The following is a 60,948-nucleotide window of genomic DNA, read 5'->3' as shown; positions in this document are numbered from 1 at the left end:
AAACTAAAGATAGCTAAAGATATCTAAAGATAAACTGAGATGGCAACTTCCATTCTATGAGTTTACTGTTTTCAGATTCCACATGTAAATGAGATCATGCATTATTTGTCTTTCTTAGTATCAGTTATTTCACTTAGCATAATGCCCTCATCTTGTTGGGTGTGTGTGTCTGTGTGTTGAGAACAGGTAAGATCTACCTTTTATATATTGAAAATGTTCTGTTTTGTTCCTCTTGTTATTCTATAATCTTCTTCTTGGTTCTATTTTAAGTTTCATGGACATTTTGTATAAAGATTGCTAATACCAGCTGTGCCATCACGATGAGACTCCTAACCTGCTTATCAATGTGTAATGAGTTATTGATATTAATAAAATACATAATTTCCTCCTCTATAAAATGGGAAATGGGGGACAGTTCCTAGAAGACAAAGGGATCTTAAGTGTAGAGATACACACACACACATATATATGTGTGTATATATATATATATATATATATACATAAAATTTCATACTGGTCTCCTGTCTACCTGGTTTGGTAGCCCTGCTAAGAATCTACTCAATTCTTTTACAAAAGTTTATCTTCAATGTCATATTCAACTGGAATGTCTGAAAACTTGTCCATTTTTACACTATTGACAACAAAAATGGTTTCTTTTTTAAAATATTTATCCGTACAAGAACTGGGGTACAGGCCAGAGGTGTGGGAGTGGGGGTGAGAGGACCTGCCAGAGGCAGAGTGGGGAACAGAACAGGCAGATTGACTGAAATACACTGCTGAGGGGAGCAGCGGGCAAGTCAGGATAGGCCTGCTGTGCCATGTGGGTAGCTCCCTGGCTGGGGATTGAACTTGCGCTGCAGTGGCTGCAAATAGCTTCATAGGTTTTGTCTTAATCCTTCGCACCACCAGGGAGGCCCCAAAATGTTTTCTGAAAGAACTGCTGTGACTTGAATTTCTTAAGGAGTCATTGTGGTAAATTCCTTAAAGATCCATTGTGCACCACCATACTGCACCATCACAATGAACTTCCTATGTCTTGCCACTCTTGGGGAGGAGAGCAGATCTCAATTTCCTAAGCCTAGAATGGATCTTCAAGCTTCTGAAGACCAGAAGCAGAAGTGTCTTTGACAACTCCATTGCCCTTACCACCAATCCATGACCAAGTTTGGTCTATTCTCAGTCCAAATTTTCCTGTTTTTATTCACATACATTCACAACACATTTATCCAGGATATCTTCATTTGCTGGATTATTAATTTAGTTTCTTGTCTTTTTTTTTTCCATCTACCTCTCATCAGCCAATTTTTGCACATCCTTCTCCCTCCTCCACAAAGCAGTCAGAGTGAACTTGAACACACTGAATTTCTCTCACACCCTTCTGAAATCTCTGCAGAACTTTTCATTGCTTTAATATTAAAATTCAGAATCCTTTGTAGGAACTTAAGATGTCATGGTCTAGGCCCTGTCTACTTTTCTGCTCCCCTTTTGCTTTTTAATTAGAGCATAAATCTCACTTGTCCACATTTCAAATTCAAGTACATTCTAACAGCCTAACAGCTACTTCCATTCTCCCTCCCACCCCAAGCTTTTTTGACAAATAATTGGTATATAACAGTGTAAGGTGTAACTCAAGGTGTAGGAAGTGATCATTTGATACATGTATATACTGTGAAATGTTTACCACAATAAAGTTAGTACCTCCTTTACCTTCATAATTATCATGTTGTTGCCATGGTGACAATATAAAGGTCTACTCCAATAGCAACTTTCAAGTATACAATATAGCATTGTTAACTGTAGTCACCATGCTTTACATTAGATCTCTGGATGCTATTTTATAACTAAAAGTTTGTAGCCTTTGACCAACATCTTCCCACTCCCCCCATTCCTTCATCTTCAGCAACCACAATTCTATCCTCTGCTTCTATGAGTTCATTGTTTTTAGATTCCACATGTGTAATCATTCAGTATTAGTTTGACTTATTTCATTTAGCAAAATGCCCTCAAACTCCCTCCACATTGCCACAAATGGCAGATTTCTTGTTTATGACTGAATATTGGAATATATCATATTTTCTTTACCATTTATCCACTGAGGAAACTTATGTTTTTCCCTTGTCTATTGTGGTCAACTCTAGCTTCATATTTTTATTTACGGCTCTGCTGAATAACGTCTAGTCAAGGATCAAGAAGATGTGGTATATATACACAACAGAATATTATTCAGCAATCAAAAAAGATAAACTCATGCCATTCGCAGCAACGTGGATGGAGCTAGAAGGAATTATGCTCAGTGAAATAAGTCAGAAGGAAAAAGAAAAATATCGGATGGTTTCACTTATAGCAGGAATATAGGGAACCAAATAAGACATCAGTGTAAAAAAAAAATAACAGTACAAATCACAAACACAAAATTATAAATCAGAAACCTCCTGCAGGGGAGGAGGAGGGAGAGGGATCAGAGGGAGGGAGGGAAGAGCACAGGGGACTGTGGTGATGGCGCACGGGTGCCTTGGGGAAGGAAATGCTATGGGGACTCAATCTGAGGGGGTGAGGGGAAGCAAATATTGTTTAAAAAAAACAAAAACAAAAAAATGAAATGAAAAAAAAATGTATCTAGTCAAACTGATGTTCTCTTTATTTCCCAGGCTTTCCAAGTTCCATCTAGTCAGATTTTTAAAAATGTGACATTTGTATTTTCCTATTGGTTAACCCTTGCTTTCCTTTGCCTTCTAGTTCTAATACCAGTTTTCTCAAGGAAACAGAATGTTGTCAGCAGTATGCAAACACGGTCCCACCGCTCCTTTCTTTAACGGAACTTCTGAGTCTCCTCCAAACACAGGGAAGAACGACAGCTCTGGTGCGTGTGACCATCTTAAAGGTCTTTATTCTCCTGCGCGCGCTGCAACGAACGGCAATGGAGGCGACCAGCTGCCACTCTCGTCAGCTGCCACGTAGGTTGGGAGGCTATTACTCCCTACCTCGTAGTCCACACCCACAGGCGTGGAATCGGAGTCTACCCACAGGAAGCCTCTCAATCTAGGGCAAGGCCGTAGCCGCACTTCCTCCAGGTGCCGCGATTCTTCCCGCCGCCGCCGGAAGAGCGAGCGGCAGCTGCTTCCGGTCGCCGGGTTCTTAAGCTGCAGATTCGCGACCTGCCAGGCTGCCCGCCCCCCCCCCCCGGTGGGGGCGGCGTGGCCCGTGCGCTCAGGTTTAACCGCTTAGTTTTATGTCTTTTTTTGTTTATTTTTATTATTATTGAACTAATTAAAGCTGTGTTGAAGTCTATTCCGCGAGAATCTGAGAAAAATGTCGGCTACAGAGGCTGTTTGTGAAACGCATTCCGCTTCCGGCTTCCGCGAGGGGAGGCGCTGCTCGCTGTGTGAGCAAATCAAGGGACGGGAAGTTAGAAAGGCGGGAAAGAGGTATGTGAAATTTTATTTTTGCATTTTCCTGTTTGGTCTGGAACGTTTCTGGGCGATTTCTGGCAGACACCAGGTCGGTGTTGCTGCCTTTGTTTTCGAGTGCTTTCCTACGGCCCATGTGAGCACTAGCACTGGAACCGCAGCTTCGATGGGTAAATGTAAAAAAAACCTGGCTGTATTAAACCTCCCGTGACCAGGGTAATTTAAAATTTCTTACATTTGAAAACTGCTCCTTTTTGCCTTTGCAAAATGTAAATTGAAGCACTTTTTGAATGGGATGAAAATGCTTTAGGAAGTTGCAAAATCCTGCTAACTAAATCTTTTTATAAATTTGGTGGCAGAGGTAGAGATTTGTAACTAAATACGTGGTTGATTGTGTTGGCTACAGCCGGAATGTATAAATCCTGTGTTGTGGAGTGGGAGTATCGTGTTCCCTGTGCTCACTTACAGCAAAGTGGGAACAGCTGATGTTAAGAACCGGCCGTTGGATTGCCCGAGCAAGGGTCGGGGGGAGGAGTAGGTTAAGCTGATGGGCTGGAGCTTTCGGTAAGAGCTTTCCGGTGATTGCGTCGGGTTTTTAACAGAAACTTTGAAGTTTGCTTGCGAAACTGCTGTACAGAATAGGATTTTACTGAATGTAATCACGGCTTAAAATAATTTGCATATAGAGAGCGAACGGTTCTTTTTTTTAACATCTCTTTATTCTCTTTCAAATGATCTCTGCCTCCAAACTTTCGTAGTACTTTGAATTTAGTTTAGTTTTTTTTTTTTTCCCTTCCATTTTCAACGTAGATTATGGTCAGGTAATTGAGCACAGGAGAAGCGCTCAGTTGGTAGCTTACTGGAATATAAACTTATACATAGGAAATTGAGTAAAGATAAAAAGTAGCCAATTTTCCCCGAAAGTGTATACTTATATATTCACAGTCAGGAGGCGATTCAGAAAGTGTAGCAGCTGTTTTATATATATATATACATATTTTTTTTAGCAGCTTTTATATATTTATGTGTGTGTATTTTACTATTGATGTAAGTGCTCTTCAGTAAAGAAACGGGTTGACGTAGCTACAGTTAAACTGTAAATCAACACGCATGGGAATTCACTCGTGTTTATTCAGTGAACATTATGTGAAAAGTAGTAAGCATTCCTAATGACGTCGAAGTTTAAAGCATGATTAAATACTTCTGAATAGATTCAATGCTAGGCAAATGGTTTAAATGATCTTAATAGAAAGATTCCTCTGTAGTCAATCACCTGACCTATTTGTTGAAAATGGAAAAAATAAAATGAAAAAATTAGATTAACATAAAATTGCACTTTAAAAATTAACACTTGTTTAAAATAAATGCAGAACCACCTTTTTCTCTTCAGCTGATTTTTTTGCCTAATATATGAGGGACACTGAAAAATACCTTCCTCTTCCAATTAAACATGATTAGTTCAGAACTAGGTTCAGATGTGGTCAAGAAAAAAAAAATTCAAGTTTTTCAGATATTTTAAATATAAATAAATTGAAGAGAATTTGGGTATATTTGGACAAAACCAACAATTTTAGTCAGACATTAATATTTCTACTCATAGTAGCTTTTTCATTTAGTCATTATTCACTTAATTACTACTGCTTTCGTTTGTGTAAAGTCATGCGCACTGTATATGCTAATATATAAACAGAAAATTCTCATACTATCTTGCCAATAAAAATTAAAGATTGACAAGTATTCAACTGAGTATCAGTACAAATTTTTCTTTGATTTGACATTTACTGAATGTTAACTCTGACACATTTGCCATACTGTAATTCTTGAGTATTCTGGGGAGGATTATTTCCATAATTTGTCAAATGTTTCAACAAGCTTAATGAAAACTTAAGTTTTAGGGGGCATTCTTGTATTCCCAAAAGATCATGCTGAAGTTCAAAATATTGGTACTTAAAAAAATGATTTTTCTAGGAAAAAAGTGAGGTCAGTGGAAACCTACTTTCAAAATATGGTTAGTGGTTATGTTGGGCTTCCTGAGAACTCATTTGATTCAAAGGAATACCTTTTACTAAGGGAACAATACTTACTAATTAACTTTGATAGTGAGGAATAGGGATTTCTCAAATCTTCCTAAAGCCAAGGAATATTTTACTTTGAAATGATTTTGAGGTCAAAGAAATTGCAAAGTGTTAATTGGTATAAGGGAAATTCTAATTTGTACACTAATTAGAAGAAAATGTGTTCTTACAGTCCTCACTGTGAGTACATGGGTTTCAAGAAAACAGTCAATGAAGTCTTCACACTTTGGTTAATCGGGCATTTTGCAAGACAGTCTTTTTCTTTTTTTTTAAAGATTTATTTATGCATACAAGGGCTGGGGTACAGGCCAGAGGTGTAGGGGGTGAGAGGATTCACCAGAGACAGAGTGGGGAACAGAACAGGCAGATTGACCGAATACGCTTGCTGAGGGGAACAGCAGGTGAGTAGGAGAGGTCCGCTGCGCCATGTGGGTTGCTCCCTGACTGGCAGGCAATGGTGGCTGCGGATTGCTTCATAGGTTGTTGCGTCTTAACCCTTGCACCACCAGGGAGGCCCACAAGACAGTATTTTTCTTTTCTATTTTACATTTCTCTCTAGGAATAGTGAGAGCTGGAAAATTAATTTTTGGAGTGAAATTAGAAATTCCTTTGATTCACCAAGTGTTTAGTGACTTTTTAAAAAAAGATTTATTTATTTATGCATACAAGAACTGGGTTGCAGGCCAGAGATGTGGGAGGTAAGAGGATTCACCAGACAGAGTGGGGAGTAGAACAAGTAGATCTACTGAAGTACACTGCTGAGGGGAGCAGCTGGTGAGACAGAAGAGGTCTCCTGGGCCATGTGGGTAGCTCCCTGGCTGGGGATGCAACTCATGCTGCAGTGGCTGCCAATGGCTCGATAGTGCTGATTTGACCCCTCCACCACCCGGTAGCGCCGTTTAGTGGCTTTTTATAGAGTAAATGTGTTTTTGTATATATTTTCAAGAGTAATAATGTTCTTTGCAAATTCCTTTCATATTTGTATTCTGTTGTTTGGTTGAAATCTATTATTTGTGGCAGAGATCATTGAGTTTATACAGAATTTTGTATTGAAAACAGTTTTTGTATATAGTTAAATGGGTCTTATAATAAAGAGTAAGGCATGTGTAATCAATTTATCACTGCTAATATTCCTAAGAGTCAGATTCTGAGTGACTTGTAAAAATGATACCAATTTGGCAACTTACAGCTGTCAGTGTGTTTGTGCAGAGTGTACTGATTTGGTGGATTTGTAAATGAACTGCAGGGGGTGTTTATTTTTTTAATAGTTAACTTTTTTAGACTATACATTTTCCATTTGTTCATGTGTTTCACACACCCTGCACCAAACTACCTGTGCCCATACCCCACCTGCCTCCTCCATTCCTTCCTTCCTCCCCTCTGTTGCCTCTGGTAACCACTGTAATCTTTCATGAGTTCAAGATTAATTCCTACTATAATTTGCCTGTCTGTTTTTCAGTTATTTAATTCCACAGATGAATGAAACTATCCCGTTGATATGTCTTTACTTTTTGACTGATTTTGTTACAGGGCAAACCCCGATATAAAATGGGGTTGCCTGACTGTGGGTCCTCACCCGCGTGATTAAAAGGGACTTATTAATGCTAAACTGCAGACACACACACAAAATGTTGATAAAAGGTTTATTTACAATGGAAGGGGAACAGGGGAAATGAACAACTCAGGGAGAAAAAGAGGGGGCTAAGTTCATAAATGTGTAATACCCGTTCCGCTGACCTGGAATCCCAATGACCCGCCAGGCTGCCAAAAACCTAGCACACCTTGTGGCCAAAAAGGGGTGACCCCCGGCCACATTACCAGTTAAATACCCAAACCGAGAGAGCATAGTTGTTTAACTCCGCCCTTGGGTCCTCGCAACCTTCGCTTTGGTGATCGTGGAATTTGTAGTTCCCAGTGTCATGGGGGTGGAGTCCACAAAGCCTGTATGGAGTTTGCTCAGGACATCCTTTCCCCCTATCAATTTCACTTAACATAATCACCTTGAGATCCATTCATTTTGTCCCAAATGCCACTATTTCATATTTTTTTCACAGCTGTATAGTACTTCATTGAGTACATATGCCACAATTTCCTTATGCATTCATCTATTGAAGGGCACTTGGATTGGTTTCATGACTTGGCAGTTGTGGACAGTGCTGCTATGAACGTAGGTGTACATAAATCTTTTCTTATTAGAGTTTTCATATTATTTGAATAAATACCCAATAGAGACATTGCTGGATTGTATGGAATTTCCCTTTTTTTTCTTGAAGAATTGCCATGCCATTTTCCACAGGGGCTGCACCAACTTGCATTCCCGCTAACAGTGGATGAGAGTTCCTTTTCACCATGACCTTGCCAACATTTGTTGATTCAATTCTTTTTTATATGGGCCATTCTCATAGGTGTGAGGTGGTATGTCAATGTGTTTTTTTTTTTTTGAAGGTTTATTTATTTATGTATACAAGAACTGGGGTATAGGCCAGAGGTTTGGGGGTGAGGGGATTGTGAGAGGATTCACCAGAGATAGAGTGGGGAACAGAGCAGGTGGATGTACTGAAATACACTGCTGAGGGGAGCAGCAGGCGAGGCAGGAGAGGTCTACTGTGCCATGTGGGTTGCTTCCTGGCTGGGGATCGAACTCGTGCTGCAGTGGCTGCGGATAGCTTCATTCGTTGAGTCTTAACCCCTTGCACCACCAGGAAGGCCCTGACAGTGTGGTTTTAATTTGCTTTTCCCTTGTAATAAATGATGTTGATCAATTTTTCATATGTCTGTAGGCCATCTGAATGTCTTCTTTAGCAAAGTGTATTTTTGAGTGCTTTGCCCATTTTTTGATTGGGTAGTTTGTTTCTTTGTTGGGTTATATAAGAATTTTGTGTGTACCCTATATTTTCTTTCAAGTACTTCATGGCTTTGGTTCTGGTGTCTAGGTCTTTAATTCATTTTTTTAAAAGATTTATTTATTTTGTACAAGAACCAGGGTGCAGGCCAGATGCATGGAAGGGTGAGAGGATTCACTGGAGACAGAGAGGGAACAGAACAGGCAGGCTGATGAAATACACTGCTGAGGGGAGCAGCAGGTGAGGCAGGAGAGGTCTGCTGTGCCCTGTGGGACCCTCGCCTGCTGGCCAGGATGAAACCAGTGCTGTGGAGGCTTCGGACAGCTTCACAGCGCAGCGCCCAACTGCCTGCACCACCAGGGGAGGCCCCTTTAAATCATTTTTAATTTTTGTGTATGCACTTAAGTATGGGTCTTGGGGTTTTTTTTTTTTTTTTTTTGCAAGTACTATTCATGTTTCCCAACACTTACTTAAAGAGGCTAGCTGTTCTCCATTGCATGGCTGTAGCTCCTTTGTCAAAGATTAACTGTCTATATTTGTGTGGATTTATCTATGTGCTTTCAATTCTATGTCATTGGTCTGGGTTTTTTATTCCAGTACCTTACCATTTTGACTACTGTCACTGTGTAATATAGTTTGAAATCAGGAAGTATGTTTCCTCCATTTTTTTTCTTTCAGAACTGTCTTAGCTATTTGGAGCCTATGCAGTACCATATAAATTTGATAATTATTGTATTTCCTTGAAAAGAATCATTGGTATTTTGATAGGTATTGCATTCAATCTATAAATTGTTTTGGATATATGGTCATTTTAGCAATGTTAATTATTTCATTCCTAGAGCATAGATTATCTTTCCATTTCTTTGTGTCTTTTATTTCCTATAACAGGTTTATAGTTTTCAACATACAGATGTGCTTCACTTCCTTCATTAAGCTTAGTCTCAAGTATTTCTTTTTTAAAAAAGATTTATTTATGCATACAAGAACTGGGGTACAGGCCAGAGGTGTGGGGGATGAGAGGATTCACCAGAGACAGAGTAGGGGACAGAACAGGCAGACTGACTGAAATACACTGCTGAGGGGAGCAGCAGGCGAGTCAGGAGAGGTCTGCTGCACCATGTGGGTTGCTCCCTGGCCAGGGATCGAACTTGTGCTGCAGTGGCTGTGGATTGCTTCATAGGTTGTGTCTTAACCTCTTGTGCCACCAGAGAGGCCCTCAAGTATTTCATTGTTGATGTGATTATAAATGAGATTGTATTCCTTATTTCTTTCTTCTTGTGTTTTTTCTTTTGATACATTGTTTGTATCCTGCCACTTTACTGTATTGATTTTGTATTTAGAAGTATTTTTTTATAGTCTTTTGGTTTCTCAAATATATTAGCATAGACAAGTGGTGATAGTTTTACATTTTCTCCAATTTGGATGCCTTTCATGTTCTTTCTCTTGCCTAATTGCTTCAGTTAGGATTTCCAATACTATATTAATGATAGTGGTGATAGTGGATATCCCTGTCTTGCTGAGTTTAGTGGAAATGCTTTCAGCTTTTCATAATTGACTATGATGCTGGCTGTGGGTTAAAGCCATGTATGGCTTTATAATGTTTAGATAAATTCCACTTCATTTTTGAGTGCTTTTATCATAAATGGATGTTGAATATTGTTGAATACTTTCTCAGTATCTATTGAGATGAACCTATGTTTTTATCTTCCTTTGTTGATCTGGCGAATGACATGAAATTGCATATGTTGAACCATGCTTGCATCCATGGGATGAAGCCTACTTGATCAGGGTGGATGAGTATCTTGATATGTTACTGTATTCAGTTTCTAGGATTTAAAAAAAATATTTATGCATACAAGAGCTGGGATGTAGGCGAGAGGTGTGGCAGTGGGTGTGTGTGTGAGAGAGAGGATTCACCAAAGACAGCACGGGGAGCAGAAAAGGCAGATTTACTGAAATACATTGCTAAGGGGAGCAGTGGGCAAGACAGGAGAGAGATCTGCTATGCCATGTGGGTTAGCTTCCGGGCCAGGGATTGAACTAAGGCAGTAGCAGTGACAGTGCTGAGACTTAACCCCTAGGCCAGGAAGGTCTGAAAGAGTTTTACAGGATATACTGTTCTTGGCTGATAGCTTTTATCTTTGACTATTTTGAGTTTGTCATTCCATTCTCTCCTTGCTTGCACAGCTTCTGCTGAGATGTCTGAGGTAAGCCTGATGGGAGTAACTTTATAGGTTACCTACTTTTTTCTTTTTTTTTTTAAGATTTTTAAATTTTATTTTATTTTTATATTCCCCATACAATTGCAACCCCCTTATTTTGACCCCAATCCCTCCTTTCCCCGCCCCCCTGCCCCCCATAGAGTATCTCTGGTTCATGTTGTTTGTTGATTTTGATTTTTACTTTCTTATAGTTATTCTTTTTCTTGGTCCCTTATTTAAGTTTCTAGATTCCTGCTATGAGTGAGACCATCCAGTATTTTTCTTTTTCTTTCTGGCCTATTTTGCTGAGCATAATCCCTTCCAGCGCCATCCATGTTGCTGCAAATTGCATGTGTTTATCTTTTTTTGAATGCTGAGTAATATTCTATGGTGTATATGTACCACATCTTCTTGATCCAGTCATCTATTTTTGGGCATTTGGGTTGTTTCCAAAGCTTAGCTATTGTAAATAGTGCTGCTATAAACATAGGGGTACAGGTTACCTACTTTTTTCTCTAGTCTTCTTCAAGATTCTTTCTTAGTAAAACTATCAAGAGTTCAACATAGGGCCTCCCCGGTGGCGCAGCGGTTGCGCTGGGTTGCGAAGCTGCCCGCAGCCTCTGCAAGCCAGTTCGATCCCTGGCTGCTCCCCGGCCACCGGAGGAGGGTCCTACATGGCAAGCAGACCTCTCCTGCCGCCCACTGCTCCCCTCAGCAGTGTATTTCGGTCCTTCTGCCTGCTCTGCTCCCCGCTCTGGCGCTGGTGAATTCTCTCACCCTCCCGTGCTTCTGACTGTACCCAGTGCTTGTATGTATGTATGTATAAATAAATAAATAGAGTTCAACATAATGTGTCTTGATGTAGGTGTCATTATTTTATTTTATTTTATTTTTATTTATTTATTTTTAAATATTTATTTATTTATACAAGCACTGGGTACAGTCAGAAGCGTGGGAGGGTGAGAGAATTCACCAGAGCCAGAGCGGGGAACAGAACAGGAAGACTGATGAAATACACTGCTGAGGGGAGCAGCGGGCGGCAGGAGAGGTCTGCACGCCATGTGGGACCCTTGCCCGGTGGCCTGGAATCGAACCCGCGCTGCAGAGGCTTCAGGCAGCTTCGCAACCCAGCTCTCAATTGCACCACCAGGGAGGCCCATAGGTGTCATTATTTTAGATAACCAAATGTTCTCTTAGTTTCATGGACTTGTATATTTAGTTCCTTCCCTGGGTTTGGGAAATTTTTTCTCGATTGTTTTGAATAACTTTTTTTTTTGAAGATTTATTTATTTATGCATATAAGAACGGGTACAGGCCAGAGGTGCTGGGGGAGAGGGGATTCACCAGAGACAGTGGGAACAGAGCAGGCAGACTGACTGAAATCCACTGCTGAGGGGAGCAGTGGGCGAAACAGGAAAGGTCTGCTGTGCCTTGTGGGTTAATCCCTAGCCGGGTATCGAACTCGTGCTGCAGTGGCTGTGGATAGCTTCACAGTGCTGTGCTTAACCCCTTGTGCCACCAGGAAGGATAACCTCTTTTCCTCCCACCCCTTTTGTCCACTTCTGAGATACCACTGTCCCTCTGTTTCCTTTCCTCATGGAATTGGATAGTTCTCAAGGTGTTTTTTTTTTTTCATTATTTTTTGTTTGTTTGTTTATATTTCTCTCCTTCCAGCTTTCCTTTGTGTATTTCTGTCTTTGAGGTACCTGAATCAGTCCTCAATTTTATCTCTCTGCTTCCATAATTTTCTCTAGAACTTTCTGCCTTTTGAGCTTTTTATGTCCCAAATCTGTTATTTTCTTTTTTTAAAAGATTTATTTTATTTATACAAGAACTGGGGTACAGGCCACAGTCACGGGAGGGTGAGAGGATTCACCAGAGACAGAGCTGGAAGCAGAACAGGCAGACAGACTGAAATACGCTGCTGAGGGGAGCAGTCGGCGAGACAGGAGAGGTCTGCCTCACCGTGTGGGATTCTCCCTGGCCGGCTGGGAATCGAACCTGCCCTGCAGAGGCTGCAGACAGCTTCATAGTGCTGTGCTCAGCCTGCTGCGCCACCGGAGAGGCCCAAATCTGTTATTTTCTTAAAACTTCAATTTCTATTTTTTGTTCATTAATTTTATATACTAGGCCATTCATTGTTTTCTTGAATTTTTTTGGTCTGTCTGATTTGCTTTTATTGTATCATTTTGACTTTTTTTTTTCCTTCATTTCTATTTTTTCAAATTTTTTTATTATAGCAATTTGGAACTCTTGACTAGGGAAATAAAATCTTCCATGTCTTTGTATTTGTTTCAGGAAGGTTTTTTCTCTGTGACGTCATGCTATTTGAGGTTTCAAGGTGCCATGTGTTACAAGATTTGTCTGCCTGCTGCTTTAGATTTCCCCATATTTTTATACCTGTGACAATTTGAACTACTTTAATTTTCCTGTAGGTGGCACTGTGATTCCACTTGATTTTAGTTTTTTGGCCTTTGTGGTCTTCTGTAGATCATGAGACCTGATGTTGCAGTTGCTGAGTCAGAGTGTGGAAGAGGGTCCTGGATGGTCTAGACTCTGCTGTAAATGTGTGGGTTGGACGAGTGCTAGCTTGTGTTGAGGATAACAATCTTAGACTTCCTCTCTGAAATTCTAGATCTGAGACTCTAGCTTGTGCATTGTTAGCGCAATGCATGAGGATGATGCTGGTCCTGAGGAGTAGGAGAAGGTATGCAACCCAGTGCATTGTCTTTGTTCTTTTTACCGGGTACCTGGCTGCAAGGAGCACGCCTCTGATGCATGTGTTTCCCCACTGTTTAGCCCTCACCTCTGCAGGGCTTCTGGCTGAGTTCTCAGTCACCATGGACTGCAGGCTTATGGAGATTTTCTCCCCTTCTTTTCAGTGCTGTGTTGATCTCTGATGTCCAGGGGGTGTTCCAGTTTTTCCCCAAGCCACGGGACTCTGTATATAGTACCTGTAAGATCCGTGCAGGGGGCCTGTGAGAAACTTGGCTCTCCTTGGCTTAGCCTGGCTCTCCTCCTCTTTACCATGCCAATCCTTTCAGTACCCAATTGGTTAACTGAGATGATCCTCTCGAAGCAGGGAACCTCCTCTGTCACCAACTTACTCTCCCCATTTTTTGTCAATCATTTCTATATGTAGAGCAGAGCTTGGTACACAGAAGAATAAACTGCTTCACTTGCTTGACCAAAAAACCCTTAGTATTTTTACTTTTTATCATGTTTAAGTGTTACATAAACATTACCAATATTTTTGATAATGCTATAATGCTATCTAGAAATAAGTCCATGTGGTGTGTTCTGTGCTGCCATTGTAACTTAAAGGGAAACATTCACAATGTCCTAAGCTCTTGATGTCCTGAAAATTGCTTATAGGAGGAACCCACTTAGATGGCACCAACCTATACTTCCAAATGGAAAAGTATATCTACAAAAGGAAAAGTGATAGCATCTACATCATACTTCTGAAAAGAACCTGGTAGAAGCTTCTGTTTGCAGCTTGTGTCATTGTTGCCACTGAAAACCTGGCTGATGTCAGTGTCATATCATCCAGGAATATTGGCCAGCAAGTTTTGTTGAAATTGACTGCTGTCAGTATAGCCAGTCTTACTGCTCACTGATTTATTTCTGGAAGATTCACTAACCAGACAGTTTGAGGGAGACTAGTTTTTTCATGGTTTTTGGTCCCAGGGCTGACTACCAGTCTTTTAGGAAGGTGTCTTACATGAACCTACCATACCTCTGTGTACACAGACTCTCCTCTGTGCTATGTGCTAATTGCCTGGCCTTGCAAAAGGGGAATTCACTAAGTGGTCCTGAAGTGCTGGAAACAGACCCACAAAGTACTGTATACGTGTAGCCCTATCTCCTGTGAATACACATAGGAAGTATACCTGATCTCTACTTCTACAGAAATCCTGAAGAGATTGAAAAGGAAGAGCAGACTGCTGCTGATAAAACTGTAACAAGGAGGAATTTCAGGGTGAATGTATTGCTCCAGCTCCTGAGTTTACTGCTGCTAAACCTGAGGTTACAGACTGGTCTGAGGGCAGGCAGGTACTCCCTTTGCATATCCAAAAGTTCCCTACTGAGGACTGGAGTGTTCAGCCTGCCACTGCAAACTGGTCTGTAGCTACCAGTGTTCATGCCACTGAGTGGACAGGGACAAACACTAAGTGGTCTCAAACTGTTCTTCCACAGGCTCTTAAAAAGAAAAAGAAAATAAAGGTTTCCTTTAAGTTTCTAAGAGTTCAAAGAAGTGTTAATAGAGTTGGCGGTCTGGTTGGTTGAAAAGTGCGTGTCTGATTAGGCACATTTGTTTAATTCAACTCTAGAAAATATGACTCACTATATATATGGATGTGAGAATTATATGAATGAATTTTGTCTCCAGGAATGAAACAATAATCTTTAAATAGAAAACAACAGTAAACTACACAGACATAACAGAGAAAGCAATATATTTATTTTTTGGAGAATTAAGTAAAACCAGACAGATCAGCTCCATTTGTTACATATCTGATTATTATTTTTTTTAAAGATTTATTTAGACAAGAACTGGGGTACAGACCAGAAGTGCAGGAGGGTGAGAAACTTCACCAGAGACAGAGAGGGGAGCAGAACAGGCAGACGGACCAAAGACATTGCTGAGGGGAGCAGCGAGTGAGGCAGGTGAGGTCTGCCGCACCATGTGGGTTTCTCCCTCACCGGCTGGGAATCAAACCCGCATTGCAGAGGCTGCAGACAGCTTCATAGAGTGGCACTCAACCCACTGTGCCACTGAGGTGGCCCTGTATAATTTATTTTAAAGACCATTTCTTTTATACATACCTTATAAATATATAAACATGTGTATATCACAAAATTTTAAATTTTTATGTTTTGATTTTTTTAAATAGCTTTGTATCTGTAATAGAAATGTAAAATCATGTTAATGTAATTTTCATTTACAGTTAAAAACATGAACAAACCTTAACAATGCTAAAGAAACTTATGCTTAAGATTAACATTACAGGGTTACCAAGAAAGACTAATTTTCATCAAAACATGTTCTATGTGGATAATTCAAGTCTTAAAAATCTTCTTTTCATCCCAGATAACAGGGTTTGCTGAATAACAAAATAAGTCATGATAGCATTGGATTATAAACCAAATGACAAGGTGTATATCCATTAGTCCATATGTAAAGAAATAACTAGCTAAATTAGTAGATGAATAGGGAGATGTAACATTTTTAAAGAATTTCAGTTAATGAATGTAAAATGAATCAAGGAAACAGAAAAATCACCATTTGAATGCCATAGTGTTGATGGCCACAGGAAAGATCCAGCAATGAGTACTAAAATCAGTGGGCAAAAGTTTAAGCAGAAATGTATTTGCATAGTTCCATAGTTTCAAAGTTTCTCCAGATATTTATTAATCACAAAGGGAAAAGCAGTAGCTTTACAGTGGTGAAATATGACAGGTATTGTTTTAACCATGTGGTCAAGATTACTATCACTACTTAAACTGTACACTTAAAAAACAGTTAACATGGTAAGATTTTTTTCTCACCAGAATTTTAAAGAGATTAATGTCACTAGTCAAAATGTCAAATTGACATGTACCCTCTGATAGGCACAATGCACAATATAATTTCTGTGGTTTTCTTCCCAATACATAAAAGCAATCTAATTTAATAATGATAAAACAAAGACAATCCCTGATTGAAGGAAATTTTAAAAAATAGTACTAAAATTTAGTAAATCCTGGCCACCAGGTAGACAGCTAGGTCTTTAGAAGCAGTCTTAATTTTTTTTTTTTTTAAGATTTATTTATTTATTTATACAAGCACTGGGTACAGTCAGAAGCGCGGGAGGATGAGAGAATTCACCAGAGCCAGAGGGGGAACAGAGCAAGCAGAGGGACTGAAGTACACTGCTGAGGGGAGCAGCGGGCGCCAGGAGAGGTCTGCGACTTTGCGGGACCCTCCTCTGGTGGCCGGGGAGCAGCCGGGGTTTGAACCAGCGCCGCAGAGGCTGCGGGCAGCTTCGCAACCCAGCGCTCAAACGCTGCACCACCGGGGAGGCCCTAGAAGCAGTCTTAATTCTAATTATGACTAATAATACTTAAGACCAGGTATATTTTGAGAAGTATTTTAAGAGAAGTATTTTAAGAAAAGTACTGAAATTTCAGTTACAAATATTGTGCTCTCCTGTATAGGACATGTCCTTGTGGATCTGAATTTACACCTTTTGTAGAAAATAAGATGCATGTTAAGTTATGTTAAAAAGAAAAATTTTAGGGCCTCCCCCGTGGCGCAGCGGTTGAGCGCTGGGTTTCGAGGCTGCCCGCGGCCTCTGCGGCGCCGGTTCGATCCCCGGCTGCTCCCCGGCCACCAGAGGAGGGTACCACATGGCGCGCAGACCTCTCCTGCCGCCCGCTGCTCCCCTCAGCAGTGTACTTCGGTCCTTCTGCCTGCTTTGCTCCCCGCTCTGGCTCTGGTGAATTCTCTCACCCTCCCGCGCTTCTGACTGTACCCAGTGCTTGTATAACAAACAAAACAAAAAACAAAATAAATAAATAAATAAAAATTTTAACTTTTAAGGGATAGTTGAAGCATTGATAGCGTCCTTGAAGTATGTCAATGTTTTAATATTGGTTTCCTTAGTTTTAGAATGAGAGAACCTAACATAACTTTAGGAGGCAAAAGAGTGATGATAAAATAAAGGACCAACTTGTTTCCCTATTCCATTTCATTTTATGAATGATTTTGCTTTAGAAATAGCTTTTTCACTTTCCATCATTTCAGAATGCTGAAATGAGAAACTGACTTAAAATCAAATCTTGTACTACCTGGAAATGTGTCTTAAAGCCATTTTTCTTAAGGCCATAACTTTATATAACTTCTTTATTGTGTTTTTATTGTGTAGTTGTTTAATATCACTTGTTAACTACCACAAGCCTATGCAAAACCTATATCTACCGATGACTTACTTTTGGAGACTATTCAGAGTGAATCCTTATCAGTATTACAAAAATGACGGAAGTGTCAACACGTTAAGGATCATGTATAATAGACAAAAACCCTTCAGTTTTCTCATTGCCTATATACAATCAAATGTATATATTTAAACAAATATCTTTTTAAGCAAATGCATTTTTATCAATGTATGCTGCCTTCTCCTTATCTTTCTCTGCCTTTATATTTTGTTTGACTTTCAGCAGTTCTGTCTGAATAGTCATTTCTTCTGGTACCGTCTCCTGAGCTTGCTTCTGATAAGCCAGTGCTTGACAATATTATTTTAATCCTTGCCATCCTTGAGCTTTCCAGTACAGTGTCTTAGTATTTGATGGGTCTATTTCAAGGGCCTGTGTTGTCTGCCAACTGGACATCTTCAATTTATAAGCACCAATATTCAGCATACAGTTGAAAGCTATAGGTTGCAGCCTGGATCTACATGCTTTCTCAGTGACAGCCTTTGAACCTTCCATATACCTTAAAACTTTAGTATATTTTTAAATGCTCATCTCCCAGGACTGGGATTTGAAAAAAGCATTTCCAGTGTTTTTAAAGTTTTCTGCTATTAATAAAATTGTATCTGCATCTTTTAGATCCAGATCTGCATTGTCAGGGAAATTAGGGTGATTATTGTCACCAGTACCATCTTTAGGGACTATTCCCCAATCATCCCCTTCCTTCAGTTCTCCATGCTCTGTGATAACGCATCATTTGGCAGGGTTTTGAAAGTTCATTTCTCTGTTTCCAGTGTTCTTGCCATACCTCTTCCTTTAGTTACTTGACCAAACACCACATGGTTCCCATCCAAATGAGCTGGAACTGTTGTGATAAAAAACTTAGAACTTCATGAGGCCTATGTTTGCCATGTTCAACAACCCCTCCTAATGTGTTTATATTAGAAATTTTCTTCAATTTTATTTTTACCATAAATGCTTTCTCTAACTATCCCATTCTGTTGAAAAGTCTCCACCATCAATCATAAATTGCTTAATTATTCAATGGGAAGGGCATCCCTTGAAATGGAGACATTCCCAGTGGCGGACCCAATGCCTTTGTCTCCAGCACATAATGCACAAAAATTTTCTGTGGTTTTGGATACAATATCTGCAAACAATTCTAAGACACTTTGACCAGCTATCCCCTTGATATCTGCTCAAAGAAGATTCTGGAATTACTAGGATTGAAGGACTTAGCCTGTGGGGACAGTTGACATTCTGACTTCCACTAGGTTTTGGAAGCAGCTCAAAGCCCCTTTGGCCCCTGGGCCTGAGTGTCTTGAGCCTTATATCTGCCCTTATTACATTTGCAAATAAAACAAACCCTCTCTTTGTTTTACCCTCCTCCCACCCAGTTAGCAGTGAGGACAGCCATTCACCAGGCATTTGTATGCTTATGAATTATGCATGCAAGATGTTGATTCAAAGGTAATCTCTGCTCACCAAGGGTCAACAATATAGAAATTTCTGTGTAAGGATAAACTATGTCTCTGCTTCTCAAACCTGTTCCCTATCAGTAAAAGCGAGTTCTCATCCCTCTGCACATGTCACTTTCTACTGGGAAGTAATTTAAGGGCAAAATGATAGGGTATCTCTATAGAACTAAGCATTTCCAGGACCATGACTAATGAACTTTCAGGGAGACAGGAATAATGCGCATGAATGTGAGCTACATGTAGTCATCTGCTTCTCTGGCATGGCCCTCTGACCCCCGATACCTATTTCTATTAGAATTTGGCGGTAAATTAGAGCTAGCCTCTGCTTTTGCCTCTCCAGTACCATGAGGGAAGGGGAAGTTGGGCATAAAGCGCTTAAGAAACCGGAACTCACTATTGCCAGTGCCAGTGGCTGAGCATATTTCATAGGAACAAGGCTGGGACAAGGTTCCGTTGGCTCCTCCTTGCATTAGGTTGTTAGGGAAATTACAGTCATCATAGAAATGCTCTTGAATTGTGAACCTTTCTCTATATTTAGTAATCTTTTGGTAGATGTGTATAACAAAAATCACTGTGACAGAGAGGAGAAAGAGAAAGGAAAGTACAGCCAGAGATATGACCAGATACTTAGTGGATGGATTTACCCTTATTGGATGCTTGGATGGATCCCGAAACTGCAGATATGGCTCAGAAAAGCCATCCACCAGCAGAATGTTTAGTGAGGCAGTAGTGGAAAGGGCTGGTTGGCCATGATCCTGAACAACAATGGTCAGCTTATGCATCATTGGGTCTCTCTCAGATATCTGCCTCAGTGTGCGGATTTCCCCATTTTGTTGTTGAACAGAAAATAACCCAGGGTCAGTGGCCTTAAGTAGATGATAAGACAGCCAAGAATTCTGGCCTGAGTCACCATCCACAGCCACAACCTTGGTCACCAGGTAGCCTGCCTCTGCAGACCTGGGCACCAGGTCATTGCAGGGCAAGGTGCCATTCTGCAGTGGGTACAGAATCATTGGGCGGTTGTCATTGTCATCCAGCACAACCACTCTGACAGTTACTTGGCTACTCAGTGACAGGACACCCCCGTCAGTTGCCTTTACCACAAACTGAAAATCTTGAATGGCCTCATAGTCCATGGTTCTCAGTGCATAGAGCTTCCCATTGTCTGAATTTATAGAGATGTAAGCAAAGACTGATAAATCTCCACTTTGGGGAGGCAGTAGAGAATATGTTACTTGGGCATTCGCACCCAAATCTTGATCCTCAGCATGGACTTTTCCAATTAAAATGGCAGGGCTGTTGTTTTCTCGAACAGTCAAGACGTAGGAGTCTTCCAGAAATACTGGGGGATTGTCATTAATGTCAGATATTAATACCTCTATCATAGTCTCCGTGGACAGACTGGGTGGTCCAGTATCCATAGCAACAAGGGTGATATTATAGCTTGAAACCTCCTCCCTATCCAAACCTCTGTTAGTGACCAGAGAGTAAGAATTCCGTAAGGTAGGCTTGACTGCAAAGGGAAGGTCTTCTCTAAGGAAGCAGGTGATTTTTCCTCCCACTCGAATATCCCGGTCTCTGATGGAGAAAAGGGCCACTACTGTCTGTAGTGGGGAGTCCTCAGGGAGAGGGCTGGACACGGAGGAGATGGTCACTTCAGGAGGATTGTCATTCACATCCACCACTTCCACCAGGACTTTGCTGTGAGCAGAGAGGCCGCCTCCATCAGTAGCTTGAATGTCAATGTCGTATGTTTCAATAGCCTCAAAATCTAGGGGCCCTCGTAGTCGAACCTCTCCAGTTTGAGAGTCAATCTGAAAAGTCTGGAGAATTGCTTCAGGGTTTTGAGCTAAAGAGTAAGTTATCGCCTTGTTGGAGCCCTCATCTAGATCAGTGGCAGTCACCGTGGCCACCAAAGAGCCACTGGCGCTATTTTCCGGTACTTGAGCGCGGTACACCAGCCGTGAGAACTGAGGCACGTGGTCATTGACGTCCAGAACCTCCACGCGGATGTGGGCAGAGCCAGACTTGGGCGGAGACCCGCCATCCACTGCTGTAATTGTCATGTTGATTTCAGACTGCTCCTCTCTGTCCAGGGGTTTATTCAGCACCAGCTCCGCATATTTGGGCCCGTGGCTGCGGAAGCGGGTGTGTAGGTGGAAATAGGCATTGGGACTCAAGGTGTAGTTTTGTAGACCATTGAGGCCCACATCCAGATCCTGGGCGCTCTGCAGAGGAAAACGTGAACCCAGGGGAGTGCTCTCGGGAATCTTTAAAACTGGCTCCTTGTTTAGGAAAACCGGGGCATTGTCATTGATATCAAATACCCTGACCTCCGCACGGAAGGACTGCAGTGGCTCCACCAGGACTATTTCAAAGTGCAGAACGCACGGGTCTGCTTTGCCACAAAGTGCCTCCCTATCCAGCTTCTCCTTCACGAACAGGTCTCCTGTTTTGCGGTGGAGCCGGAAATGCAGTTTGTTGCCCTCAGAAACGAGCCGCGCCCCGCGCGCAGCCAACTTCCCTACCTCCAGCCCCAGGTCCTTAGCCACGTTAGCCACAAAGGAACCGCTCTCCATCTCCTCCGCCACAGAATAGCGAATGGTTGCCGCACCCCCTACAGAAACATACAGTAAAAGGAGAAGAGACTTCACTTGCCTGCTTGGTAAGAGTTTTCTGCGTGCTGCAGCCATCTCCTCTCCCAAGCACTCCACAGCAGCAGTCACCTGTTGCAGAAAAACTTTTACTTTTCCAGCAGGTTGATGCACCCGCGGCTTTCGCCTTTGCTAGCCTCCGTTCGCAGCGCCGCCAATGGCTAGCCAAGCCCAGTAAGCTGTTTTGCACCTGGAAGAAAATTTGCATCAAGCAACTCCACTCCCAGTCGGTTGAATGTATTAATAGGTGTGTTCTCATTTGGAGAATGAGGTAGTGGTTGAAAGTTTGTTGCCAAAGCAACAGCAGACTCGCTTTGTAATTCCCTTGCAGAAAAAAGTCCTTGGGAATTGAGAGGCCAATAAGGATATCCATTCTAGCTGACGTCATTTTATCCGCGCACTGCCCCAGCAACCTGCAAAGGGCAAGAAATCAGCTGCTTCCGGAAGGCAGCCCAGAAATCAAGGGAGAGGCAAAAAGATCCCTTATAATGTCTGCTGGAGCTGGAGCCTAAAAGGGCGGGGCGGGGAGGGGGGGCAGTTTGGTGGAGGCGTGAATAGTGATCAGTAGGATAAGGAAAGTGATCAGTAGGAAAAGGAAAGGGGAATGGCAGCTGTTATCTTTCAGGAAGCTGGGGCCCAGTAGGTACACTGATAGAAGTGGCCAATTAGCCTATTGATTTCCACAATTCCATTCTTTCTCCCAGAATCCTCACATGCTTAGGAATCAACAGGCTCTTGATTCATGATTATGATTTATTGAGTATGGTTTCTCTTTCCAGGTACTGGGTTATGTGATGTATATGCAACAAACAATTTAATAATTGCAACAACCCTATGAGGTACTTTTTTTTTTTTAACAAAGAAGCTGAGACTGCAGAGGTTATACCACTCCCCAACAGCCCCCACCTCATAAATATTAGAGAAGAAACTCAGTTTTGTCTGACTCCACAGTCTGTGCTCTTAGTCAGTGTGTGTGTGTGTGTGTGTGTGTGTGTGTGTGTGTGTGTGTATATATACACACACATACATATATCTTCCCAGATTGTATAGTGCATAAATAAAGATAAATTATTAGTTTTGGATTTTATAGAACAATATGGAGCAATAGACTACTTCACATATATTAAAAATGGCCTGATAGAAATTGGGAGATACTTGTTGAGAATTTCCTTTACAATCATAGGATCATAGAATATTTATGAATACGGTACCTCAGAAAGATGAGGCCCCTCTCCCCCTACCTTTTTTGTTTTAACGAATGGAGAAACTAAAACCCAAATGGTGAAATCACTCGCCCAGTGTACACAGCTACTCGTGGTCACATAAGCTCTAGAACCTATCTTCTGACACTGTCTCATGCTCATTTGGTGATTTCCCATTCGTGTGCAGCATTTTATTATGTGCTCCTAGATGCTATAGAAATAATTACTGCCACTAAGGGAAAGTTTAAAACATACTTTTCAAGTGAGAAAACAGTAAATGAAAATAATGTATGTAACATTAATGACATCCTGACCTGATGTCCCTCAGTCTCAACTAGCTATCTCAACTCCTGGCTTAAGTGTGTATCCCTACAGTGTTCCTCCTTGAAAAGTGGTATAAAGTATACAGAAACAACAAAAAACAATTTTTGGGGAAAAAACAATAAAAGACTACCTAATATAATTAGATTGCCTCAGATTACATTAAGTAATCTTTTGAATCTAATGTCTTTCCTCCATTATTTAGTTCAACGTGCAATCCACATGTGTTTAGCTCTAGTTCATTCATTTCCTTTTCTGTATAGGACTTCAGTGTGCTTGTCAGTGCCCTTTGACCAGAGACCACTTGTAGTTGACAGTTATATTTTCTGACTTAGTGCAACAAGGGAGATGGTACACCACAGAGTCCTGGTTGGGGGGGGGGGTCCTCAGTAAGAGGGTATTGGGAAAGACTTAAGGTGTTTAATCTTGTGTTAGATGATTTGGGGGTGATTCGAAGTAGAACTTTGCTCTGGATTGGACACTTTCAGAAATGGAGTGGATTCTATGATTGGATATATTAACAAGTTTTATGTAGAAGGTGAGATGAGTGGGAGGGCGCTAAAGCTGTGATTGGTAAATAAGATGTGATTTGTAGTTTGTATTAGCTGGGATGGAAAGATGTCTGGTCATTTTTATGAATTAGATGTTGATTTTTGTCTGTGCTCAGACATGATTACTACTATATGCCCTTGTTTTTCTCTTGATCCAGCACAGTCACAGAGTGACCTTGCTATCAGGCCAGCTCCTAGCTATCAAGGACTCCTTTTGCCCTTTTCAGTATGTCTTTTTCAATACTGGCAGTGCAACTTCAACTTGAAATTCTTACCAATACCTATCATTGCCAGTCTTTAAATTCTTAATTATTCTTGTAATCTGATTGTGATTTACTTTGCATTTCTCTGCTTATTAATTTTATTTTATTTATTTATTTTTTTTTTGCTTATTAATTTTTAAAGAGGTGGGACACTGATGTATTTTTTTCTCATCTGACTACCCCTTGGATGGGAGGAGGGTTGTTCAGTTCTCTTGCCCATTTTTTACATTGGATTGCTTACCTTTTCCTGTTGATCTGTAGTAGTTCTTCATATTTTCTGAGTGAGTCCCAAGGATCTTTTCATAAGTAAGAGACATATTTATCCTTAGTCAATATGTCTACAGAGTTTGGGTTAGAAAATTGCAAGGAGATATTTCTCCCAGTAGTTCACACATAATAGAGGAGCTTACGAGATCCTAGGGAGTTCTTATTGAAATACAATTGACATAGAACATTATATTAGCTCTAAGTGTACAACATAATGACTCAATATTTATATGTATTGGGCAATGATCACTGCAGTAAGTGTAGTTAACTTATTACCATACATAGCTACAGTTTTCTTATAAGAACTTTTAAGATCTCTCATTAGCATACAGTAAAGCACTATTAAATATATAGTTATCAATATTTTTTCTTCTGAAAACTTTGGGACCTTTAAACCTGGAGGTCGCTTTGAAAGGTCTTCATTCTTTCTGGTGAAGGCAGAACTAAACGCCCACAGACTAAATCTACAACTTTGTAATGTCACAAAATCCAGACATTAGGAAGAGGGACAAACTGTAGCTAGTAGAATGTCATGCAGTTTTGGGAGAACAAAAGGTTCATTCCAAAACTATATCTAAGTATACTAACTTACAAGCTTAAAAAAAATCTTACTTTGAAATATTTTAAACCTTCAGAAGAATTACAAGACTGCCCATTTCTTACCAGTTGATTTGGCTTGACCAGATTTTAATGAGGTTTCTCCCCACAGGTTCCTGAACTTTAATTTGTCCCAAAATTTAAGTCCCCAAATGCATAATATTCCCACTTAATGGTTTATTCTGAGAATTTCACAGAGGAAAAAAAAAAAAGTTCCTGTTAAAGCACCTGATTATGCCATCTGCTCACTCCCATACAAAGTTCCTGCTACTCCTGCTTACCCTAATTTTAAAAAAAAGCTTTTTTTCGGGCCTCCCCGGTGGCGCAGTGGTTGAGCGCTGGGTTGCGAAGCTGCCCGCAGCCTCTGCAGCGCCGGTTCCATCCCCAGCTGCTCCCCGGCCACCAGAGGAGGGTCCCACATGGCGCGCAGACCTCTCCTGCCGCCCGCTGCTCCCCTCAGCAGTGTACTTCGGTCCTTCTGCCTGTTCTGCTCCCCGCTCTGGCTCTGGTGAATTCTCTCACCCTCCCGCGCTTCTGACTGTACCCAGTGCTTGTATAAATAAATAAAAATAAATCTTTAAAAAAAAAAAACTACAGCAATAAGCAGAACTCAGATCATAAAATCTGCAAATGTTTCAAAATTAAGCGAGAAAAAAAGCTTTTTTTTTTTTTTAAAAAAAAGATTTATTTATTTATTTATTTATACAAGCACTGGGTACAGTCAGAAGCGCTGGAGGGTGAGAGAATTCACCAGAGCCAGAGCGGGGAGCAGAGCAGGCAGACTGAAGTACACTGCTGAGGGGAGCAGTGGGCGTCAGGAGAGGTCTGCGCGCCAGGTGGGACCCTCCTCCAGTGGCCGTGGAGCAGCCGGGGAATGAACCGGTGCTGCAAAGGCTGCGGGCAGTATCGCAACCTAGCGCTCAACCGCTGCGCCACCGGGGAGGCCCTGCTGTAGTTTTTTGACTAGTTCTCCTTTCCTAAGTCTGGAATTATGTTTGATATAATAAATGATAAATGATGATACAGTCTTCACCTATTGCTGCATTCACCAGTTTTGTTAGATTGTACAAATGTGTGTAATATATGTAACTATGTATTATACTTATTATTAAAAACAATCACTTTCCCCCCTCAACTAAATGCTTTTTTGATGTTGATTTGACCATGTGATGAACTTTGACCCCACATTGAATTTAGTATACTTTCTCACCCCTTGACTCTGGGTACAGCCATGTGATTTGCTCTGGCCAATGGGTTATTAGCAGATGGGGTTGAATTGTGTTCCTCAGAAAAATATGTTGAAGCCCTAAAATCTAATACCTTTGAAATGTGACCATAGGTGCAAATGGGGTCTTGCAGATTTAATCAAGATGAAGTCATACTGAATTAGGGTCAACTATGGATCCAGTGACTGTGATTTGGGGATGCACAAAGGGAAGATGGGCCATGTTACGATGGAGGTAAAGACTGGGCTGATGCTGCTACAAGACACAGAATGCCAAGGATTACTGGCAATCCCCAGTAACTAGGAGGAGGTGAGGAAGGATCTTCTAGAGCTTTCAGAGGGAGCAGGGCCCTGTTACCACCACCTTGACTTTAACCTCCAGAAAATAAATTTGTTTATTTTAAAGCCACCCAGTCTGGTAAATTGTTGCAATAACCCTGGGAACAGCAAGTTATAGCTTGACACATACTGCAGTAATTGGGTTTTCACATTAATTTTCATAAATAACCATCATGCAAACATTCTCCAGATAGCCCTTGGATCCAAGCATAAGTATAGTACAGCTGGAGAGAATTTGCATACTGAAGCCCAGCTCAGCTGATCTGAGACACGATCAGCTGACTTTCAGAAGCATGAGGAGCTCATGTTGTTTTGAGCAGCTGAGTTTTGGAGTGTTATGTTGCACTGTGCCAATAGCTGACAGACATTATGTCAACATTTTTATTTTTGTTATGAGTTACAGGCAGCCATTAGGACATGTCATCCCTAAATATCTCATCACGTACTTCTATGAACAGGGGTGTTCTCTCACATAACTTCAAATACGATCATCATGGATATGAGGGCGACCTAGCTGTGCTGTCTGTCACCCTGTTGATGACTAGCGTTGTTTTGGCTGATCTGTCTGCATGGGTGTCTCCTTTCTCCCTCACTGCTTCATGTATGTTCTATGTGTTCCCCACACACCCTCCTGAACCTGCATGCTCCATGGAAGAGGACAGCCTTCCCCCCAGTAGAGATGGATTGTTCTTTGATGAAGGGTAGACCCTACCAACAAACTCTCAAGTACAATAATCACACTCAAGAAATTTAACACGAATAGAACCTATTATCTGCTATGTATTCCATCTTTTCATTTCCCCAGTTGTCCAAATAATGTCCTTTGCGCACATTGCATTTAATTGTCAGATTTTTCTAGTTTCCTTTAAAGAAAAAAAGTTTAAAGAGAGTATGTTTTATGAATGCCATTTTTAAAGAGCCATTTTACAGCATTGTTCCCCCCAACTTGGAATTTTATTGTGCCCTAATGATCAGATTCAGATAAATTTTTTGACATATCCTTTCCAGTGCACTATATCAGGAGGCAAATAAAGTCATTTTATCTCATTATTGATAATTTTGATAATTTGGCTATAAAACTAAAGAGCCCTTCAAATTTCTATTTTTTAAATTTATATGTATTTTACATCATAGTTCATTTTTGTACAATGTTTTCTTTCTCCTCTCACATGTAGTCCCTATAAAATTCCCACCACCAATTCGCCTGTGCACCATCACCATAGTCTCTTGTACTCTTCCCTTCCCTGTTTTGATCCCTCCCTTTCCCCTGCAGAATGTCTCTGATTTATAGTTGCCTGTTATTTTTGGTTATTTATTATTTTTTCCTCATCCATTATTTTTTTCCCCCTCTATTCCTCCTATAAATGAAGCCATCTGATATTTTTCTTTTTCTTTCTGGCTTATTTCACTGAACACAATCCCTTGCAGCTCCATCCATGTTGCTGCAAATGGCATGGGTTTATCTTTTTTGATTGCTGAACAGTATTCCATTGTGTATATGTACCACATCTTCTTGACCAGTCATCTGTTTTTGGGCATTTGGCTTGTTTCCATATCTTACCTATTGTAAAGAATGCTGCAGTAAACATAGGGGTGCAGGTATCCTTTTGAATTAATGTTTTTGTGTTCTTTGGGTAGATTCCTAGGAGTAGAATTGGGTCATATGGTAGCTCCATTTTTAGGTATCATAGGGGTTCAGTCTCAGTGCTATCACCCTGTCTTCCAAATTTCTTAATTAGGAAGGTATCTTTTAATTCTTTTCATAATTATTTGTGGAGAGATACTTCAAAAGTGTGAATTTTACTTAAAAATCAGTGTTTTCCTACATCCCAGATGCTCTTGCTTGAATTAGTGTATACTTGTACTTTACTGTGTGCGTGTGTGTGTATACATACATACATACATACATACATACATACTTGGTATACGAATGCTTTCACTTCATTATATCACAGGCTTCTTCCTTTCCCTTACCCAGTTCATATTTATATTAGCCTTGTACCAAAGTGAGAATCTTTGTTTTCCAACACCATCAGTATATTTATGTATGAGATCTGGCAGTCATGCTCCTTGGCTTCTGCCCAAAGGAGTTGGAAACTTATGTCCACACAGAAACCTATATACTATATAGATGTTTACAGCAACTTTATTCATTATTTCCAAAACTTGGAAGCAACCAAGATGCCTTTCAGTAGGCAGATGGATAAATAAACTGTAGTATGTGTAGACAATGTAATAGAATTCGGCAGTAAAAAGAAATGAGTTGTCAAGTAACGTAAAGACATGGAAGAACTGAAAATGCATATTACTGACTGAAGAAGCCAAACTGAATAACCTTTTGATTCTGTGAGACATTCTAGAAAAACTGTAGAGACAGTAGAAACTACATAGCATTTCATTCTAACTGTATGACATTCTGGAGACAGTAGAAAGACCAGTAGTTGCCAGGGAATAGATAGGAGTTGGGGTGAAACAAGAATATTAAGGCAGTGGAATTATTCTTTTCATACCATAATGGTAGATATATTTCATTATAAAATTGTTCAGATCTATAGACTATACACTAAGAGTGAACCCTAATGTAAACCATGGACTTTGGGTGAAAATGTGTCAATGTAGGCTCATCATTGTAACAAATGTACCACTAAGGTGTAGAACATTGATATTGGGGGAGACAATTATGTGAGAGGGCAGAGGGTACATGGGAACTCTGCACTTCCTGTGCAATATTGCTGTGAACATAAAAATACTCTTAAAAATTGTGTATTTTTTAAAATTCTGTGTTCCACCTAATCGTCCTCCCTCCCACTAATGCCTGGCAACCACTGATCTTCATCGTTTAGCCTTTTCCAGACATCATATAGTTGGAATCATCAGTATGTAGCTTTTCAGGGGGGTTCTTTCACTTAGCAGTATGCATTTAAGTTTCCTCTGTCTTTTGATGCCCTGATAGATCATTTCTTTGTAGTACCAAATAACAATAATGGTGAATAATACATTGGATTGTACAGTAAAAGTACATTTAGTTTTGTTAAGAAGTGACCAGACGGGCCTCCCCGGTGGCGCAGCGGTTGAGCACTGGGTCGCGAAGCTGCCCGCGGCCTCTGCGGCACCGGTTCGATCCCCGGCTGCTCCCCGGCCCACCAGAGGAGGGTCCCACATGGCGCGCAGACCTCTCCTGCCGCCCGCTGCTCCCCTCAGCAGTGTACTTCGGTCCTTCTGCCTGCTCTGCTCCCCGCTCTGGCTCTGGTGAATTCTCTCACCCTCCCGCGCTTCTGACTGTACCCAGTGCATGTATAAACAAAACAAACAAACAAACAAACAAACAAATAAATAAGACATGCCTCTAGAAAATTAAAAAAAAAAAAAGAAGTGACCAGACTACTTTCCAAAATGACTCTTTATTTTCCCATCAGCAGTAAATGAGAGTTCTTTGGTTCATCACAGCTTCATCACCATTTGGTGGTGTCATTATTTAGATTTTGGCCATATTTTCATTTCAATATTGATAGCTTAATATTGTTTTAATTTGTAATTCTTTGATGACATGAGGTAAAGTATGTTTTCGTAAGCTGTCGTGCCATCTGTGTATCTTCTTTGGTGAAGCATCTATTAAGTTCTTTGGACTCATTTTTTTTTTTAAATAATAATCATTTTTATTTAGTCAAGAAGTCCTTGGAATCATAGTAAGGTTTGATGCCATATTGGTGTCACACTCTGCCAGTCATCCGCAGAATATGCCAGCCTTCTTTTTCACCTTCTTTGTCTACTGGTACATCACTGGACCTAGCAGGCAGCTCACACTGACAATTTCAGTAATGGATTTGGGCTCTCTGGGCATAACAGATGAAAATCTTTACAAAGTATCCAATTTGTTGTATAGCTGAGAGATTTGAACCTGCTGCAGATGTCACATCTAAATTCTTGAATGATTTTATCATCAGTGTCACCTCCTCCTCCTCCTTGGCTCTCCCTCCTGGCCACCGGTGCGGCCCAGTCGGCGACCTGGACTCATTTTTAATGGGTTGTTTTCTTATTGAATTTTGTAGATTATGAATAATGGTCCTTTATCATATATGTCTTCTGCAAATATTTTCTCTCAATCTGTGACTTGTGTTTTTTTCTCATAGTGTCTTTCACTGAAGAGAAAAATGTAAATTTAATGAAATCCAGCTTATCAATTATTTCTTTCATGGAATGTATCTTTGTTGTTGTATCTAAGAAAATAATTTCCTCATCCAAGGTCATCTAGATTTTCTCTAATGTTAACTACTAGGCATTTTAGTTTTGCATATATATTTAGGTATGTGACCCATTTTGAGTTAATTTTTGTGACTAGTGTAAAGTGACTAGTGTAAAGACACATCTAGATTAACTTTTTGTCATGGAACGTCCAATTGTTTCTGCACCATTTTTTTTCATTGTATTGCCTCTGCTCCTATGTCAAAGACCAGGTGACTGTATTAAAGTGCTTCTATTTCTGGGTTCTCTATTCTATTCCATTCATCTATTTTTTCTTTCACCAGTACCACATTCTACAATAGCTGTGTGATGAGTCTTGAGGTTGGACTTATGTCTGCCCTCTGACTTGGTTCTTTTTCAATATGGTGTTGACTATTCTGGGTCTTTTGCCTCTCCATATTGGCATCAGTTTATCAATATCCACAAAAATAACTTGCTGGGATTTTTATTGGGATTATATGAAATCTATAGATCAAGTTAGGAAGAACTGATATCCTGCCAGTATTGAGTCTTCCTATCTGTGAATAGGGATATCTCATTTATTTAGAGTTTTGTAGTTTTCTCCATATTGATCTGGTATTTCTTTTTTTTTAAAGATTTATTTATTTTTGCATACAACTGGGGTACAGGCCAGAGGTGCAGGAGGGCGAGAGGATTCACCAGAGACATAGGGGGCGCAGAACAGGCAGACAACTGAAAACACTGCTGAGGCGAGCAATGTGCAAGACAGGAGAGGTCTGCCTCACCATGTGGGTATCTCCCTGGCTGGCTGGGGATAGAACCCATGCTGCAGAGGTTGCGCAGAGCTTCACAGCACTGCGTTCAACCCCCTGCGCCACCAGGGAGGCCCTGTATGTATTTCATTTAACTTACAACTAAGTCAAACAAAGTATTTTACTTTGTGGGGTCCTAATATAAATGTTGTGTTTTTATTTTAAATTCCTCTTGTTCATTGCTGGTATGGGAAAGTGATTGACTTTTGCATTTTAATCTTGTGTTCTACATTATTGCTATAATTGCTTCCAGGAGTTTTGGTGCTTGTTTTTTTTGATTGGTTCTTTTGGATTTTCTACTTAGAGGAACATGTCATTTTCAAACAAAAACATTTTTATTCCCTTTCAGTTAGCATATTTTTTATTACCTTTTGTTGTTTCATTGCATAGAACTGCCAATGTTCAAAAGCAATACTGACAGGAAACTTTTGCTTTGTTCCACATCTTAGTGGGAAAACCACAGGATATTCTGTATGATGCGGCAGTAACACAGTTATAAATTTGTCACAATCTATTGAATGAAGAATATCGGGTGGGACCCCCTAATGTAAACTGTGGCCTTAGAGAATGATGTATCACTGTGAGTTCATTTGTTGTAACAAATTGCATTCTACTTGTTGCTAGGTGCTCATAGTGAGGGAGGCTGTGCATGTTTGGGGACAGGTAGTATGTGGAAACTCTCTGCTTTTGGCTCAAGTTTGCTGTGAACCTAAAACCTCTAATAATAGGCTACTTTTAAAATACATAAAATAATTTTGTAACTATTATACTATTACCTGAGTGCCAATTTTTTGCTTGTTTGAAATCTTAGGTAAGCCAGAGAAATGTAATTAGTCCCATAGTGAATAACAAATTCTTTTAATTTCATGTTCTTCCCTATGAGACTTTACAAAATTAGTTTAGATTAAAATTCATTCTTTTATGTAAAATGTATCATTTGTTTGTTTACCTTTAAACCATAGGTTCAGTGCTTCTGATATTGTTGTGCTAAGAATTTAGTCACTGTTTTCAACTTCTTTTGAACAATAACTTCCTAAGTAGAATATTGGAGACTCTCCCCATTTGTTGTTTCTGTAACTAGAAATTTGTATCCAAATTTCAAGTAGTCTTATAAAGTTTAGTATTTGTAATATTTATTGTCATTTATAAGCATTTTAATATCTGGGATACCATCGCATTTTCTTTTTACATATACTCTTTAAGCCTGAAATAAAACTGTATATTTTTAGAAACATGTTTTTTAAAACTTGAAGGTCACACCTGCAGCTTTAGACTGTGCTATTTGAGAATTCTATTCTTCCATTGTCTTTTCACACATTTGAGGTTTATTAATCATTTTAACAGAAACAGGAGACTTTGGGGTCTAGATGTCCTTGGTGGGCAGCTCAGTTTATTGCAGCTGCTCTTGATCTGCCATCTGTTGCTTTAAATGACAATACCTCTGATTGTTCACCATGTACATATGCGTATAATGTTTCTGTCTTCCATGGTAACATAAGACATAGTATAAACCGATACCATTTATAGACTAGATTTACATTACACTCTTATTTTAAACAGATGGCTTTCATGCCCCTACTCATGCTTAATGTTTACCATGTTCACCCTGAGTCTCTCCATGAAATTTAACAAGTATTTGGGAAACTTTTTAAACTTTTTAAAAAAAACTTCTAAAACGCAATCAAATGAGACCTGGGTTAGTGATATTTCTTAATAAACTCCAATCAGTTCCTCCCTTTAATAATTGAAGACAATTCAAGTAGTGACTCTGAATTCGTTGCCTTAATTTTTATTGAATTAATATTTTATACCTTAAAACAGAAATTTCTTCATTAAGATCAATAGAAGAGTAAATGAGAAAATAGAAGAATACTAAATTTTAACTGGATTAGGTAACAAAGCCAAGGGTGCTTCATGGATAGGTCTTTCTTTTTCTTCTGAGATTCATAACTTAGTTTGAGACTAAAACTCACTTGACTCTGAATTTGCTAGAAACAATTTTATATTGTAATTCGTATATCTGAACATATAATAAGACTGGCTATCTAGTGGTAACTTGTTTCAAAAGATGGAAAGAGTGAATTAAGCTTATTAGGAAAAAGAGGTTATATAGTGAAGGACTTAGGAATTTGATCATCAGTTGCAATTTTGACCTCAATTTCTAAAAATATGCACACTCCTTTCTGTAGTGTTTGTGTAAAAATAACGTTTGAGTGAAGCATTTCACCCTTTCCATTTTTTTGTCATCAAATCTATTTATCAGCCTAAGGGTCTCCTCATTTGAAATTGAACATAAATATCTTATAGTAACTTAGTCATCACTACGTAAAAGTACAGTGTAAAACAATGTAAAAATACCCAAAGTAAAAATAACAAACATATCATAAATTTTGTGTATTTTCAGCTCTTAACAGGTCATACACTAGACCTGGAAGAAACAACAATTTAATTCCTAGAAATCCCTATCACCTCTCACCACCTTCTAAATATAATTGCACTTTTTCCTCCTTTCTAGAAGCTAACATCAGAGCAGTATTCTCAACTTGAATGTATTTGGCTGACAAAATAGAGTATCAATAGCATTTCTTTTAGTAAAATGTACTCTGAATATTTTTAAGTATTTCTAAACGAATGTACATACAAATACTTTTCAAATACAACAATGTTTGTTAAAGAAATGCTTGGGGAAATGTAAATATATTTGTAAATTATTAGGCAGAAATGAAATTCTCCATTCTTCTACAGCTCTTGTGACTTTAAAAAAAATAGCCAGATCTCCCTAAAACCACCTCCTCCTGAGATTCAAGATCTCAAAACCCCCTGAATTTGTTCAGAATTTAGGGTCTTAATCCAAAGTCCTTTTTGAACTTTATCAAAATCAAGGTCCTCAACTACCACCAGGTGGCAGCTGGATCCACTTTTTGAAGCTCAACCCCAACCCCGCCCTACCGGAAGTTGTCATGTAAAGGAAACCCCTCTAGCCACGCCTAGAGTTCAGCACCCTAGACGCGGACAGCGACACCGCCCAGTTTGGTCCCATGACTCGCTGCAGAGATTTTCACCTGACAGAGGAACTAACCAATACCAACTGCTCCAGGAGTCGTGTGACTGACAAATTTAAAATGCCAAATATAGAGGGGGATGTGATCTCCTTGATTTGGGACATTTAGGCTCACGGGGGAACCAGTTGCTGTTAAATAATATCGCATATTGCAAAATCTTAATTTTTTTTTTTCCTCACTACTTGTCAAATTCTAAATGCTGTCTTGTAAATGCTGTTTGGTTTTGAGAGAAACAATAGTTTATCCAACCTCTGTGTCTTGGTTTATTCCAGCAAAATGCGTAAGACAGCAAAGGCGGTACAAAAGTCTGTGTGAATTATGGCAGCTAATAACCTCCTCCTACACAAAGCTGCTTGTCAGCTTTTCTGAGAGACCAGCACAGAACAGACTGCTTTTCTTCATTGTCTTTCTAATTAATTAGTCTCAAAAACACAAACAGCAGCTATCTTTGTTCAAATGAAATTACTATTTTAGGCAGAGATTGTACTGAAGCAGGGTGCTCCAGAAGTGACAGTTTAGTTGACATTTTCCAGTTGCCTAGCAACAGATTAAACAAAAGCTCATTTAAGAGCTTTAATTCACATCTCAGAAGGGCAAAGGACAATGGCCTCAAGACAGGGACTAGGATTTAGAAACATTCTAATTAAACCTCAGTGTCAGGTATAGCTAAAAGGGAACAAAGAGCTTTTAAGATGGACCAATAGACTGAATAAAGACAAGTTTTACTGTAACTTATCAATGTTATGCAGATTGTTTTCTGCACTGTTTCAGCAGCGATAATTCCGACCTTTCACCAGCAGAGGGCGAGTAGACTGCATTTTTCACCCCTAAGACACTCCCTCACCCCCACCCCCAACCCCACTTTGTCTATGCCCTGGGGAAATTAATTTACTAGGCTCTTCAAATATAGACCAGCTGAGGAAGGTGCAGTAGGAGGAGAGCATCACTGCAGAAGTTGGCAGAGTGCCTGCCTGAAAGCTTTGGATCTGTGGCTGCTCTCCTGTCTCCTTGCTTGGGGCTGCAGAGGGGATTGCAGCAGTTGTTTCGGGAGCTGGCAGGGATGAAAAGCAGCCTCACCCCCAGAAGCCATTGATAATTGGGATCACTTGCTTCAGAGAATTGAGTGAGTCAGAGGTGACCTAGTTTGATGACAAATATAACCTATGAAGGTTTGATAGAAAAAAGAATTTGCAGGTTATTCCTCTGGGCCAATAGCTCAGTGTGCTGCAGCACCACCAACAAAAAAGGTTCTGTTCTGACTTTGCTATTCTAGGAACAAAAATGGGTGTAGGTAGGGAAAGGAGAAGATGAGAGGAAAGATTGAAAACAACAAGAAAAGCCATTCAGGGGGAGAGACAATGAAAGCCTGACAGAATGCGGGGCAGAGCAATAAAGCATGCTGTACAGAGTTAATTTATTGTTGGGAGGAGCCCTCTGCACTCTGGGCAGGCACATGCTCTAGAGGAGGGGTTACCTTGTAAGATGTTGCAGAATCTCCTTAGGCCAGTAGTCAAAACCCCCATCAATTGGACACAACTTTTGTCCACATATTTATGTTTTAGGATTCATATAACTCAGTTTCATAGTAGTAAAATTACTTTTTTTGTGTGGAGGGCATTTAAACCAAATTTCATCAGCTTTGCATTTTCTCTCCTTCAGTCAGTAAGTTCTATAATGCTTGTGTTTTAAAGACCCCATTAATAAATTCAGTTCACGAGAGAGTATGCTGCTCTCTCAATGTTAGTATATGGGGTGGGGCAAGAGTAAGGTGTCTAAGCAGGATAGATAAATGCTTTTCAGAAAGCATGATTTGACTCAGGGTTTCATGATTAATCTTAGAGATAAATTGTACTTTGGGTGGTGACATGTTGCACACCTGTATTTCTGTAGCATTCCATCTGTATATGAGCACTTCTAAAATGAAATTTCTATATATACACCCAAATTCACTTACGTTGACCAAGATCCAAGCAAGGGAATAAAGTTGACTAATCTCCCCATGGAAGCCAGAATTATGTGTAACAAATCAAAGTACTAAGACAGCGAGCAAACAGTGAAAGGGAGTGTCCTAACAGCCAGCAAGCATATGAAAAGGTTTCATCATTATTATAAAAGAAATGGGAATTTAAACCACAATGAAATGTTTACCCACCCAAGAAAATGGCTTAACGAATTAATTGGTGAGGTAACAAAGGCTGACATTTCTAAGTGTTGGAAAGGATGGGGCACCTTCCTCTATGACTCACTGCCAGTGGAATGAAATTGGTAAATCACTGGCTAACTGGTAGCATTTCCTAAAGTTCATAGGGATATCCTATGACTCAGTAGTTGCATTCTCAGGTATAAACATGACAGAATTGCTTATGTTTGTGTAACTAGAAAACATATACAAAGAATGCTAATCTTAGTTAACATGTGGAAACAATCCAAATGTTAGAATAACCATTCTCACAAGTAGAACAGATAGTTATTGCCACATGCAGAAATATATTCGGCAAAGAAAATTTTTAAAAATTCATGCAGCAGTAAATAAATAAATCTCACAAACATAATGTAATATTTAATACTAAAAAATTCAGAAATAAAAACCAATTTGCATCATTTTCTGTAAAGCTAAAATTATTGGAAATGCTAAGTACTTTAAGATGCAAGTAAAACTAGCAGTTACTTTGGTGAACAAAGGCTAGAAGGGTCAGGAGGGAGGCTTCAGTGGTGTAAGTAGCATTGTGTTTCTTGTCTGGGTGGTATACACTTGAAAAACCTTGAGCTATGCGCTATGACTTGTCCACGTCAGTGTCTTCCCAGCACTGAACATACAATCTAAATTCCTTAATAAAGCTTGAAGGCCCTGCTTAAACTAATCCTACCTAAATTTTTAGTCTCGTATTTACCACTTTGTCTCTCATAGTCTCCACACTTGAATTACTCTGACCTTCCATCAGTTTGTAGAACATACCAATCTCTCTTCAGTTCTTGGGTCCCAGGGCTTTGCTATTTTCCCTGCCTGGAATGTGTTTATGGCCAGCTCTTTTCATGACATGCTCCTTTGAATTCATGTTTTACTCTTTAGAGACCATTCCTTTGATTTTGCTATCTAATGCCCCTGTGGTGGTTGGTTTTTTGTTTTTGCTTTTTGCTGCTACAACAGAGTCCACAAACTTAGTGGCTTTTACAGTGTAAATTTATATTAGGCTTCTGAATGTCAGAAGTCTGAAATGCATCTCTGGAGTAAAATCGGAGTACCTAGCAGGAGTGCTTTCCTTCCTGAGGCTTTAGGGGGAAACCCATTTCCTTACCTTTTCCAGTTTTTAGAGGCTGTCTGTACATTTAGGCTTGTCACCCCTTCCATTTTCAAAGTCAGAAGTGCAGTATCTTTAAATCTCTTTTTGACACTCTCCTCTGCCTCTCTCTTCCATTTTAAAGGATCCTTGTGATAGTGTTGGGTTCACCCAGGTAATCCAGGACAATTATTTGATTACAAGAACAGCAATTAGCAATATTCATTCTCCCTTGCTATGTAATATAGCACACACACAATACTGGGAACTAGAACATGGCATCTTTGAAAAGGACCTTATTTTGTCTACCATGTTTTTCCCCCAGTCCCCACTTTTTTTTTTCTTTCTGGAACATCATGTTTACTTCTGTAAGAACATGAATCACATTTTCTTTTATGTATTTGTTTTCTTGTTCACTCTGCTACAACTAGAATGTAAATTTTTAAAAATTTTTTAAAGATTTATTTATGCATACAAGAACTGGGGTACAGGCCAGGGGTGCGTGGGGGGGGCGGGGCGGGGATGAACGGATTCACCAGAGACAGAGTGGGGAGCAGAACAGGCATATCTACTGAAATACACTGCTGAGGAGCACAGCAGGCAAGTCAGGAGGAGAGGTCTGCACTGCGCCATGTGGGTAGCTCCCTGGCTGGGGATCGAACTCGTGCTGCAGAGGCTGCAGATAGCTTCATAATGCTGCAATTTAACTCCTTGCTCCACCACCACGAGGGCGGCCCTAGAATGTAAATTCTTTTTTTTTTTTTTAAAGATTTATCCATTCATGCATACAAGAGCTGGGGTACAGGCTAGAGATGGGTGTGTGTGTGTGTGAGAGAGAGAGGATTCACCAGACACAGAGTGAGAAACAGAACAGGCAGATTGACTGAGGGGAGCAGCTGGCGAGACAGGAGAGGTCTGCTGCACCATGTGGGTTGCTTCCTGCCTGGCCAGGGATGGAACTCCTGCTGCAGAGGCTGCGGATTCCTTCATAGTGCAGTGCTTAACCCCTTGCGCCACCAAGGAGGCCCTAGAATGTAAATTCTGAGACCACAAATCCTATTTGTTTTCATCTCTGCCATTCCTCTGGTGCTTCATATAATGTCTGACACACTATAGGAATTCAGTGATATTTGTGCAAAGAATAAATGATTATGAGTTTAGTTCTCTGTTTTTGACACTTAACAGCTCTATTTGGCTTTTTTTTTAAAAAAAAAAAGATTTATTTTTATACAAGAGCTGGGGTACAGGCCAGAGGCATGGGAGGGTGAGAGGATTCACCAGACACAGAGCAGGGAGCAGAACAAGCAGACAAACAAATACACTGCTGAGGGGAGCAGCGGGCGCGACAGGAGAGGTCTGTCACACCATGTGGGATTCTCGTGGGAATCGAATCTGCACTGCAGAGGCTACAGGCCAGGGAGCAGCCGGGGATTGAACTGGCACTGCAGAGGCTGGCCTCTCTCTTTGGCTTTTATCTTTCTCTCTCATATATAAATATACATTGTGCCTTGGCAGGAGGGGGATTTCTGCAGGACTCACAGTGTAAAAACTTGCAAGCTTTCTATCAAACTGCAAAAGTCATGTCTGTAGATGAAGGCTCATATATGTCACATCCATATCATTATCCTTATAATATTTATTTTTATTTTATTTTTTTTTTTTTAAATAGAGGCATGTTTTATTTATTTATTTATTTGTCTGTTTGTTTGTTTGTTTGTTTATACATGCACTGGGTACAGTCAGAAGCGCGGGAGGGTGAGAGGATTCACCAGAGGCAGAGCGGGGAGCAGAGCAGGCAGAAGGACCGAAGTACACTGCTGAGGGGAGCAGCGGGCGGCAGGAGAGGTCTGCGCGCCATGTGGGATCCTCCTCTGGTGGCCGGGGAGCAGCCGGGGATCGAACCTGCGTCGCAGAGGCCGCGGGCAGCTTCGCAACCCAGCGCTCAACCGCTGAGCCACCGGGGAGGCCCTATCCTTATAATATTTAAAAGGAGGGTTTCTATGTTACCCCTGAAAGGTTGGGCGCGGTAAAGACAAGGAGAGCCAGGCTACATTTCTCAAAGGGAGGGAAAGTTTATTGCGCCCTGGGCGGACCTCACAGACCCAAGGCGGGGGTCGATGGAGTCGCGCACGTTGTTAGGGGGAAGCAGGGTTTTATAGGGTGAGGACAGGTCAGGTGGGTAGTTGGGCTCTTACCGAGGGAAAAGTTCCTAGGGCAGGTAGAGGTTCTTTGTCTGAGATGAGACTCTAGGGGGAGGGGGGAGGCTCATTGTCTGAGTCCTCCAGGCAGATATCAGCATTCCTGCCCCCCAGGTGGGCTTTCGGGTAGGCTTTTGCATTTCGGCCTGCTGCATGGACCTTTCATACCAGCCTTTTGTTGATAGGAAAAGGGGCGAAGGTTCTTTCTTTGGCTACTTTCTGCTGAAAAGGGGCAAAGATCAAGGGGGTGGCTCAGGCCTGGTTATGAGGGTCTTCTGCAGGGATGCGAGAATATGGGTGGAGAAGGAGTTGGTTAAAGGTGGTAGGAGACATTTCCTGATTGCGAGCCTGTATGAATTTTAGGAGACAAGGAGCGAAAAGAAAAAAATAAGGTTATCATTAGTATTGGCCCCAAGAGTGGGAGGAGCCATGACACTATAGGATTTTGAAACCATGTCAGCGGAGAGTTGGAGTCCCCGGTTTTAATAGTAATAACATTCTTCCCTGAGAAACAGGCAGGTACCCTCTTTATTAGCTGTTAACAAGTCCAGAGCCCGCCGGTTTTGGAGAGTGACCTGTGCCAGGGAGGTGAGCTGTCTTTCTAATGATGCTAAAGACTATTTTTTCTAAGGAGGTATCCTTTCATAAAATTCCTGGGCAGAAATCAGGCTGTGTTCCAGGGCCCCACCTGCCATACTTGCAGCTGCTATAGATGATGCCAGGCTGATTCCAACCATGATTGGAAGAAAGGCTGCCCGCTTAGTTCGATGTGGTGAGAATAACTAACCTAGCTCAGACCGTCTGTACAGAGTTAACTGTGGGACCACGAGGACTTGGATACGTGGGCCTGGAGTAGCAGAATTAATACACTGAGAGAGAGAGCCATTGCACCAGAAAAAGTTTCCCTTTGCTGTTGTTCGGAGTACAGAAGTAACCGAAAGGTTAGAAGTACAGGAATGAAAGCTGACAAGGGCATCAGTTTGATAGCAGGGGTAGCTGTGATTGGAGTCAGTGTTGCCACTGGATAGGAATGCCAGCCAGTGTACCCTGCGGCTTGGACTCCCTGTACCCAACGTTGGTCCCAAGGATCTGAAATAGCACAGCTAACTTCATTCATATTGAAGCCCGTATTATGACGGACCAGAGAGAACATTTGGCCTTTGTCTGGAAGGTGCACTGTGCATGACTGGTAAGGGCACCCCCATATTCTCTATAGGTATTTTTTGCAGTGATCTAAAGTTTGATGGTAAAGAAACAAAACAAGGTGTTCATAGGGTTAGTAATCGATGAAAGAGTTAGGGTGAGAGTGATAAGTGCTGTGCATCTGGCCTGTGGGCACTCCGCAGTACCCACCTAGTGGGTGGTCTCAGTGGATCCTGAGACAAAGGTCTCCATAACTGTGAATTTCCATACACAGGACACTAAGCGAGGGGAGATTTTGACAAGAAATGCACATCCTAGTAGGACCCAGGTTATAACATACATACTGTTTGTCTTCAGGGACACATTTGACCCGTGGTAGATGGTGCCAGGAGGGGTGTCCCAGAAGTTTTACCGCTGTAGGCGTGGTGAGAATGACCATGTGTGGGCCGGTCCACCGAGGCTGCAGTGGCTTTGGCTGAAGCAATTTGAGCAGGACTTGGTCTCCTGGATGCAGTGGTAGGGAAGGTTGGTTGAGGAGGCCGAGATCCGAGGCAGGACTGGGTAAGTACCGGTCTGCCTGTTCCCGGAGTAGTTGCCTGAGTAGGGAGAGGTCAATCCTGTCTGGGTAGGTGTCCACGCAGTTGGTGAGCTGATCGATGGTAACAGTGGCCTAGGTGGCCCGCCGCTGACCGCATGCATCTTCACAAGAGCTGTCAGTCTACAAACACAGGAGGCATCTGACAAAGGAGAGTCAGTCTGGAGGTTTGCATTTCTTCCAGGATTTTAGGACACTAATGAATGGCAGAAGGTGGCCAGAGGCAGGCAGGAGAGTGGCTGGGTTGAGAGAATTAGACTGAGTGAGACTCACCAGAGGGTTTTCAATAAAGAGCACATGGAAATCCTGTAAATGGGAAGGAGTGAGAGTGGAGAGCGAGCGGGGAGACAGGAGGGCCTGAAGGCAGTGCCAGGAATGTACTTGGGTGGGTCTTTCCGGAGTAAGTTTGAGGGATTCCCGGATGAGTAGAGCTGTCGCCACCAGGGCTCTAAGGCAGGGTTGCCAGCTCCTAACGGTGGGATCCATCTGCTTGGAGAGATAAGGGATGGGATGCAGGGCTGGTCCGAGAGGCTGGGAAAGGCCGCCTGCCGCAGTGCCCCGACGTTTGTCTGTGAACAGGAGCAAAGGCTTTTCTGGATCAGGAAGGGTAAGGACAGGTGCCTGAAGAAGGATATGTGTGACTCTGCGGACTCTCCAGGGGATTGGAGAGGTCCTTCAGGGAGGCTTTTGCTGCATTGTGCAGTGGCGTGGCTGGGAAAGCAAAATTAGGGATCCAATGATGGAAAAGTCCAACCAAACCTAAGAAAGAAAGGATTTGTTTTGTCGATTTAGGGGAGGGAAGGTCCCGGATGGCCTGTTTGTGGTCCACTGTCAGCTGTTTGGAGGAAGGAGTTAGTGGAAGACCCAGATAGACGGCTGTGGGAACTGAAAGTTGGGCTTTGGATGGGGAGACACAGTATTCTTTGGCGCACAGGAAGCTGAGGAGTTGTGCAGTGTGTTGCTGAGATTGTGGCAGAGAAGGACGGCAGAGGAGGAGATCAGCAACATACTGGAGGAGAGTGCGGGGTGGAGTATGACATGAGGGTGTAGGGGTTTGGCACTACAGGATGGACAGGCACCACCACTTCGTTAATGAGGCGAAGGTCTGGAACTAGGCGATAAGAACCATCAGGCTTTTTTTTTTTCAGGGAGAATGGGAGTATTACAGTGCGAGTTGATAGGAGTAAGGAGTTTTTTTCCAGGAGTCGTTGGCTGATGGGTTTGAGACCCTGACGATGAGTGAGGGAAATTGGAAACTGGGAGCGAGAGGGAAAAGAAGAGGGATCCTTAAGGCGAATGAGGACTGGGGTACGATGGGTGGCAACAATCAGGATAGAGATATTCCAGAACAGGGGGTTGACAGTGGAAGGAGACAGCGGGTAGTCCTGAGAAGGATTGGGAGATGTTTGGAGTCGTGGGAGGATGAGAGCAGCACTAGGGTGTTGGTCAGAAGATCGTGACCCAGGAGTGGTGTGGGGCAAGGAGGCATGACTAGGAAAGAGCGGACCAGTGGTCCTGAGCCGAGAAGGAAGGCCGTCAGCACCCGTAACCAGGACCTGAGAAGGATAAACTTGACCGGAATAGGAGGGGAGGACAGAGAAGGTAGACCCCGTGTCAACCAGAAAGGAGATGGACTTACCTGCTACCTTGACCGTTACCCTGGGCTCCTCAAAGGTTATCGGAGTTGATAAGTCTGGGCCTCTTCAGTCCTCAGCCGCCAAACCCAAGACCGCCGGTGGCAAGAGTTGCAGGGACAGGAAGGACTGGCCCACCACAGCCAGGCGTGGAGGGACAGTCACTTTTCCAGTGACCCTGGACGTTGCAGATGAGGCACGGTCCTGGCGGAGGGCGGGGGTTGGGGCATTGTCTGGACCAGTGGCCTTCTTGGCCACATTTGAAGCAGGCTTCGGCGGCGGTAGGTTGGTTGGGGCCCATGGGGCCCATTGTCGTCCTCTGTTGGGCAGCAGGCGCTGCGGTCGTTGGAGGAGCAGGGCCTGGCGGTCTCAAGGCAGCTACTAGGGCCTGAGCTTGAAGCTCAGCCTTCTGGCGACTGCGGAGTTCCCTCTCTGCCCTGTCCTGTTCCTCCCGGTTGTTAAATACTGTAAAGGCCATGTTCAGCAGATCCCGGATAGGGGTTTGAGGGCCATCCTCAGCCTTTGGAAGTCAGGAGGGTTTTTTGAGGAAGACTGGGTAATTTTTCTGAGCTTATGAAAATGTATAGGTTTAGGCGCTGCCAGTTGGAGACCAGCTAGGGGACAGGTCAGAGGTCAGGGTGGAAGAGAAGATAACATGTAATTATGACATGTATGGTCATAGGCTTGGATACGATAATGAAATTTAGGTGTAGGTAGTGGGATAGTTTGTGAAAGAGCCAAGACGTTTTTTCAAATTGGGAGAGATTAGACAGAGAAATGAACATGGACTCTAACTTTTTCTTTAGTTCCCACCCACTTCAATGAGGGGAGGGAGAAGAGGATCTGCAGAGAGAGGGTGTGGCAGCTAGGAGGTGAAAAGAAAGGGGGGGAGGGGCTGGATTGGGGAGCTGGAGGAGGTGAAGACTGAGAATTTAGAGGATTAGAGAATACAGAAGAGGGGTCTGGAGAGGGCGAAAGAGTGAGAGGAGTCTCGAGACTTAGAAAGACTTAGAAAGTACAGCAGGTTTTTTTGGAGGGAGGGAAGGGGTGGAGCGCAAGAGAAAGACAGCCTGGCCCTAAGGATCTCTGACCATGTTCCATTGTGGTGACAGAATTGTTTAGGTCTGTAAGGACCGAGAAGTCAAAAATGCCATGTTTGGGCCAGTGGGAGCCATTGTCCAATTGATACTGAGGCCATGCAGTGTTGCAGTAAAAGGCGAGAGGCTTAGGGCGTTATCTGGCCTAAGTCCCAACAGACCGAGGTTTGAGAGAAGGCATCCCAGTGGTGTGGCCGGGCTTGGCTTAGAATTTGCGGACCCCATGACTAAATCAGCTCCTTTTCCCAACCAACAGGGGGCACAGTGTCAGAAACGCAGCGTCCCACGAGCCTGACCTGGCCTACAGGGGGCACAGCCCCGGATCGCGGCGTCCCCGGTCCGGTTCTGGCCAACAGGCAGGGGGCAAACAAGCGAGGGGGACGTCTCCACCGCTCGGTTGTTGCCTAGACAGGGCACCTAGTCTGGACGGGCGTCCCCAAATCCAGGCCTAGGTGTAACAGGGGGTCGGCTGACGTGGGCCCACGGTTTACAGGACAGCTAACCAAAACAGGAGGTTAGGAAAGGAGCCGAACAGCCAGAGGCGCGGGCCTCCCAGGAAGGAGGGTCAGGCAGGTGACTTACCCCAAGGATTAAGGCCGGTGGTGGGTGTGAGGCATCTGCAATGGAGAGGAGAGGTCCCAGGGACGAGAAGGCGGCCCCGGCGCCAGGGGACACGGCCTTCCCGGGTTTGCGGCACCAAGATGAAAGGTTGGGCGCGGTAAAGACAAGGAGAGCCAGGCTACATTTCTCAAAGGGAGGGAAAGTTTATTGCGCCCCGGGCGCACCTCACAGACCCAAGGCGGGGGTTAGTGGAGTCGCGCACGTTGTTAGGGGGAAGCAGGGTTTTATAGGGTGAGGAGAGATCAGGTGGGTAGTTGGGCGGGAAAAGTTCCTAGGGCAGGTAGAGGTTCTTTGTCTGAGATGAGACTCTAGGGGGAGGGGGGAGGCTCATTGTCTGAGTCCTCCGGGCAGGTATCAGCATTCCTGCCCCCCCAGGTGGGCTTTCGGGTAGGCTTTTGCATTTCGGCCTGCTGCATGGACCTTTCAACCTCCTCCTGCAATACAGCACATCATAGGGATTGTGGTGCTGAAGGAAAGAATGTAGGATGAAGAATTAGAATTCGTTACAATTGTTTGACAAAAATATGGCGCCTGGAACTCTAAGAATAACCTTAAGACATAGCTACAAAGACAGGCAATCAGATAACCATTACTCACCAGATTATAGCATCAGATGCCAAAGTAAAAAAAATGCTTGGTGGTCTGTTAATTTATTCAGCAACTATTTATTGATCACTTAAGTGTCAGACATTCCTTTAGGCTCTGAGTACATAGTATAAATTATACAGTATGCCTTTAGGGTTGCCTACAAATAGATATACAATATTACGTGAGGTTCTAGTAAGTGTTACAAGGAAGAAAGAAGATGAGAACCCAATATAGGATTTTAATGGAGATTGGACTTATGAAAATGTCTCATTGTTGTATGTGTGGAAGGAGGAGACCAGTTAGAAGGCAATGGCAGGGCCTCCCCGGTGGTGCAGCGGTTGAGCGCTGGGTTGCGAAGCTGCCCGCGGCCTCTGCGGCGCCGGTTCGATCCCCGGCTGCTCCCCGGCCACCAGAGGAGGATCCCACATGGTGCGCAGACCTCTCCTGCCGCCCGCTGCTCCCCTCAGCAGTGTACTTCCATCCTTCTGCCTGCTCTGCTTCCCACTCTGGCTCTGGTGAATTCTCTCACCCTCCCGCGCTTCTGACTGTACCCAGTGCATGTATAAACAAAACAAACAGACAAATATAATAAATAAATAAAAACATGCCTCTATAAAAAAAAAAAAAGAAGGCAATGGCAATAATACAAACAAAAGATATAGTAGTTTGAACTAGCTTGATGGTGCTGAAGTTGATAAAATTGGTTGAGTTGGGACATACAGATAAAGTTGGCGTGATTAGATAATGGATTTGGATGTGGAAAAAAGTGCTCCTTATTTTGTTTTAAATGTTTTGGTCATTGGGATGGCTTTTACTGAGAAGGAGAAAGTCAGAGTTAGTTTGGGAATGGAAAATCAAAAATTTTGGACATGTTAAATTTGAAATGCGTGCTAAGCATCTAAGTTATGTTCAGCAAGCAATTGGATATTTGGGTCTGAGCACTTAGGAAAGGATTCTCATCTAGAAATACCAATTTTGGAGTAAAGATTCAGAAAGCTGTAGTTAAAGCCAGAAACTCATTGAGATCTCCTAGGGAGATCTACATAGAGAAAATGGCCACCCTGGGCACTTCACCATTTAGAGGTCAAGAAAACTGGGAAAAGCCAGGGAAGGAGACTGAGTGGGTGAGTAGGCAGTGTGGTAGGAGGAAGTTCAGGAGAGAATGTGCCTTAAAAGTCAAGTGGAGAAACTGTGTTAAGGAGGAAGTACCACTGAGAGTTTGGGAAAATGAAAGTTTAGAAAGACAGGGGTCCCTCGTGACCTTACCAGAGCAGATTCAGTGAAGTGATAAAAACCTGATCTATTGTGATGATCCATTATGAAAATATTTTACAGCTTGTATTCCTTTTAAATAATACTACATGAAGTGGAAATTATATGAAACACCAAAACTGATGATCCGTATACATGTTATACATGTAATAAATTAAACTAAATGCACAATTTCTTTATATTAAATCAGAAATGTAGATTGTTTCACTATAATGATGGCCTTAGGGGAATACTGTGACAGTTTCTCATAGCTCTGAAAATACTATTTTATTCTCTGCCTATGATTTGCAATAATGGGAATCACATTCTTTCATTCTCCTTTTCTGAAATCTACTTTGTGCTTTAAAATAGAAAAACAAGCTTTCTTTTTGTGTAGCTCTTTGTTGAGCTTCCTATTTTGTCTAAGCCAGCAGCTTTCAAAGCATTTGCTAAGGTTTCTGTATGATACATTGTTTGCAAGCTAGTTCTTTGTATTAGGGGTTTTTATTATGAGGTTTATTCTAATAATTGCTACCATGATTATTAGCCCTCCTAATCTTGCAAATGGTTCATTCCACAGAACCTTTATGGGAAAAGTGTATACTGGTTTAGAGGCAGTGGAACAATAGTGCATTTGAAGAACACTAAGAAAGGTAGTAAACTTTTATCATTATTTTACTTTAGGGTGGCCTGCCTGCCTCACTATTACTTAGTGACTTTCAAACTACCTTAAAAATTGATTATTCATTATTATGGATAAATGTTGGCATTTATCTTTTAACTTATTTTATGCAATAATCAGTATTTGCTAATATATTTCAGCTAATACAGAAATACTACTATAAGGTGATAATTTTATGAATATTTTTGAAATTCTTCTCAGATAATTTTAGAAACATTTTTAAAAGTAATATTCTCTAGCTCTTCCCAAATTGGCTAAAAATCGCAGTTGTTAATTAATTCACTCTGAGGAGGCTCCGGAGATTCTTTGTACAAACTAAGCACTTTCCCTTACCCCAGTTCCACAAAAAGGGTCTTGATAAATGCAATAACTTATAAATATTTATTAAATGATGCCTCGTTCTGATATGCTCGGACTATGTCACTAAGGAAATGTAACTTCTAAAATGTAATAAACTCAAGGTAACATATAACTGCTCACTCATCCTCTTGTTACTCCGGAGCATCTGTATGAAAAAGGTAAATAAAAATAGATGACTAGGTCTTATATCGGAAGTTAAAGTTGTGATTTTTCTGTCTATGAGAAACTAAAGAAACACCCAATAGAGCCTTCATTTTTACATTTTAAGGGAACTGAGGCCCAAAGCAATGCAATGTCTTAACTGCAAGTTCGCAACACAACTGCCTGGAAATCCAAGTCTAGTGCTTTTCTCATTATCACAGTCAACCATTGACCTTCATGAAAATGCTTTTGAGCTTTTTTTTTTCTTTTTCATTATATTTATTTTCTTAGATCATTGTTAAGTTTTGTGCAGTGTTTGATTTCTTCCCGCAGGCCCCCATAGTTTTCCCACCACTCTAGCACCTGTGCACCATCACCGTAGCCCCTTGTGCTCTTCCCTCCTGTTTTGACTCCTCCCCCTCACACTCCCCTACTGTAGGCCTCAGATCTGTGGTCAGCTTGCAAGCTTTGTCTTTTTCCTGACCCTTACTTAGTTCAGTTTCTCTATATTCCACATATACATGAGTCCAATATTTATCTTTTTCCTCCTGACTTACTTCACTTAGCATTATTCCTTCCAGCTTCATCCATTTTGCTGCAAATGGCATGAGTTTATTTATTTATTTTTGATCACTGAATAGTTTTCCATTGTGTATATATGCCAGAACTTTTTGATCCAGTCACCTGTTTTGGGGCATTTAGGTTGTTTTAGCTATTGTAAATAGTGCTTCGATAAACATGGGAGTACAGGTTTCCTTTTGAATTAGTGTTTTTTGTGTTCTTTGGGTGGACTCCTAGGTGTGGAATTGATACCAGAATTGCAGTTTTTCAGGCCTAGTCTCCCAGCCAGGAATGGACCCCAGGCTGCAGGGGCTGCGCTGAGACCCTGCCACTAGACCACCACGGGCTGGTGTCTTATGAAGCCGCAGCGGGAACTTCCCAGACGCTCAGGCAAGCAAGCGAAGAGGCAGATTTGTTTAGAGAAAGAAATGTTTATTGAGGCGAAAAGGCACAGAAATAAAGTGGGACTCCCAGGCCAATGAAACCTGGCCAGGGAGGGGCAGGGAAGCCCAAGTGGAGTCCTCGTGCCTCAGGGAATATATCTCTTTTCCCTAATTATTCTAAAGCTCCACCAGTCTCCTTGTGATTGGTTGGTTCTCCGTGGTCTCACTCACTGCCTAAATGTCTCTGTGCCCACAACTAAGTCTCTGTGTCCCAGCTTTTTTTTCTTCATTGTCCTCCATTCAGAATGTCCTGTTGACCCTAAGGTCATAATGTCCCTAAGGTCATAAGTCCCTAATGTCATAAGTCCTGGGGTGTTTGATTAGTCCTCTTTGGAGTTTGTTGCCCTTATCTCTGGAGCCTTCCTTAACAATCCTGAAGTCCTTGAGCTGTCCTTGAGGCTGCCTAATTATCCCTAACTTGCCCTAGGACTCAGAATCACTGGATCATAAGTTACATCCATTTTTAGTCTTTTGAGGAACCTCCACACAGCTTCCCATAGTGGCTGGATGAGTTTACCTTCCCACCAGCAGTGTAAAAGGGTTCCTTTTTCTCCACATCCTCACCAGCATTTGTTGTTGCCAGTTTTTTGTTTGTTTGTTTTTAACTATGGGCTCTTCTCACAGATGTAAGGTGGTATCTCATTGTGGTTTTGATTTGCAAAATGTTTTTGATCTTCAAATGTTTGAGGGCCCCCCCCCTTAGAAATCCTTTTATTTTAGCCAATTAACAAATACTTATAGATTGCCTCTGATATTTTAGGATTATTCTAAGTGCTGGGGGATATAACTGTGAAAGATAATCAGACCACTGATACTGTTATAGAGCAGCCCCGATATTAAACGGGTTCCTGGCTGTGGGTCCTCACCCGCGCGCTTTAAAGAGACTTATGAATACTCTACTACAGACACACACAAAAGGGTTAATAAAAGGTTTATTTACAAGAGAAAAAGAAAATAAGGAAAAGGTACAACTCAGGGAGAAAATAGGGAAATAAAGTCTTTAATGCGTCCTACCCGATCCGACGACCTGGAAACCCAAAGTCACTCTCAGAGCTGACCGGACGCTGCAAGCTGGCCGAGAGCCCAAAATGGAGAGCGCCCCCCAAAGCCCACGTGTCTGCCTTTTGTATCCACCTGGCTGCTTAACCCCACCCTCAGGTCCCAGCCACCTTCCCTTTGGTGGTGATGGGATTTGGAGTTCCCAGTGTCTTTGGCTTTGACCTGGGGTGGGGGTGGAGTCCACAAAGCCTATATGGAATTTGCTTTGGGACATCCTTTTCCCCCTAACAATACTAGCTTAATCCTGGGGATATTTTTAGAACTGGACACATTCGAACTTCAGAGTGAGTGTGTGTATTGTGTGTTTTTCCCAAGAAAAATTTATTCTTTTAAGGTATGCAGTTTGATGTTTTAGCAGATGACATACATAGCCATTTAACTGCAGCCACAGTCAAGATACAGAACATTGACCTCAAAGTTATCTCATGCCCCTCCCTTTCTCTTCAATCCCTACCTCACCGGAAGCTCCTGGTAACCACTAATCTGATTCTGTCTTTGTATAAATGGAATCACAAAGTTTGTCACCTTTTGTGCCCAAATCTTTCTTTTCCATAATGCTTTGAGATTCATCCATATTGTTGCATGTAACAGGAGTTAGTTCCTATCTATTTGTCTCCAGTGTTTGGTAACTGAGCTTCAGTTTTCATATCCTCATTTATTAGCACAAAATTTGGAATCAACAATATGGAAAGTCTAAGAGGAGATTCTTCCTCATCCCCAGTCAGAGGAGAGATTTTGAAAGGGCTAGTCTCTGTGTTGTGACTGAAAGTCAATTATAAACCAATGTAATGACTGAAATACAGCTGGGTTGTGACTTAAAAGAAAGCTGTATTTTGGGCATAACTGATGGAAAATTTTTTAAAGATTTATTTATGCATACAAGAACTGGGGTACAGGCCAGAGGTGTGGGGGGTGAGAGGATTCACCAGAGACAGAGTGAGGAACAGAACAGGCAGATTGACTGAAATACACTGCTGGGGGGAGCAGCAGGCGAGTCAGGAGAGGTCTGCTGTGCCATGTTGAGTAACTCCTTAGCCTGGGGATCAAACTCTTGTGCTACAGTGGCTGCGGATAGCTTCATAGGTTGCATCTTAACCCCTTGCACCACCAGGGAGGCCCAAATGATGAAATTTTAATATGGACTGTATATAAAGTAGAATAATTGAAATACTGTTAATACTCTTATTTGTGGATATGTCGTTGTGATTGTGGAGGAGAATGTCCTTATTCTTAGGGGATGCACATTGCATTATTTGACACAGTGGTGAGTCATAATATTTAAAACTTACTTTCAAATGATACACCAAAAAGTATGCAAGAAGAAGAGTGAGAGGAAGGAAAGGAGAAAGGGAGAGAGAGAGAAACAGAGAAAGAGAAGTGACTGTGGTCAGTGCTATGGAGTAGTGAAGCTTGATATAGGAGTATGGATGTTCATTTTAAGAATCTGTCAACTTTTCTGTAGACTTTTCTTAAAAAGGAAAAAATCCAAACCATTGCAACTATCTCTTGAGGCCAGATACTTATTTCTAAAATGAAAAATAGTGGTTCCAAATGAAGTCATTAGAGTTTTTGGTTTAAGTAGCTATTCGGGCTAGTTGTTGAAATGTAATTATTTTAAAACTTAGGGAGAAAAAGAGATTAGGAGTAGAATTGGAGCTAAGTAGTGATAATTATCTCAAGGAACTTTTTTGGGATAAAGAATAGCTACAAGAAAAATTAATAAAGATGTGAGAAATAACAATATGCTTGTCTACTGATGGGAAAGATCTGTAGAAAGGAGAAACTTGGTAATATAGGAAAGGCCAAAAGTATCGTCTTGGAATACGTGACATGAGCGGGGATTTGAGCCTAAGTGGTAGGGTGGCCTTCGCCAGGATACAGCTTGGATACAGCTTGTCCATAGTCATGGAACATAAGGTAGGATTTAAGGGGACAGACAGATCAGAATGTGGTGAGAGTTTGTGGACATATTCCTGGGATTGCTTTGCTTATCGAGTACAGCAATAAGATGCTGTATTGTTAGGGGAGATAAGGGTGTGCTGAAGGTTGGAAAAAGATGAGAAAATATGAAGTAGTTATGGCAAAATGGATAAGGACAAGAGGATAAACAGGTTAGGAAAATACAGTTTGATTATCTGACAGAATTAAGGGCCATTTAAAAGTTGCAATCACGAATCTAAAGTGAGACTATCCTAAATATAAAATGATGTATTCTGATGTTTTCTCCTACTACTTTAATCTCTGTGACTACAAGCCTGGTGTAGGCAAAGTTTTGGATTTATGAAGCATAGTATTTTTACAAACTAGTATGTTAACATGAAATAAAGTCAAGGATAAGTATAGAAAGTTAAGTACAGAAAGTTAAGTATAGAAAGTTTAGAAAGTTAAGTATAAAATGGAGTGATTATAATGACTGACCATGACTTTTAACTGAAGAAGTAAGGACATGAGTCTGGGGGACAGGCAACAAACAGATGACAGAACTAATGAATTCCATGTTTTGGAGCAGTTGAAGATACTTTTGAAATTAGGGTCCTGCTGGGAATCATTAGGAAAAATCCAAGAGGGTAGCCAGACAGTTTGAAGCTTGAAATTGATGTGAAAAAGTGTTGCCGTTATTACCATGTTTTCATCATGTCAGCCACATGATTAACATGTTAACAGTGTTATCATGTTAGTAACATAACATGGGTGGGAGTAAGTGGCTGAGGTGAGTAGTGTATTCACTAGTTGGAGGAAAGAAGGTCATGGAATGAAGAAATGGGGAGAGAAAACACAGCTGTATGGGTATTGAAGTTACCAATTATGATGGAAAACAGTGCTGGAGAGGATGATGAAGAACCAGTGTTAAAATCTCCCTAAGGGCACAAGGGGTTAAGCACTGCACTATGAAGCAATCCGAAGCCTCTGCAGCACGAGTTCAATCCCCGGCTGGCCAGGGAGCAACTCACATGGCGCAGCAGACCTCTCCTGTCTCTCCTGCTGCTCCCCTCAGCAGTGTATTTCAGTCAATCTGCCTGTTCTGTTCCCCACTCTGGTGAATCCTCTCACCCCCCGCATCTCTGGCCTGTATCCCAGCTCTTATGCATAAATAAATTTTAAAAATCTTTTAAAAAAATAAAATCTCCCTAAAAGGAGGATGAGCGACACTGGACAGTGGGTCAGCAGATGACTGCTATGGCGGGGCGTGGATGGCATGCACGGTAAATGTGAGAACATGAGATTCTAAGCTGAGTGTTGCCAGGCATAGAAAGGTAGCATCATCTGGACGTTGCAATGAGGGCCAAGGAAGAGAATTTATGTCTAGGCCCTGTAGAATTAGGACTAAGGAGAAGCGACAGCAGCTTTTTGAGAAAAATTAAGTGATGTCCTCAGAACCAGGTTTAGTTTGTAAGATGGTGATTTTCAGAATAGAGGTTGGCGCTATCGGGGATTTTGTTGATGTACTAGAGGCAGAATAGAAGGGTTTTGGCAGTTGAGGATGGTGGAAATAGTATAAGAAAACAAAATCCACAGAACAGTATGGAAATAACTCTCTGGGAGAAAACAGATGATGGGGGAGTTCTGAAGTTTTGACATTAACCATGATGTTAATTCTGATGGTCCTAATGTTAGATGGTGATGATAAGACTGCACTTGGTGGGGTAGGCTCTTGTCAGAAACTTTCAGAATTCTGGGACTCTACCTTAGCTAAAACTGATGTCTTCCTAAAGGACAGGGCCACTGAATGGAGACCCCTCTGAACCCCTGTCAGTGCAGCTTTGGAGGCTAAAAACAAGGGACCATTGTCTTCTTGCATGAGAACTTCCTTTGAGGTCCTGGGTATTATCCATTATAGGAAGAACCAAGGTTCTGGCTTTCTGACCTCTTTGAAGGCAGACCCACCTATTCCTGAAGCCCATGCTTCTCCAGATGAGAACATTATGATAGTTGTATTGCCAATGCTGCTCATTCTTCTCACCTGGGCCAGTGGTCTGTGACAAGCAGAGGGCAACTGGGATGTCTTTTGGTCCTCAGAGGTGAAGAGTACCTTTGTTTCCCCTGTGGCAAGATAGGCACCATGAAATATGAAAAGTTCACTTGGAGTCTCCCAGATGAATTTTTAAGTTCAAAAGTTGTTTATTTTGTATCACCACCATCAGAAACATAACGGCCTAATCAGTAACTGTAGACGTTTGGAAACTATCCTAATATTTAAAAGGAAATTAAAAGTAAGTCTTGCTGGGTATCAATGTTAAAAATCACAAATAGACACACACATACTGAGTCACTGTAATAAGTTTCTAGTCTGAGTTCACCGAATCTCTGCAGATTCAATTTGGGATCAAATAACAGGCCATTCTTCTCTGCCACACTGGTCATTAGGAGCTGATGGGGACACTGATAGCACCTTAGCTACAGTGAACAAGTGCTTCCAGGTGACATTTTGTTCTGGGAAAAGTCTGGAAATGTAAGCGTCTGTTCTGTTTTTCTGAGCAATGCTAAGCAAAATTGGAGACTTCATTGTGATACCTTTTCTTAAATCAACTTAATGAGGAGTTAGGATACCTGAGTACACTCGGCATGTCCCATATGAGATGCACTGAACTGAACAAAATTAAATTTTAATCCAATTAGACATCAGGCACATTACATTAATGGATGTTTCGATAGTCTGACTTTCAGTTGATATTGAGAATTTCAACTTTAAACTGATGCTCATGGGAGATGAAAAGATGCGAAAAGGACTTATAAAGGTGCTCTGGGGAAAAGGAGGGAAAAGACAGGAAGAAAGACGGAGGGAGATGGTGAGGAGTTGTAGAGAAGAATCAGGTGCAGAGAGGAAGAGCATGGGAGAGAGCGCACTGGAGAGCTGGGAGGGGTGGGGGGAGAGAAGGAAGAGAAAGAAACTGAAATTGACTGCCAGTGATTCAAAATGTTTCCTTAGTGCCTGACCTTGCTCTGAGATCTTTATGGGTATTAATTATTTTAACTGTTATCCCTCCTGATATATAATTGGGCATTAGTGTCAAAATTGACTTTGATGGCACTGTTAACATACATTGCAAACTCTTTCAATAAATCTAAGATCCACAAAGAACAGGCTCTCAATTTGCTTCTGGGGGAGTCAGATTTCTTGCTATGTGCCCAGAGAACCAGGAACAATGTTCTGTGGACTCCTTTTCAGGAAATGGAAAACAGACTCTTGCGTGCCCTGTGTCAGCCTGGGATCACTAGAGAGGCTGAAGAGTAGAGTTTTAGAAGCAAGGTGATTGGGCTTCTGTACTTGAGGCTTTAAGCTCCTGATCCAGCAAGCCCTCTGGGACACAGGCCTAATGCACTGTGTTCCTGCTACTGAAATGTCAAGTCTGCATTTGTTACAGTAATTATCCGTTGCATGAATATATGGACTGAGCATTGATTCTGAGATCACACTATAATCTCTCTAATACATCCACTGCGCCAAATCACACCATCAATTTTTCACACTGTTTTAAAGCCAAATTTGATGCTTGTAGACTTAAAGGCATCTTGTTTTCTGGTAAAGAGTTCAGAACAGTCAAATCATAATTGAGAGAAGAGATGGAAAGGAATGTGCAACTTTATAGGAATCAAAGAAATACAAGTTAAACCACAATGCTCCATTTACCATATATTCAAAACTGAGAAAGATTTACAATATCTAGTGGTAGATAAGGTGTAGAATCTGTCATAAACTGTTGGTCAGGGTAAACTGCATTTATGGTGGTGAATTTTGTAGTGTGCAAAAGTTTAATGTGCATATATTTTTCCTTAAGAATTTCAATTTTTGGAACTTGTCCTGAAGAAATATGTATGGGGTTTATGTCTGGTGTAGTAAGCGTGTGTTTTTGGCGCTGTTTATGGTAGTAAAAATTTGGAGAACCTTTAATACTGCTGGCAGGAATGGGTTAAATAAATTATGGCATAGTCATATTGTGGTTTGTAATATGAAATAGATGTTTGGTCTTTACTCCTGTTTCTGGCAAGAACTAAAACCCTGAGTTTCCAAGCGAAGTGAATGAAAGTGTCTTTTGTTATGTTAATGCAGTGACTTTTGGACCAAACCTTTGTGAACTGGTTGCCAAGGAAACTAACCCAGTAATTAGAAGGTTAGGGCTTTAGGTCCCTCCCCACCTCACCCTCCTCCCACCTCTGGGGGAAGGGGAAGAGCTGGAGGTGGAACCAGCCCTAGTGACCAGGGATTTGATCAATCTTGTCTTTGTAATGAAACTTCCATTAAAACCCAAAGGCTGTATTTTTGATAACTTCCAGCTTGGTGAATAGTTGGAGATGCTGCGAGAGTGGTGCACCCAGGAGGGGGCCTTGATGCGCTGTACCCTTTACCCATACCTTGTTCTATGCACCTCCTCATCTGGCTGTTCCTGAGTTATATCCTATCACGATCAATCCATAACCTAGTAAGTAAAATGCTTCTCTGAGGTCCATGAGCTACTTCAGCAAATTGAACCTAAGGGGAAGGTGTGGGAATCTCTACCTCACAGCCAGTCAGCCAGAAGCACAGGTAACAGCCTGGGCTTGTGACTGGGATCTGCAGTTGGGTGTTGGGGGTTCTTATAAGACTGAATCCTGAGAAATCTGATGCTCTCTCTGGGTAGATAGTGTCAGAATTGAGCTAATTGTCAGGCACCTCTAGCTGGTGCCCAGAGCTTTGTTGGTTTAAGGGTCCCCTCTCCTCCAAACACATTAGAAATTTGATCTCAGAACCTCAGAATACACGTCATAGAATATATGCAGATGTAAATGTGTGTGGGATTGAGCAAGTTATAGAAAGTAAGACCAGCTGATCCTTTCTATACCTGTTTACAGAAAACAGTGTCCTTTTACTCTTTTGGCTCCCCTCCTATGCAAAAGGATCCCAGTCACACTCTCCACTTCGCTCTGTCCTCTGCCCTGTCACTGTGTCTCTCAGTGTTGGTGTGAGGGGCTTGATTGGCAATGTGGGGACAAATAAATGGTTAATAGTTGGCTGAGCTCTGCCCTCTTTCCTCCTGAAATTGAGCTGCCTCCTGGGAATATTAGTTCTTTCCTGCCCCTTCATGCTGTTCTTTCCTGCCTGTTAATGGCAGGAAAGATTCTGGGCTGCATTTGGCAGTCCCTAAAGTTGGCGCTCACATCTCTCTCTACCCTCAACTCATCTTTATCATTAACAAAAGTAACTTTTTGCTTTATATCATTCACTTGTTTATTAATTTATACATTACTTTAGATAAGGAAGAAGGCAGCTATTTATTGGGCCCTTCCATACCCAATTATATATGTATTGAAAAGGGCTGGGCTAAAGAGATTCCAAACTTTCAGTGGTCCCTCTGAATAGATTCTTCACCTGATACTGTCTAGATTCTGTATGTGTGTGTCTATGCATACAACTTTGTATTAGTTTTGGAGCCAAGAAAGAAGTCAATATTGATATTTTCATGTTGAATAAGAAGAGGAATAGAGCATATACAACAATGAAATACTGCTGTCTATATAAAATAAACACGGCCTCCCTCCTCCTGCGGCTGTCGGGGTATAGTGGAACGGGCATTGCCATCGCACTTGGAGGTCTCAGGTCTTCCAGCCCCTGGTGATAGGAGAATGGCTTTGCTTTGTCAGTGACTAGCTGTGTGATTTTGAGTGAGTTATTTCTCTTCCTCATTTTCCCATCTGTTAAATAAATTTCCTTTACACTGTAACTTTCTACGGTTCTATTCAGTGATGGTTAGTAGACATTAGGGAAAACCAGCAGTCAGTTCTAGTGGTCCCTCGGTATCCGATCTCCCCTTTCCTGGGCACTGTCTTTCCCAACCGCGGTGCCCTGGGCCTTGGCTGGTGGGGCCACCTGACTAAAGTGACCCAGTCGGTTTCTCTCTGCGTGAAGAATTTAGAATGGGGGTTTAGAAAGAGAAGACAAGTTTCTGAGGCCCACCAGAACGAAGGGTAAATAAATTTACAAACTGCAAAGAGGAAAGAAAAATTGGCCATAGAGATGGGGAACAAGGAAGCCGATGAAGGGGGTTAATTAGAGACAAGTAAGGGGGGAAATGGCTTCTTCTTGCCTGCTAGTCTCCGGTCCCTTCTGCAGGCTCAACTGCATTCCCGTTCTTGGTTTCAGTCAGACCTTATGTGCTTGTAGTGGGTTGCCGCCCCCCTTTCTTTTTACTGTCAACCAATCCAACTGCTGTTTCTACTGCAGCCGGCAGAATATGCACTGAACTTTTACCACAGTAACATGCTGATCTATAAACCATTACCTTAGCAGATTTTTTTTTAACATATTGCTGCTTTTATTTATTTAGGGTTGCTTTTTATTTATTTCTAATTTACTTATTGTTACCGAAGTACCATTGATTTACTTCCCTGCTAGTGTTTTGACAGTATAGCATTCCCCCCTTCACAAGTGGTCACCATAGCACTCCCGCCCTCGAAGCACCCACAGTCATCCACCACAGTCCATCGTGCTCTGCCCCACCCCCCCTAGCCGGTCAGCTGTCAGGGATAGTTCTAAAGTTTGTCTTCCACTCTTTGTTTGGTTTTTCTATATTCTTCCTGTGACGACCACCCAGTATTTATCTTTCTCCTCCTTACTCCACGTAGTGCAGTTCCTTCCACCTCTATCCATGTTGCTGCATGGAAATGGCATGAGTTTGTTTTTTGATTACTAAATAGTATCCCATTGTGTATATACCACATCTTCTTGAGCCACTCATCTGCTCTTGCACCTAGGTTATTTCCATAGCTTGGCTATTGTAAATACTGCTGCTATAAATACAGGACAGCAGACTTCCTTTGGAATTGGTATGTTTATTTATTTATTTATTTTTGGTAGATACCTAGAAGTGGGACTGCTGGGTTGTATGGAAGATCCATTTCAGTCTTTTTAGAAAATTTCAGACAGCCTTCCATAGGGGCTGGGACCAGTCTACAGTCCCACCTTTTTCTCCTTACCCTGGCCAGCACTTGTAGTTTCTGGTCTTCTTGATGAGCGTCATTCTCACTGGGGTCACGTGGCATCTCATTGTGGTTTTGTAAATTGCCCTTTTAATCTAAGTTAAGTGGAGTTGGTTTCTTTAACTTGCAACCAAACAATCTTTTCTATCATGCACATCTCTACCAGAAGAAGGTGGACTTGTTCCTCAGTCCCTGGGCCTTCTCCTGCCAAATCTATGCAAGGAAAGTAATTGAATGAGCATAAATGTATATCTGATTTAAGCTCAGTTCCTACCCTATAAGCACCCCCAGGTTAGATCCAGCACTGCCTGTCCCAGCATGTGTACCACCCATTTAATTTATGTTTCACAGCTGGCTTAGCAGGCATGTGAGTTGTGTGTTAAGCTAGCTGTGGCATCGTGATAGCTGTGAAAGGAAGCATGAAGCTTCCAGATTCCAGTATCACTGAAAAATTGACCCTCGGAAGACGGTGATCTGGAAAGCGCAGTTGAGAGGAAGTGTTTGCTTCCTCTGGATAATGAATACTGTCCGTAGCCTTAGAGAATGGAGTCAGCCTAAGGACTTGGGTGTGTAATTCTTACTTGAAAGGTTGGTTTGTATCAATAGTGTAGTGAGGAAGATCTCCCAAAGCTATTAGGTAGTTGATTTTGTAACTGAGAATTTTCAACATATCAAGGCTGCTTTTATCTTTGGCTATCTTATGGCCATTTTGATACGATAAAACTGTATTTCGGAATGACATCAAACTTCACAAATACTAAATCCATACATCTTCCACTCATCTATGATGTAACAACCTGTGAGAAAGCTGGACAGCTTTCTATGCAGTAGTCAACCAAATATTAATATAGATATTAATATATATAATCTAACCAAGTGTCTGAATTGTCTTTGAGGCTCCTTTTTCAAACATGAATCTCGGTCTGTGATTGAGTGAAGAAAAAACTTTGGCTGGAGTAGTGCACCAAGGAAAGGATACAGGATAAGTACATGACAAATCTAATTTCTTTCTTGAGAGTCTGTTTTTTATCATTTGTATAGAGAGCCCCATAATTTACTGCTGAGTACTAAAAAGCATTATGCGTTCAGATAGAAAGTGTACTTTTTGTAGAGGGATTTTTCAATAAAGTACATACCAGCCTTCCAAATTTCTTTTTTGGGTTACACCAGGTTTTATGAAGTTCAGGCACTGAATTTATCAGTGAATAAGGGCTAATTTTTGGTTGTAGTAGCAAAGATCTAGATATAGTCCAGAAGTCCATTGATAGAAGAAAGGGTGAGTGCATCATGACATTATGGTGTGCATAGTGTATGGGGTTATGGAAGAATTACAAAGAGTGATTGAGAGTTGGCCTGGAGAGGTCTCCATGTTATTGTACACCAAAAAGGGAAGCTTCAGTGTCCTTGTTTTTAACTTTTGGGTTGTTGGAAAAGTCATGTTTTTTCAAAATATGGCATGACTTTTCCTATAACCCAATTTAAAGAAACCAGTTATGTGACCTACATAGCACATAAGTTTAATTTTCTACATTCTGCATAACTGGTTATGGCAGGAGGGTTGCGATGCACCACTCAGGCTCAGCTGGAAGGAAGAAGATCACCTTGTTCATTGACTGAAGTCTCCTCCCTGATAATAGGCGTGTGTGTGGGTATGTCTAAGAGAAAATGTGGAAAAACACAAGTGACATCATTACTGTTGGATACTTGTATGAGAGAGAATTCAAAGAAGCTGGTGAGGAGATTAAATTTTCTTTCTACCCCTCTGGATTCTCTTATTTACAAAAGAAAATGAGTATTATTTTAGAATGAAAATTCAGTCACATAAAATTAGCTAAATGAAAACAAGGCATAACAATGGGAGCTGTTGACTCAGTGCTCCTGTATGCTGGGG

The 60,948-nt window shown here is 41.6% G+C and overlaps 1 protein-coding gene and 1 pseudogene across 2 annotated transcripts; both read right to left on the bottom strand.

Moving 5' to 3' along the window:
* Positions 1-17,651: 17,651 nt before the first annotated feature.
* On the bottom strand, positions 17,652-18,897 carry LOC311183277 (peptidyl-prolyl cis-trans isomerase D-like; annotated as a pseudogene). The gene is made up of 2 exons: positions 18,874-18,897; positions 17,652-18,750 (listed from the first exon to the last, which is right to left on the bottom strand). The product of its transcript is annotated as a peptidyl-prolyl cis-trans isomerase D-like (transcript).
* A 294-nt stretch (positions 18,898-19,191) lies between these two features.
* On the bottom strand, positions 19,192-21,651 carry PCDHB1 (protocadherin beta 1; the record flags this gene model as incomplete). The annotated part of the gene is made up of 1 exon (XM_084251709.1): positions 19,192-21,651. The coding sequence occupies one exon, from the start codon at positions 21,649-21,651 to the stop codon at positions 19,192-19,194; it is 2,460 nt and encodes an 819-aa protein (XP_084107835.1).
* Positions 21,652-60,948: the final 39,297 nt, after the last annotated feature.

Source organism: Talpa europaea (assembly GCF_964194135.1).
Source record: "Talpa europaea genome assembly, chromosome: 13".
NCBI lineage: Eukaryota > Metazoa > Chordata > Mammalia > Eulipotyphla > Talpidae > Talpa > Talpa europaea.
The sequence above is the reverse complement of the archived record's forward strand: the minus strand, read 5'-3'. Positions and strand labels throughout refer to the sequence as shown.